Below are 72,089 nucleotides of genomic sequence, written 5' to 3' on the forward strand. Positions count from 1 at the left end.
TTGTTCACAACCCTGTAGATCTATAGTATATAACAATTTTAATTTAATTAAACATATTTACTACATGTGATTATTTTGAGGATGAATGAATTCGTCTTGGTTATTCTGGCTGGTTTGGAGGAGTGAGTACTTGATTGAGGGACAGTGAAACAGCTGAGTACATAACTCAAAGGTGAGCTGGTATCCAAGAATGGAAAACTTGTTTCTGTTTATTCCTCTCCTGCCATCATACATACTTCAAATTTAACTGTGTGTCACCATCGCTACTGTTTCTACCTGTCTGGTGCTCCCCACCAGCATGTCTCATCTGGGTTTCAGTCTCTCATCCTGGCCTCTACCTCCCCCTCATCTCTCCCACCATACCTTCCCTAACCTGTATCTTAATTAGATTTGTCATCCACAGAACAGCAAGAGTGATCCTTCTACAATAAAAATATAACTCAAATATATCTCCCTCCTCAAAACCCTCCAGTGACTTCCCAATAAATTCAGCATCCTTTACCATACACAACAGTACCTCTCTACCTCTCCAACTGCATGCTCTTATGCTTCATGATAACTGCTTTTAAAGTTTGTATTCATTTTTTTCCTTCTTTTTTTCTCCTTTTATTATATTTTACAATACCGTAGAGTTCTACATATCAGCCACAGATTCTCTTGTTCTCCCCCCTCCTGCCTCCCTCTCCTTCCCCCCAGCCCACCCCCCATTCCCACCTCCTCCAGGGCAAAGCCTCCCCTGAGGACTGAGATCAACCTGGTAGACAGTCCAGGCAGGTCCAGTCCCCTCCTCCCAGACTGAGCCAAGTGTCCCTGCATAAGCCCCAGGTTTCAAACAGCCAACTCATGCAATGAGCACAGGACCCAGTCCCACTGCATGGATGCCTCCCAAACAGATCAAGCCAATCAACTGTCTCACCTATTCAGAGGGCCTGACCCAGTTGGGGGCCCCTCAGCCTTTGGTTCATAGTTCATGTGTTTCCATTCGTTTGGCTATTTGTCCCTGTGCTTTATCCAACCTTGGTTTCAACAATTCTCACTCATATAAACCCTCCTCTTTCTCGCTATTTAGACTTCCAGAGCTCCAACCGATTTTGCCTACAAGAATTCAAACTATGAAAATATAGACAGTGTCTGTTTACTATTCCATCTTCAGTATCTAGAAAGTCCTGGAATATAATAGGCAATTGATGAATATTTACTAAATGAATGCATGAATATTTTTCATCCATATTTAAAGTCATAGGCCTCTATCAAAAGGAAAGTCATTGGGAAAATAAATTATAACTTAGTTTTCATTGATAGAACCAAGAAAGTCCAAATGGAACAATTGGTGTAAGGGAATGCATATAGACAACTGTGTTTTAATTTTGCACTGTTTCATACTATTTAACCACAAAGCTCTGTAAGTCCTTCCAGCCAAGCTAGACTAGATTATTCTGTTTGGACTCTCCCAACATTGAAATCAAATTTTTCATGAGGAGCTCAAATCTAGAAGCTCTGAAGAGATTCACTTATTAGTAAATGTTTGTTTGTTTCATTTTGTTTAAGAGATTGCTGTTGCCGGGCGGTGGTGGCGCACGCCTTTAATCCCAGCACTCGGGAGGCAGAGGCAGGCGGATCTCTGTGAGTTCGAGGCCAGCCTGGTCTCCAAAGCGAGTTCCAGGAAAGGCGCAAAGCTACACAGAGAAACCCTGTCTCGAAAAACCAAACCAAAAAAAAAAAAAAAAGAGATTGCTGTGGGATGTTCTGTATGCTGTGAATGTGTTGCTCTGATTGGTTGATAAACAAAACACTGATTGGTCAGTAGCCAGACAGGAAGTATAGGTGGAGCAAGCAGACAAGGAGAATTCTGGGAAGGAAAACCAGAACTGAGGAGGAGACGCCAGCCTGCCATCCAGGGAGCAGCGTGTAATGACACACAGGTAGAGCCATGGAACACATGGCAACATATAGATTAATAGAAATGGGATGAGTTTACATGTAAGAGCTAGTCAGTAGTTAGCCTGAGCTAATGGCTGAGCAGTTTTAATTAATATAAGCTTCTGAGTGATTATTTTGTAAGCGGCTACAGGGTTCGTGGGGCTGAGCAGGACCAGAGAAAACTTCAGCTACAGGAGATGGTTCTTCCTATATTAGCCAGGTTAGCTCCTAACTCAGTTTTGTCCTGGCCTCATCTCCCTAGTATTGGGGTTAACAGGTGTGTACCAGCATGCTCAGTGTGAAGATTCACTTCTAAGCTTATTCAGACTGTGGGAAGAAGCTGATTTCTTACAGGGTTGTTTTTTTTTGGGGGGGGGAGGTAGAAGTGTTGTTGTCTGTTGTGTGATTGTTTCTTATTGTGCGTATATGTTCATGATAGCAGAGGACTACATGCCATGGCATGAACATGCATGATGTCGGAGGACAATTTTGTGAAATCAGCTCCCTCCTTCCACCACTATGTAGGGTTCAGGGGTTAAACTCAGGTCAACAGGCTTTCGGGCTAGTGTCTTTACTTCACTGAACCAACTTACTAGCTCATATTCAGTTTCAAGAATGCAGTAGGATTTCTGTTGCTGGCTGTTCAGGGTGGAGGTGGGGCAGCAATCCCAGCTTTTGTGGGGGGGCGGCGGGGGGGGGGCATGACACTCTTTTCCAAAGGCTCCCTCCTTTGTTCTCACATGTCTAGGACATGTTGAGTCCATCTTATGCATGGACTCCCTCTGACTGCCTTTGCTACTACCAACCAGAAAAAGCGATCTATGTTTAAAAGGTACCGGATGATTAGATGAGGCCTGCCTTCATAGTCTTTTATTTGCTGATCTTAAAATCAACCATTTAGCAATATGAAGTACTTACACAGCCATAGGCATGCTAGATCATAATATTCATAGACCCAGATATTGATGCAGAAAATTTTGGAGTTTGGGAGTAGGGAGACACCTTGAAATTCTACTTACCGCAAAAAGCCTATCCCACACAAGAGGTACCCAATGGGGCTTTTAATTAGTGTTGCTTTTTCGAGCCTTTTTTTTTGCCTATTACATTTAGTTCAGTTATATGTTTCCCACTTCAAAATGCAGTTATCCCTCGACAGTGTGCAGGGGATTAGTCCCAAGACTCTCTATCAATACTAAAATTCCATGCATACACCAGTCTCTTATACAGAATGGAATCATAATAGTAGATGCCTGGCACATATCTTTCTTCCTTTGAATCATCTCTGGATGACAGAAAGTACCTAATGAGATGCACAGCTATACAAACAGTTGGTGTGCTCCACTGCTCTAGGGATAATGGCAAGAAAATGTCCATGCACAATCAGTACCACAAGAATTATTTTACAAATGTTTTTTTTTTTTTTTTAACTGAGGCTGGTTGAATCCACAGATACTGAATCTGTGCAACAGATGGAGTAGCAGGTATTGTTTGCTTAGTACTCTGGCTGCAGACCTTCACAATGAAGCATGCTAGGAAATGCAGCTTAACCCAAACTTGTAAACAAGATGCCTCGCTGGGGGTAAAAAAAGAAAAAGCCAAACTTTGCTAGCATCACCTCTGTTGTCAAGATCTTAGTGCACACCAAAGAGCGGCAAGCATGCCACTCCTGGACACTGATACAGTTTGGCCCAAGCCTGTATCACTGTGCTCGTATCATATGTTGTATGGACATGTGCTTCTACATTTTCTGTCTTGCCTTCTGTTTCTCAGACATGAAAAAAAATATACATCATCACAAAAACCTTACAAAGTGAACTTGGGAAATCTCTGTGTCTTTGTTTTACAAATGAGGAAACTTAGTGCCTGGAGTGATTATACACAGAAGTTGTAGCCCCACAAGAATGCCATGGCTCCTAATTTCGGAGCTGTGTTCCTCTATTGCTTTATGCTGGAAACAGTACTTCTGAAGAGAATTTCCCTCTTGCCTGGTGCCACTAGTATTATGGGCCCATCCTACCTTGTTTAATCAAGGCAGAATTTTTGAAGGTTCTCCAATGAATTGTTAGGTTAGGGATCCTACTGCAGTGAAGTGAAAATCTCAATCCAAAGGAAGAAATAATATAAATTGCTCCATAATTAGAGGACTGAATCCCCAAGTCACTCTCAGGCTGGCCTTGAACTCAGGTTCCCAGAATACTGAGATTACAGCTGTGTACTGCCATACCAAATAAGGACCCTCTCAGAGTGCACTTCAACTAAAATGGGCATAGAATATTGGAGTCAAGAAAATGTGGTGATATTTTGTTCCCCAAAATATTGTGCACCCTAATAAACTTATCTGGGATCAGAGAACAGAACAGCCACTAGATATAGAGGCCAGAAAATGGTGGCACACATGCCTTTAATCCTAGCATTCCAGAGGCAGAGATCCATCTGGAGTTCAAAGCAACACTGGAAACAGCTAGGCATGGCAACAAGAGCTTGTAGTCCCAGGAAGTGATGGCAGAAAGCAGAAAGGTATTGAAGGCGTGAACTAGAACCTGGTTAAGCTTTTAGGCTTTTGAGTAGTAGTTCAGCTGAGATCCATTCTGATGAGGACACAGAGGCTTCCAGTCTAAGGAAACAGGATCAGCTGAGGAATTGCAAGGTGAGGAAGCTATGGCTTGTTCTGCTTCTCTGATCTTCTAGCGTTGACCCCAATACCTGGCTCTGGGTTTGTTTTTATTAATAAGACCTTTTAAGATTTGTGCCACAAGAAAAGGGGTATCATATCTTATTGTTACATTTGGAATGATAATGTTACTATCTCAGAGTCCTGTTGTAAGGGTTAATTAAAAATTAGTAAAGTATTTTCATGATAAGCCCTTATCAAATGCTTGCTGTTGTTACTATCATTTAGTATTAAATAATGTTTTTTAAATATAGACTGACATAAATATTATGATGATCTCACACATTAAAATTGGGAAAATTCATAATAGTTAAGTCAAGGAAGGTGATTTAATTCATTAATATTCTTGGTACTGTGAGACAAAGGAGTCTAGTTTGGTTGATAGTTTGATGGAACTATGATCCATCATGGCAATGGTCATAGCAGCAGGAATGTGGATCCATAAAGAAGAAGCAGAGAACTGAGAATGCAGCTTAATTTATTTCCCCCTTATTATTCAGTCTGGGACCCATCTCACTGGACAATGCAGCCCCCATTCAGGGAAGGTCTTCCCTCTTCAGCTAAACATTTAGGGAGATGACCACATAGATATAGAAATGTGTCTGCATTCTAAATCCAGTCAAGCTGATGATGGTAATTATCGCAGTGATAAATGTGAAAACTTGTGTTTACATTCATTTTTTTAAAGTTTTGAATTAATAAGATTTCATCTTAGAAATCGCAAGCCAAATTACTAGGCAATTATGTGTTAGTAAACATAACAGCAGGGAAATTGCATGAACACATTTAGCTATTGTGAGTTACCCCAACAGTCTCTGCAAGAAAGACATCATGGATAGAAGGTGGGGCAGAAGGCACTCACTTTATGATTAACTGTGAAATGTGATATAAATCACCATGGAGGTGCCATAAATAGTCAGACTTCCTCCAAAGCAAGCAAAAGTTCAGCCTTAGAACTAGTTAGGATTTTATACAGTGGGGTACCTAGAGCCTCAAACCCTCAATGACTAGTAATATTGCTAGGAATAATTCTCCCTTCTCATGTTGAAATTAAAATCCCATTATGCATCAAAATTGTTAAATTTCTCTGAAGAAGTATGCTGTTACTTTTCCTCAACAATAAAATAATTTATTATTTTACAAATACAAAATGCCTAGCTAATAATCATAGTCTTTGGCAGATATTTTTACCCATGAGAATCATACTTTTCAACCATCTCAACTCACTAAAATCCTGGTGGTGCACCAAAAAGCATATCAAACAAACAAAAAAAGGGTAGAGGAGAGTTACTTCAAAATCTAGAAAGAAGAAAGCAAGGTACAACTCAGACCAGAAGTAATTGCTCAATTTCTCTCAACAATAATTGAAGTATGGATTTTTAAAAGATGGTGTTTTGTTTCCAGTTATATGTTTATATGCATGTCTATGTATGGGTTTGTATATGTAAAAATGCCTACGAAGGTCAGGAAAGGGCATTGGATCCCCTGAAGCTGGAGATATAAGAGGTTGTGAGCTTTCGTATGTTAAGTAACTACTGATGAACCATTAAGTACACTTTGTAGCTAATCATAAAATGAGTGTCTGGGAACTGAACTCAAGTTCTTTGCAAGCACAATATGTGCTCTTACTTGCTGGGCCATCTCTCCAGCCCTCAAAGACTAATTTTTAAAATGCCATACAATACAGTGTCAATGCAAAGTTTGACCCTAGAACTCACTTCTAATTTACAGACACCTTTGATATCCATTCCAGATATGGCTTTCTGGGTCACTGGTACATGTGGAGAGTACAGCCAGCCCCCTTCTCTATGATTTAGCCTTCATGTCAGACAGTCCCCTTGGTTTTGATTGTCAATTCCAATTGAAAAGTCTAGGATGATTCCTGCTTAGGTCTCAGCACAGGTTCACATCTGTACATGAACACAGCTTCTCACATAGACTTGAAGTCTCTCTAACCTATGAGGAGTGTCACCAGCCTTACTGTACCTCACTTTCAAGACATACTCAAGGCCACTTCCTTCATTTTCTGAAGTCATATTTTAATTTTTTTTATAATTGTATCATCCCCCCTTTCTTTTTTCTCCCACCAGACATTTTGAGTTGAAGTAATTTGAAGTCAAAGGTCTAAAGTCATTTGTCCTGATGTTACACTATTACCCTTTTAAAAAGATTTGGGGGCTGGAGAGACAGCTCAAAATTTAAGAGCACATAGTACTTGCCCAGAGGACGTAAGTTCTATTTACAGCACCCACAATGAGTGGCTCATAACCATGTATAACTCCAGTTCCAGGGAATCCAATACTTCTGGCCTCCATGGACATCAGCATGCACATGCAAGTACCCTCCCCCAAAATATACATATAATTAATTAAAAAATAAAATTAATCTCTAAAAATATTTTAATATTTATTTTTAATTATGTGTATACGTACTTATGTGTGTGTCAACACATTTGTGCATGTGGGTTTTCCACACTTCAAGTGCCCATGGGTTGACTGAAACCATGGGCCCACTGTTGGAAGGTCTTTAGTTCTCTATGTGAAGAAATAGACGTTGGTGATAGTCTCTGCCTGAATCAGTGATGGTAAAAGTGTCCTTCCTGTGAGGTGATTTATACTTATTGATTTGGAGAGAAAATGGATGGAGTGAGTTGTATTCAGGTAGCTATCATTATCTCCTAAGCTTTCTTTAATGCTATTAATGTAGCTGTTTTCATCATTGATTTTTCTTTTCTAGCATACATCCTTATATTCACTGTTTGGTTCCATCCACAAGACTGGAGGTCTTGTTTTTACTATTGCTTCATTCAATATATTTTATCAATTCCATTATGATCCTTTAATCCATGAATTATTTAATGAAGATTTTTTTCTAGGCATATGAGGAGTCTCAAGTTATTTCAATGTGATTGGCTTTTAGCCTAACTCCACTATGGATTGAGACTATGTATCCCATGTCTTCAACCCTTTGAAGTTTGTTGAGACATTATGATCGAACATTTTTCTAACTTTGCTAGATTTTCCTTTTCCTATGCTTTATCTAATAAATGAGATTGTACATTTGTGATGTATCATATAATGTTTTTGATTGACAAGGCATTGATAGGTAGATTTTTATTTTTTATTAAGAAATTTTTATTCATTTTATATACCAATCACAGATCCCCCTCTCATCTCTCCCCCCACTCCCCCTCAGACTTCTCCCCCAAACCACTCCCCATCCCCTCCTCCAAAAAGGTAAGGCTTCCCATGAGGAGTCAGCAATGCCTGGTACATTCAGTTGAGGCAGGTCTAAGCCCCCCCCCCCGCCTGCCCTGCATCAAGGCTGTGCAAGGTGTCCCACCATAGGTAATGGGCTCCAAAAAGCCAGTTCCTGCACTAGGAATAGATCCTATTCCCACTGCCAGGGGCCCATTAAACAGATCAAGCAGTCAAAGAGAGGGAAGAAGAATTCTATGAGCAAGGGGGCATCAAGATCATGATGGGGAAACATACAGATACAACTGAATCAAGCTAATGGGAACTTATGAACTTTAGACCAACAGCTGAGGAGCCTGCATGGGACTGGACTTAGGCCCTCTGTATAAGCAACACAGTTGTGTAGCTTGATAGGCAAATACTTGATACATATAGATATAATGTTGGAACAAGGTAAACATACCTATTTCAAACATTTATTACTTCTTTACGATGAAACATTCAACATCCTTTATTTTAACTTTTTCAGAAATATGCATTGTACAGGAACTTGAGAGATAGGTCACTGGATAAAATACTTGCCACGAACATGAGACCTAGAGTTTGGATCTCCAGAACGCATGTAAATGCCAGGTGCATGTAAATGCTTGTGATTAGAACATTGGAAAACAGACACAAAGAATGTCTAGACAAAACAGCCAGCTAGACTAACCAAATTGATACATGCTAAATTCAATTGAGAGACCCTGCCTCAATTAATAATATGGCAAGTGATTAAGGAAGACTTCAAATGTCCTGGGACCTCCAAATGCACTTGAGCATAGGTACACATGCACCAACACATGCACCCACACATGCACACATCCATGAACAGCATATATACTCATGCACATGCAACACACATATAGACACAGAAATGCATTATGATTATTTTTAGTCAGCTTACTGTATATTCAAACACAGGATTTCTTAATTCTACTTTAATGCCGCTTTATCGCCCATTATCAGCCTCTCCCCTCCCTACTTCTCTTAATGGTGTCATCTAACTCCCATTCAACGCTTAGCCTCTGTAAAATCACATTTAAAAGTTTTATGTAAACATTATACCATGTAGTGTTTTGTTTTGTTTTTGATGTCTATACTTGCCTTATTTTAATTAAGTACCCCCTGTGGTATCTATATTGCCACAGATGACAGGATTTCACTCTTTTTTTGTGACTACATTATAGTCCCTGGTGTGCATATGCCTCTCTTTCTACACTCATCCTATGATGGAAATTCATCTTCTGCCTTAACTGTGGTGCCTAGTGATAGGTTAAACCTGTGCAGGCAGAGCTGAACCGTGTCTCTTTGCCAGGCTGGTGATACTTCCTTTGAACGTGTGACCAGTTAATGGAGTTACTGATGACGAGGTAGATGTATTTTTAACTGTTTGAGGAACCCCAATACTATTCTGATAATAATTGCAGGATTTTTTTCTTGCCAGAAGAGATGTGGTAGTCCTCGTCTCTCCACACCCTCATCAGCATTTGTAACCTTTGTCTTTCTGACAGTAGCAATTCTAATTAGAGTAAGATAATAGCTCACAGTGGTTTGGATTTGAATTTTCCCGATGATGGATGATGTGCATTTGTGTACTTATGTCTGCTCATACATTGTCTTTGAGAAATACCTATGTAGACCTGTATGCATTTTGCAGGGATTTTTTTTTCTGCTGGGTTGTTTGAACTTCTTATATAATCTGGATATTAACTCCTTCACAAAAGTTCAATTTGCACTTATGTTCTCCCATTCTACATATGAGTAAAGGACTTCTCTTTAGTGCATTAATCTTGTCCTTTGCTGTGCAGAAGATTTGGGGGTTGATGAGATATCATTTGTCTACTTTTGCTTTTGATTGCCATGGTTTGAAGGTATGGTTAAAAAAAACACTCTTACCAATTCTGATATCTTCAAATGATTCATGTTTTCTGGAAATTTCAAAGTCTCATATCTTTTTTTAGCTGAATCCCTATTAGAGACCTTGCCTTGGAGGAGGTGGGAATGGGGATGGATTGGGGAGGAAGGCTGGGGGGTGGGAGGAGGGAGGACAGGGGAATCCGTGGCTGATATGTAAAATTAAATTAATTATAAAATAAAATAATAATTAAAAAATTTTTCTTCATTTTACATACCAAACACACATGCCCCTCTCATCCCTCATCCCATTCCTCTCAGACTTCCCTTCACTCCTCACCACTCCCCATCTCCTTCTCCAGAAAGGTAGGGGCTCCCATGGGGAGTCAGCAAAGCCTGGTACATTCAGTTGAGGCAAGAAAAAGGCCCTCCCCTTGCATCAAGGCTGAGCAAGGCTTCTCACCATAGGTAATGGGCTCCAGAAAGCCAATTCATGCACCAGGAATAGATCCTGATCCTGCTGCCAGGGACCCCTCAAACAGAGCAAGCTATACAACTGTCTCCTGTATGCAGAGGGCCTAATCCCGTCCCATGCAGGTTCCACAGCTGTCAGTCTAAAGTCCTTGAGTTCCTACAAGCTTGGTTCAGTTGTCTCTGTAGATTTCCTCATCATGATCTTGACACACACACACACACACACACACACACACACACACACACACACTCATATAATCCCTCTTTCCTCTCTTTAATTGGACTCCCAGAACTCGGCCGGGTACTTGGCTGTGGATCTCTGTATCTACTTCCATCAGTTACTGGATTAAGGGTCCATGATGCTAGTTAGAGTATTCACCAATCTGATTACTGGGGTAGGCCAGTTCAGGCACCCTCTCTACTAAGGCCAATAGTGCTAAATATAACACTATTAGCACAGACACTGAGAGCAACAATTAATAAATGGGACCTCCTGAAACTGAAAAGCTTCTGTAAGACAAAGGGCACAGTAAATAAGACAAAATGACAGCCTACAGAGTGGGAAAAGATCTTTCCCACGCCCACATCTGACAGAGGGCTGATCTCCAAAATATATAAAGAACTCAAGAAAATAGACAACAAAATACAAATAATCCAATTAACAAATGGGCTACAGAAGAATTCCAAATGGCCAAAAGACATTTAAAGAATTCTCAACATCCTTAGTCATCAAGGAAATGCAAATCAAAACAACTCTGAGATACCATCCTACACCTGTCAGAAGGGCTAAGATCAAAAACACTGAGGACAGCCTATGTTAGAGAGAATGTGGAGCAAAGGGAACGCTCCTCTACTGCAGGTGGGAATGCAAACTTGCACAGCCATTTTGGAAATCAGTATGGTGATTTCTCAGAAAACTGGGACTCAATCTACCTCAAGACCCAGTGATACCACTCTTGGGCATATTCCCAAGGATTGCTCAACCATACCACAAGGACACTTGCTCAGTTATGTTCATAGCAGTATTATTCATAATAGCCAGAACCTGGAAACAGCCTTGATGCCCCTCAACTGAGGAATGGATAAAGAAAATGGGGTACATATGCACAACAGAGTATTACTTGGCTATAAAAAACAATAATATGAAATTTGCAGGCAAATGAATGGAATTGGAAAATGTCATCCTGAGTGAGGTAACCCAGACTAAGAAAGACAAACATGGTATGTAATCACTCGTAAGTGGATACTAGATATAAAGCAAAGGATAACCAGACTACAACCCACAGTTCCATAGAAGCTAGGAAACAAGGAGGACCCTAAGAGGGGCACTTGGATCACTTTGGGAAGGAGAAATAGATAAGATCTCCAGATTAGTCTCATGCCTTACATTTAGGGATTTGGTGCATTTTAAATTGATTGCTACCAGCAAGAGACAGGAAATGATTATCTTTCTTCTGCCCATAGGGTAGCACCTCTTAGTGTAAAGACAGTTCTTTCACCAATGCTTTCTCTCAAATGTTCAAAATCATTTAATTGGAGATGTGTAGGTTTACTTCTTGGGCCTCATTTCTGTTTCACTGTTCTCTTTGTATTTTGCCAAGCAACTTTTTGTCCTTGCTGTTCAGTTTTTGTTTGAGAAGCTTGTGAGATTTTATTTTATTTTTGTTTGGACATGTATCTTGCTGTGTAGCTCAGGCTGACTTCAAACTCACTGTCCTCATGTCTCTGTTTCTCTGGTTCTGTGATAGCAGATATCATGTTTTCATTACTATACCTCTGTGGTATGCTTTGATGACAAACAGCATAAAATGGCTTCTTTGTTCTCTTTGTTTACAACTCCTTTATTGTTTATTTTCTTTTATTTTTTTTTTTGCACGTAGTCCCATGCTTGCCTTTTCTCTTTCTGTGAAGAATTTCAGGGATATTTTTGACAAATCTTATATTAGATCCATAGATTGCTTTAACATGGACATTTAAAGCATATTGATTTTTCTTCTCTTTCCATTTCTTCATGCTCTCTTCAGTTTCTCTCATCAAGGTTTTATAGTTCTCAAGGAAGGTTAAATTTACTCCTGCAACATTGTTTGTGTCTATTTTGAATAGAATTATGTCCTTACATTTTTTTCAAGTATCAATGCTACTGATTTTTTGTGTTGGCTTTGTACACTGTAACACTGCCAAATTAGATTTTTAGACTTTATAAATTTTGGTGAATATCAGAGAGTTTTCTATATGCAAGAACATATCTGTTGAGAACCATGGCTCTGCCTATAAAATCAGGATGTCCTTTCCACCCCTTGTATCCCTGTTCTGGCTAGGGCTTCCAGCATTATACTGAATAAAAATAGCAAATTTTGTCATTATTGACTTGTTTTAGCTATTAAAGAGATTTAGAAATTTAACCGCCCTCCTCATTTGTGTAATGTCAGATTTGGGCTTGCCATATGACCTTTAGAATGCTAAGGTATGTTCTTTCTGTACATAATTTGTTCAGTTTTATCATGAAAAGATGCTGGCTCTCACCAAGTGGCTTTTCTGCACCTGTTGCAATAGCATATGGCTTTTCTGCTTCTTCTGTTGATGTAGATAGTGCTCATTAACTTTATCTTAGGGTGAATTCTACTTGATCATGCTAAATAATGCTTCTCATGTGGTGTTGGATTTCGGCTTGCTAATATTTTGTTGATGGTTTTGTAATGATGTTTCTTGTCTGAGCTTAGTGTACTCCTTAGTTCAAGCAAAGGTTTGTGGTATTTTTGTTTGCTGACATCTCTGTAAATTTTCTCTGTTAGAATACTGAATCATTTCTCTGTCTTTTTCTGAAGCTTGTTGAGTTTCCTTTAGAAAGGTATTTTGAACTCTCTGTCTGAGAGTTTGCACATATTCCTTGCTATATGGTCAGTTTATGGCACCATACTCTTTATCTGTTAGGTGAAGTCATGCCTCCCTGATAGTTCTTGATGCTCTTGGCCAGCAAACATCTTCACAACAAAGGATTCAACACATGCAAGCATATATATATATATATATATATATATATATATATATAGAGAGAGAGAGAGAGAGAGAGAGAGAGAGATGCACATGCAAGTATATATATATATATATATATATATATATATATATATATATAGAGAGAGAGAGAGAGAGAGAGAGAGAGAGAGAGAGAGAGAGAAAGAGAGAGTTTAATTATGACTTTGGATATACTTATCACTTTAGAAATTATAAGCAGGCCACTTATTTTCTCTGAACCTGGGAACACTTCCTTAATTTCATCATGAGATGGCACAGTAAATACATGCATGTCCAAGTCCATCCTTAGTGTGCTATCATTGTGTTGGCACTAGAGGGAGATCAAATCCAAGGCTATAGCAAACCAAAGTTGTTTTAGTCAAGCTTAACTATGGAAAGTGTCTAAAAGAAGTGGTCCTTCCTTATAAGCTTCCACCTTGGGTCAGGCTAGATTCAAATACCACATCCTCTGATCCATTCTATGGTAACATGCCCAAAAATTCTGTCTGGACCTGGGCCTCACTTTAGAAAGATTGGCCCCTGGCCTCCAAGCAGCAGCTCTTTTCCTCTATTTTCTTTCCTCCTGTACATTAATGGTTACTCTTTCCATAATGTGCTATCTGGGACAGGGAAGAGTGAGGTCAAAGAACTGGGCCATACCTGGAACCTCTAGTATGTTGAAATGAACACATCACAGGACTAGTACCACAGAAACAATATTGATATCACTTTTGCCTGCCTGCATCTAGCTCTATGCTCATGGCCAAAGATAAGTACCATCAGGCGCAGGTGATGAAGGAAATAATAGGTGACTGACTGGAGCTGTATATCTCTGCCTACCATTGAGCCATGTCTAATAGCACTGGGCACTGGCCTGGGGTCAGGAGACTGGTATGATCCATTCACTAGCCAGGCATTGAGTTCCATGGCAGAGCACTCTGCTTCCTTCCTACCTTACCTCTGGTAGAAGGAATCCTTTTCTTTGTAGTTCTGTGGAGTGGGAAGTGGAATGGGGGCTAGTAGAGGCTGATTGTTCATGAGTCTCATATCCTTAAGGACCTATGAAATCTCAGGAATATTTGGCAAAACTTTACAGGCTGTAGTGATGTAGGCCAAACATGTCTGTACAATAAGAGGACAGGTCTTACTACACTAGGTCCATCTAGGGCCTGTGTCTGTGACTGCTTCCCTGGAGATGAGTCCTTTTGGCTCTATCTAATGCAAGATCTTCCCACAGTAGGCACAGCACTAAACAAAGCTCTATTCTTTTATGCTTCCTGCTTTATAGTCAGTAGACTCTTATTCTATACTATGTTGTAAGGTTAGAAGAAATGTCATAGAGTCTTCCCTTTTATTCTTAACTATGGAGTTCATGTGTACTAGCCTAAACTAAATTCAAGCTAAATAAACCAATCTTTCTTCTGCCCTGTTAAAATTTTCTGCTCCTCCACTCTCTATTCTCATTTTTTTCACTCACTTCTGTTTCATTCTTCTGGAAGCCTTTTAATCAGCCTGTTTTTTTACTACTCCACAAAACTGGAATGTTGTTGTTTTAAACAAAGGAAATGAGCTCCCATATCCTTTCTGCATGCAAGACCCTCCGATATCGTCTGACTTGACTGCTCTGGATAAGGTCTTCATTCATGTGTTTCTCTGTTCCCACTTTCATTCCCTCTTACCTACCATGCTTTTTAACTATTACTCTGCTTCAGACGCATTGACATCTGCTGTATCTACACAGTTGCACATGCTCCCCAAAGTCTTTCTACTTGCTGTACATGCTGTCAGAAGCATCCCCTACACCTCTGTGATATTTTCTTTTCACTTTACATGGGTTTTGGTTCAAATGACAAGTCATCACAAGCAAGTTTCTCAGAAGACTTTATCCTAAATAGATAATACTCTATTTTTGCCTGATTGCATTTCCAGGCTCTGTGTTTATTCTTAGTATTATTACTTCCCCATATCATGTATTTATTAGCTCCATGTATAACATGGATTATATCTACATTAGAATATAAAAAATGGTCCCCTTTTATTCAGTTGTATCCCAAACACTTAGAAAAGTACCCAGTGTGTGCACAACTATACAAGATTGATTCAATAAATGAAAACAGATGGAATAATTTGGACTAACAATGATCTGGATAGCAAACTTGCTTATTTATAGTATTAGCCAAATTTTGTTTTACTATGTAGGATAAAGCAATAAAAAACTGTACTAATTAGCTATCCACTTCAACTAAATCTAAAAAATAAGTTTCAGGTTGAGCTGGATTGGAAAATTAGAACAGTGAGGACAAGGCCTACTTTAGGCGGAGGTTTACATGTCAGAAGGACTGTAGTATATCGGCACTTCTGAAGGGTTTGGCTGCTGTGGTGCCCACCTGATGCAGACACTACCTTGGTCCAGCTTGAACCCTCAAAGTATACCCCGCAAATAAACCACAGATCCGGAGACTGAGAGCAGACAAAAGCAAGCACATCACACCCATCACCAGTCATTTACTGAATGTGATCTCCCCAAAGCATGAAAGATGACTTTATCTTGTGTGCCAGGGTAAGAAAATAAGATGATGGGTTACTGGCACAATTTTTATTTTCCCTTCCTGTCTATAGAACCCAAATTAAGAGATAATTATTTGAAGGCTAAAGCACTTTAGTTTTCTACAGTTTTGCCATTGTAGATCCATCTTGTGTTACAGCTCCCATGGCTTTGAATGTTGCAACCCACAGCCCCCAGTAGCAACTAAGGTTATAGCTCATGAGCCTTGGGTCCCAGGACCCACAGGCCTTGGGGTTTACCAGCTCTCTAGAACTATTCCAGTGACCAGGGCCTGTAGTTCCTCAACTTGATGTCTTCACAGCCTTCTACCTTTCCTGTATTTCCACCATCCTTCATCATTCTCACCACTGCTCCTTGCTTTCTTTCTCTCTAGCCCAGTCACTCTCTGGAGCTCCTCAGCCATCTTCTCGCTGCCTACACCGTTGCTGCTGCCATCTGCTGTCACTGCCTCTATTTCCTATTTGTGTTGCCAGTTCAGACTGCTCTACCAACAATTTTAAAAAAAAGTCGAAGATTCATGGGAAAAGACAAAGTAGCAGGTGATTTTTATGGCCTAATGCTGCAACACAGGACAGATGGGTTGTACTGCCATGGCAAAGATGTGGAATTGGAATTTGCACCAATCATAACACAGCTTCCGTTCTATGACTCTTGGGCCTCACATAAAGAACTGTGACAGGTGCCATAAGACACCAATCACTAGCTGGGCCTCCATAGAGAGGGATTCTACCCCTGACCTGAATGAAAGCATCTAGGGGGTGAGCATCGTCATCTCAGTTTCACCATAGCTTATCTTAGAGTGACTTCTTCTAATTATTTGATGTGGCTATAGCTGAGCCAGCACCTCTAGAGCTTGAGCTATGGTTTTGGCTGTTCTAGTCCTTATAACTGAAGTTAGGTGTGCCTCAAAGTGGTAATGGCAAATTCAATTATTTTTTAATTTTTAAATCTTATGTTACTACTGCGATTGGAATATGTGAGACACAGAAAGAGTCCACACATGAAGATCAAAGGATAACATTCACAAGTGAGGTCTTGCCTTCCACTGTGGGTTTGGGGGATTAAACTCCAATCATCAACCTTGTGTAGCAAGTGCTTATCCCCACTGATCAACCTCACTGGTCAGGTAATAGTAAATTTAAAATGATCCCTTGCCTTGGAGGTAGTCTCTTGTTGCCAAAGAGATGATGCTTGGCTGATGGTTTCTCACTTGAGGCTGTTTGGTTTGGGAGGGATCTGACAACTGATACCCAACCTATTGAGTAACTTGTTTCCAAACAGTTAAAGTTCTTCAAAGAAAATTAAACTAAGCATATGCATATCAAAGAACTAGTATGAAACCAGCATTCTTAAAACAGTACTTAACAGATTTGGGGTCTTAGATGCTTGACTGTGTTTATCTTCTGCCTAGTATCCCTAGGAAGAGTAAAGTCCCACTGTTTACTTTCATCATGCTTAAGTAATAAATATCTAAGCTCTCTTACTATGAAGAACAAATAAGTGGCATTCAGCAAAGATGTTGGGGAAGGAAGGAGGATGAAGGCATGTCTAATGATTGAAGAAATTCTGTCATCTAAATACATTTTAAGTGTACTTGAATAATTTAAGTCCAATTGTAATGATGCATATAATTCATTGCAGAGTGTTAAAAATTGTGTCAATGCTAGAACTTCAAACACAGCAATATTTACATTTCGGGTGCCTCCTGTGTCCTATAAATATGACACTCACCTAGGATAAGAAAAGGGAATATACATCCATATCAACATAAGCTCCCACTTATAATAAGAAATAAACTCCCAGGATTATAAGTTTTTCTCTGAAAACTAGCAGATCAATACAAGTTAATCCAAGAAGCTTTTTCTGAGTCTTAATGGCTTCAATAAACAGAGAACATTTCTCTTAATATATCCACAAAACCCTCTAATAACCTACATAATACTTTGACTCAATAGAGTTAGCATGTGTTCTTGAGAGAGTCAAAGAAGTGTCTAACCTTTGTGGAGTGAGATGGGGAGAAATCTCTGAGAGATCCCCAGAGAAACTCTCAACAGAGGGAAAAATAGAAGAGGGGTGGGTGTTAGAAATATTTCTGAAACCTGGGGGGAAACAGGTCAGTTTCATAAACATCAATAACCTGGCAAAACTAAAGATTTCGTTTCTTTCCACTGAGTTCCAGCACTGTTAGTTTTAGAATGAAAATTCTTGAGCTATGTGCAGAAAAGTCCTACAGATATTAAAATACAAACTATGAAATTTCAGAATACTTTGTAGTTTCCCCAGCCAAATTTCCTACCTGTAAATTCAAAGCTGGCTTTCCTGGTACAAGGAAAAACTCTCTCTCAGTTCTTGGGAAGGATTTTTTGTCTATAGTATTCACTTTAAAGTAAATGTCATTGCACCGAACTGTGTATTCTTTGTAGCATTCCAGTCTTACAGCTGAAGTTCGAAGAAAAACATGGAAGCTTCGATTTTTCCATATTTTCTGGAAGTTTTCATCTCAATTCAGTAAAACCCAATTTATATTTCCTCACGAAACTTCATAAATGTGTGTGTGTGATGTGTGTGTGTGTGTGTGTGTGTGTGTGTGTGTGTGTGTGTGTGTGTGTGTATCCTAAGGACTGAACCCAAGCTCTCTAATATGCTATCCCAGCAGTATGAATTATGCCACTGCCCCAAAGATTATTTTTAAAAGAGTAAACAAATACAATAAACATGGGAGAGATAGCAGCAAAGATGTGATACTACCAGGTAATTTCATACTAGAAGAAAATCCTGGACCCTGAGGATATTTCCCCTAAAAAAAGAAGGAAACATATCTTTTAGCACAATATAGGTAGCTATAGCAGCAGTGATTTACAAAGCAGAAAGAAGACACATTTTAAAATTAGCCCCCTGGGGTCAGGTGAAAGTGTAGGAAACTGAGGATAAGGGCTATTTCTCTTAAAAGTCTCCCAGTATTGTTTATTTTGTTTAAGTTTGTTGCTCTATGAAAGTAAAAGTGAATATAAGTTTACATTAAAATGGGAATTTATTGAAAGAATAATAGCACTTTTATGAAATATGAACGAAAGTGGCGGCAGAACTCTGTGGGAAGGTTAATGTGATAGGCATTTGTACTGTGAGCTAACTGTCTTCTAGTTCTCCTCAGGTCTCCTATGTACTTTATTACCCCATTGTGGGTAGGTGGGGCAACATTACTTCTGTCTGATTTGTGAATGGGAATGAGAAATGCCCTGACTGAGCACTTAATGATAGGCGAGTGGCTTGTTAGAGCATGTGTACTTACTTTCATCACTATGAGCAACAACAGTGAAGAAGGGTCTTGTCTATATACCTAGGACTATGACCAGCAAAGCCCTACCCTGACCCATAATGGACAGGGGTATGCACAGGCAATATGCCAGTATTATTTAAACAATTGGGGATTGAACCAGGGCATTCTTTGACACTGCCAAATAATGTCAACCATCTTAATAGGATCAGAAACACACTTGAGCCTAAAGGAGAGTCCAAATCTAAGATCATCAGTTTCCATCTCTGTTTTTCTACGAATGTGACTGTCTTCCCCTATCCTTTTATTTAGCAGCAATGCAGTTTCTGGCAGCTCCAGGACTCCCACATCCCACAGACTCCATGTACCAAAAGACATTTTCATCCAGGTTTTGAGGTCAGATTCATTCATGAATAAATGTGTGAGTCACTGAGAGGAGTCATGAGTCAGAGTCAGGAAATGACAAATCAGAGGCTCTATAACTCATGTGACCCATTAGCTAGCTGAAGTGCTTTCACTGTACCTGGAGAGAAATCTTCAGAAGGCCAGCAGCTTTTCAGGGTTTGCTGTCTGATAGCTCTTTTTTTTTTAAATCACTATGCATTGTACAATAGTGATCAGCAGCAGAAAGCAGGAGGGAACTGCCTCAGTAGGTGTTCTGCTCTCCTGCAGGTCTTGCCCATCAAGATCTTTAGCTCTACAGATATTACAGGTTTGGAAAGTCAACATTTCCTTAGCTGTAGTTGGCACTGCAGCTTCCTAGCAGGCCTAGATATTAGATTTCCTCAGCCCTTGACAACAGTCAGTGTTAAGTGCTGATGGAACAGTGGTGCCTGAGTTCCTTGGCCCCACAGACTTGCCAGCTCTCTGTAACTCTTGCAGTGTCCAAGGCCAAGAGTTTCTCTTTTCTTCTTCCAGTCATCTATCCCCCTTCAGCCCAAGTTCACCCTCTGCTGCTGTCTTTCTACCTACACTACCTTTCTTCCTGCTCAGCTATTGCTTTTTCTTCAGCTGTTGCAAGGCCAATGGCTTTTTGGCTTACCAGCTGCTGGAGTGTTGAGGCCAATGCTGCATGCCTTGTTGCCTGACATCATGGACATCCTGCCATCTCTGATGCTTCTTTATTCATATTACCAGCTCAGCTGGCACTAAAGAAAGTAGGAAAGAAAAAAGCAAAACCTGAAACACTTGATAGAAGCCTTTTACTGACCAGAATATTAAAACATCAGAAAAGTATCAGAGAAAATTGCAATCCTACCAACTCACTAACAAGAGTCTGAACAGCCTACTTACATAGCCAGAGAAGGTATGTTTAGACCAACTACAGCATACATTCAAGTGACAATTTGTGTTTTCAGCAATTATCACAGTCCTTCTATTAGGCTACTTTGTCCTAGGTAGAAATGTCTGTGGAGGCATCTAGAGTTCATCAAGGCTTGTGACAGCAAAAAATCTGGTACAAACTGTCTCAATCAGCCCTGGCTGAGGTTATACCTTCAGGAGATGGGCAACCAATTAATCAGTCATCACTGTGTAGTCTCCCAAGGTGGCCCCGTTCATGGTACTGAACTGGCTGATTGGCAGTCCTTTGTCCAAAGTATGCAGAGCAGCAAGAGAGCATCCAACTGTTTCTATTTAGGGATCATTACCCCATCCCCCAGTATTTACAGGAAGAAGAACCTCAGGAGTGGTTACAGTAAGAACTTAAAGAGCTTGCTGTTGACAGTGGTAGTGATATTAATAGATTTCAACAGTGCATTAACAATGTTTAACACCTGCCCAGTGTCCTAGGAAGCAGTAGGTTCCCCTCATGAGTCTGAGCTCCTTGAAAAATTACAACCACATTTTACACATATTTGTTGAGTAGAGTAGTGTTTAGCACCTTAGAATCCTTGATTTTAAACAACACTGGCTGCTGATCTTAATTTGTCTGAATGCAACTAGAACCTGTTCCATCAGTCTGCTTGCAATCTTCACAATGACATTCACGTGCACCCAGAGTTGAGCCTCACTGCAGCAAGTGCTCACATATTCAATGAAGGGATGTTCTACCAAGAATGTATACAGTTTTATTAAATGTCTCATTCATATAGAGCTCCCAGCTTTAATGAAAGCATGCAACTTTGGTGGCAGTAGCCATGTAAGAACATATGTTACTCTCTTGTACCTTGACAGAAGCTTCAGGTTGATCAAGGTTCAGCACAGTTGATCATTAATTTTCTCTCATGACCACTGTCTCAAAAGTAAAAAAAGAAAAAGAAAAAAGTGGCTTGTCTTACAAAATTGAGGAGGGATACTAAAGGCATATTTTTTTTTCATGTTTCTACTCAGAAGTTTTTAGGTGTATAGCTTACTGATCATATATTACAATGAAAGCATGCTGGACAGTGAATATCCACTTTGTTTATGGAGCAGGTCATATTTGTCTTTGCTTGTAGACTTCTGAAACATGTGTGTAGTTGAGAGAAGAAAAATAATAAACCAGTTGTTTCCAAAATGGAATAGCGACACACTAGCTTTGCATTTCTTTTAAATATGTGTTAGAATCTATGTAGTTTCTTGGGTAGTAATTAAAGCATACAGTATATGGTGACTATTTGCAGCATCCCTGTGTGTTGCCCAGTAAATATTTGTCAATGGGCTATTTATAACATAACTGGTAAATAAAATGGACTTGGGATGTTATAAATGTTTTATTGGCTTGCTAGTCCCGTTCTTTATTTCATTTTTGTCATTCATGATCTTGAAGCAAATAACTCATTCCACAGTGTCAACAAGACTTCAAGGGATTTAAAATTGGAAATAAAATCCAAGAGCCTCCTCACCACTTCTAAATCCTGTGTCACACATTTTAGCAGTAATATACCTAACAGAAAAGTAAGGTTACTTCAAAATGAATATTTGATTGAATCTGGATGCTAACTTACATAGTGAATTCTGAATCTATAAGATTAAATGCACTTTTTAAAAAACACCTCAACTTAGTGGATTTCCATTTTCTATTTTGAAACATGCATCAAGTTCTAAGCATCACTGAGACAATAGATGATCACTCCTTTCAGCTTTCAGGGTTAAACAATAAAGAATTGGAATTACTGCCTTAAATTTCACCAGTTCAATGTATTTGAGAAGTATACTAGTTGGAGAAAAACTGAAACTGAAAGGAAAGCCAATTATCAGTTGGCACAATTTAAATTAAACAAACAGCTGGCCAGTTTTGTTTACCTTTGCAACAGCATCTGCTACAAGGATAGCCACTGGTCCTGTTTGATTGGCTGAAAACAGTCATTGTCAGACTAACTCAGTAGGGCCCAAAGTAGGTGTGAAGGACCCTATCACAGTTACTTTCATCATAATGCTCATTCCTCCCCAGGATCACAGTTTTCTGGAGTGCTGATGAGGAGCTAAGAGCTGCATCCACTCAAGAACTAATGAAAAAGCACTCTGATGCTGCTCTTGTTTGTGTGCATTTTTGTTTATTTAAGAAATAGTAGCCGGGCAGTGGTGGTGCACGCCTTTAATCCCAGCACTTGGGAGGCAGAGGCAGGCGGATCTTTGTGAGTTCAAGGCCAACCTGGTCTACAAAGCGAGTTCCAGGAAAGACACAAAACTACACAGAGAAACCCTGTCTCCAAAAAGCAAAAAAAAAAAAAAAGAAAAGAAAAAAAAAGAAATAGTTATATCTCACAAGAAGTATATTGTTTCTATAATAAACAATAGATGATGAATAATATGTAAGATGTTTATATTTTTAATGAAATAGCTTTCTAACTTACTGATTTTAATCTATAATAGGAAAACATTAAGAGACATCTCACACAAACGAATACTCAATAGGATCCTCAAAAATATTTTAGTAGTAAAAGAGAATTTTGAGAATAAAACGTAAAGCCTTCTTTCTCAAAGGAGCAGAAATAATTAACCTATACAAATTACTTTGTATGTACGCATACCTTTTTTTTTTTTTTTTACAAATTTCATTTTTCACTCTGAGCTGGTGGCCCCTGGCTTTCAGCATGCCAGTCCAATATCACATAAGCTTGACACCCTTCATTCCACACATTTATTTTATTTATTGAGTGGAGGACAAATTGCTGGAATGGGTTCTTATCTTCTACCATGTAAGACCTGGAGACTGAACTGAGGTGGCCAGGCTTGGCTGGAAGCGCCTTTACCCACTGATTCATCTCACTGGCCCAACACATATATTTGTTAAACATGAACCATGTGTAAACTCCCTAAAGACAAGAACATCTTTTTTTAACCAAGGAATCTGATACTACCAAAGTCTGAGGTATATCTCTTTCAGATGTCTTAAAGATAAAAACCCTAGATATAAAGTAATTTAGTATGAATAAAATCTCTTCTAGGCAGTAGCCAGAGTTAATCTGAGTAGACAGGCTTTCAGATTCTAACTTCCACCTTAAATTTATGAGGATTAATTTAAATAATGTCTACAAGAGAACCTGCCAATCACACATACTTCCAAGATAATTATGTCACACCAAATTTGTCCTCAAATATGAGACTCTTTGCTGATGATTGACTTCCTGACTTCACCAAAACTATTATCTACAATTTCCCTTCTCTTACACTTTATACAGTAGGAAAACTTACTACAGAGCACTAAGGCTAACAAGAGACCCCATATATTCTCTCTAATTCAAGAACATCATTCAAAACCTTCTCATCAGTCAGCAGTCCTTGTTGTCCAGAATTTTCTGTCAGCATGTAAGTACGCTGAGATTTCTCCCATGTGGAATTTTCTTTGCTCATCATTCAATTTCACTGCCCAGCTGTACATGACTCCATCTTCATGTCTGTTGTATAATATAACATATTATATTATATATTGAAGGAAGTTATATTGTACGAGATATGTGACTTACTGCATCTAATTCCCATCTTTCAACATCACTCCAGGGAGGATTTCCCCCTATGTTTGTCAATGTCATCGATGACCTTTGAACAACCGACTTGTTAATTCCCAGATTGTCACTGATCCTCAGATGCTTTTTGCACAGGTCACCCTTTATTTCTACCCCAAAGATATTCAACATTTGACTTTTGAAGCAGCTTTTGGGGATTTTCTTCCGTATCATTGTTCCTTTGTCAATCTGTCTTCATTTTTTGAACTTTCTAAAAGCAGAGTGCTTCAGATTTCAATCCTTGGACCACTTTCTTCTCCCATATTACAATCAGTTACTTATTTGGTCTGTGATTTTTTTTCCTAAAATTTTTATTAGCGCATATTTATTGTGTAAAATAATGTTTTCTTAGTAATAGTCAATTCTGACTGAGGTCCATTAAAATATTTTCATTCAGCTATAGAAGGTAAGTTTGAGCCTACCAACCCATGCTCTTCCAAAACAGACCTTCTGCTTTCACATATATGCACACAAAGCTTTCCCATGACATTTGTTTTTCTGGCTCTGGTTTATTTCACTTAACTTGATGATGCATTTTCATGCAAACTATATATCATTCATTTTATGGCTGAATAAATCCTATTGTCTAATAAACAGCATTTTAACTTATTATCATTTCATAGACACCAAGGCTGATTCTACATTGTACCTTTTGTGGATAACACAGCAACAAACATAGGGATGTAAGTATCTGTATAATATGCTGACTTAGATTCATTCAGATTGATTTTCTGTAATGGAGACTTGGATAAGATAGTTCTAGTTTGACGTTTTGAAAAATCACTTTTCTCTAATGGCTATACTAAGGATGCATAAGCATTCTTAGGCTCCTGCATCCTCACAAGGATTTGTTTGTTTAACTGTTGTTATTGTTTTAAATGGCCATTCAAAGGTAAGATGTTGCCTCAGTATACTTTTGATGTGTATTTCATGATGGGTAAGTATGATGAACACTCTTCCATATATTTATTGACTACATTATTACTTTGTCTTTGAAAACTGATGAATTCTTTGTCTCATCTACTTACTGTATGGTGGGGCAAGTAATGGTATTTAAATTTTCAGTGGCTTAGCTGGAAAGTGATGGCACACACCTTTAATCTTAGCAGTAGGCAGGCAGAGACAGGTAGATCTCTGAGTGCAAGGACAACCTGGTCCATAGAGTGAGTTCCAGGAGGGCCAGGGCTATGCAGAGAAACCCTGTGTTGTAGAATATTAGTTTAAAGTGTGTTACATTTGTTTATGCTGTGGAATATTTGTTTAATCATGCAAAGATGTGTTGCCTTCTTTTATGTTGTATTTGTTTAACTCCGTGAAGCTGTGTTACATTGCCTGCCTAAAACACCTGATTGATCTTAATAAAGTGAACAGCTAATTTCTAGGCAGGAGAGGGATAGGTGAGGCTATCAGGCAGAAACAATAAATAAAAAAGAGAAGAAGAGAAGAGGGGGGAGCAAGAAAATGAGAAGGAAAGGAGGATGCCAGGGGCCAGCCACCCAGCCACACACACCACTAGTCACAGAGTAAAAAGGGAAGAAAGACACATAGAATAAAGAAAGGTAAAAAGCACAGAGGCAAAATGTAGAAGAAGAGAAATGGGTTAATTTAAGAAAAGCTATCTAGAAACAAGCCAAGCTAAGTAAGTGAGTATACTTATTCATAAGTAAGAGTAAGTTTTTGTGCATTTACTTGGGAGCTGGGTGGCAGGCCCCCAAAGAGTAAGAATTTAAAAAAAAACAACAATACAACCCTGTCTAGAAAAAAAAAGAATAGTTGCTTATATTAAAATATTAAGCCTTCAGGAGATGTATAGCTGACAAAATGTGTTGTATAAGCTATCTCTCCACTACATTAATTCATTAAATGTCATCTGTCATTTCTTTCCATTATTTCTTGAATCATTAGTTCTTTTCAGAAAGTCATTGCCTGTACCCACATCTTTACTTATTGTCCCTATGTTTCCTCTAGTGGTTTCAGATTTTTAAGTATTATGTTAAAGTTTTGATCCATTTGGTGCTTATTTTTGTATAGAACTATTTTATCCAAGTCTCCATTCCAGAAAATAAATCCAGATAAAACCAAGTCCATATATTACCCAGATACTTACATGCTGTTTCTGAAAACATCTCATTCCTTTGGAACCTTTTGTCAGACCTTGCAATCAAGTTGATAGTGTGTCTTGAGACTATTTAAAACTATGTACTCAGTCTGTTGCCCTGGTGTGTATTCGGGCTGTTTAACATGCCTTTAAGTAAATAGTGTAACCAACCTTACTATTCCTTGGACTTACTATGTAATCAGCTTTTACAAGACAAACTAAAATACATAGCTTTGATCTTAAATTATGTAGCCTTCCATGTCTTTGACTCAGAAGAGTGGTGGGGGTAATCATTTGCTGAAAGCAGCCAATGGGTTGAAGGCGAACTTAATGAATGCAAGTGTTGGAGGAAGCATTCAGATATAGGTTAATGATATCTGTTTGTGGGTTTGGCTGCTATTTGGGGATAGTAGGGTGCAGTAAGGTAAATCCTTCCCTTTAATACTCTAGTTTAAATAAATGATTAAGTGATCTTCTGTGTCCAATGCATATAGAGAAAATCCCTTTGTTAGAGAATAGCAGCAGGGACAGATGGAAGGAACTGGGAGTGAAGAGAATTCAAATCTGGGCTTAGTTCTGGTCTAAAGTATTCCAAAAGGAAGAATCATTTTTATTCTTTAATACAGCACTGATGCAATTTTGTGCTTCCCATATGAATTTTAAGACTATTTTCTTAGTTCTGAGAAGAATGCTATTGAAATTTCATGGGGGTTACATTGACTATTTAGATCACTTTTGTCTATACCCAGCATGGGAGATCTTTCCATTTTTCATTCTCTTTCTTTTTTCTTTATTCTTCTCTGATACAGTGTATCCTGATCACAACCCCCCCACGCACACACCTCCCCTCTTCCTCAGAGATCCACTGCTCCTCCATTTTCCTTCAGAAAAGAGCAGGTTTTCATTATAAAGGTCTTTTACCTCCTTGGTTTTATTTACTCCTTTTGAGGATTCTGTGAAGAGGATTGTCTTCCTGACTTCTTTCTCACTGTGTTATTGTTGGCATATAGAAATTCTACTGCTATTTGTACGTTATGTTATATTTGGCTACCCTACTAAAAACATCCACAATATCTCAGTTTTCAGGCAGAAGCCTTAGTGTCTTTTAAGTATTAAATCATATCATCTGGAGTTCATTTGAACTCTTTCTTTCCCATTTATATTCCCTCCAATTTCTTTCTTTTGCCTTATTTTCATAGTTAAAACTTCAAATACTGTATTGAATAAGATTACAGAGTAGACACCCTTGGGTTCTTTCTGATTTTAAAGGAATGCTTTCAGTTTTCCTCATTTAGTAATGTTGGCTGTTAATTATGTTGAGTCTGCTTCTCAACCTAATTTCTTCATAGCCACTATCATGAAAAGATGTTAAACTTTGCCATGATCCTTTTAAGTACCTATGGAGCTGATCATGTAATTTCTGCTATTTATTCTATTTATGTGCTGTATTTATGTGTATGTTGATTCACCCTTGCATCTCTACATAAAGCCAACTTTTACATCAGTTGGTCTTTTGAATATGCTACTTAATTCAATTTTAATAACAAGTTTGTGTGCATGTTAATTAAGAAATTGGTCTGTGATTTGTTTTTGTTTTGGTTTAGTTTGGTTATGTACTTACCTGCTTTTCATGTTGAGCCAATACCAACTTCATAAATGAATCCATTAACATTCTTTCATTTTCTATGTTATGTAATAACTTAAGAATCACTGATGCTGATTTTATATTCAATGTCTGCTAGAATCCATAGATCCTTAACCTTTTACACTTCGGTGACATGTTCAGTGGGTAAAGTGCTGGTTGCACAATCATGAGTACTTGTGTTTGTATCCACACATAAAAACCAGGCATGACATGACAGTGTACCTGTAATCGAAGCCGTGGGAGGCAGACCCAGGAAAATCGCAGGGGTTCACTTAGCAGCCACTCTAGCCAGTATGTGAGTTCCAGGTACAGTGACTGTCTCAAAACAGAGTGGGAAATAGTAGAAGGGACCCCTCCTGCCCCCCTCTCCTTCCCCCCAGGCCATGCCCCATTCCCACCTCCTCCAGGGCAAAGCCTCCCCCAAGGACTGAGATCAAACTGGTAGACTCAGTCCAGGCAGGTCCAGTCCCCTCCTCCCAGATTGAGCCAAGCGTCCCTGCATAAGCCCCAGGTTTCAAACAGCCAACTCTGATAATGAGCACAGGACCCGGTACCACTTCCCAGATGCCTCCCAAACAGATCAAGCCAATCAACTGTCTCACCTATTCAGAGGGCCTGATCCAGTTGGGGGCCCCTCAGCCTTTGGTTCATAGTTCATGTGTTTCCATTCGTTTGGCTATTTGTCCCTGTGCTTTATCCAACCTTGGTTTCAACAATTCTCGCTCATATAAACCCTCCTCTTTCTCTCTAATTAGACTCCCAGAGCTCCACCTGGGGCCTAGCCATGAATCTCTGCATCCAGATCCCTCAGTCATTGGATGGGGTTCTTGGCATGACTGTTAGGGTGTTTGGCCATCCCATCACCAGTGTAGGTCAGTTCTGGCTGTCTCTCGACCATTGCCAGCAGTCTATTGTGGGGGTATCTTTGTGGATTTCTGTGGGCCTCTCTAGTACTTTGTTTCTTCCTTTTCTCATGTGGTCTTCATTTACCATGGTCTCCTATTCCTTGTTCTCCCTCTCTGTTCTTGATCCAGCTGGGATCTACTGCTCCCACAGGCTCTCTTTCCCTCGACCCTCGCCCTTCATTACTCCCACTCATATCCAGGTTGTTCATGTAGATCTCAGCCATTTCTCCTGTAACCTATGAAGATGATCCTAGTGAGGACTCCCAGTAATGGAGGATATGGACCCTGAACTAGCCATCCTCCATAACCAGGCTAGGCTCCCAGTGATGGGATTAGGACATCAAACCTGCCACAAAACCTATGACCTACAACCTGTCCTGCCTTGAAGTTGCACTGAGGCAATGATGGCTCATAGCTTGTGGGGTGGCCAACCAATGACTGGTCTAATGAGGCCCAAGCCAAGCAAGGGACCCCATGCCTAACACTGCCAAAATGGCCATAATCCAGAAGCTGGGTGGCTCAGAGACCTAGGGTAGAACTGAACATGATAGACAAAAAAAGTCAATGAAATGATTCCTAATGATATTCTGCTATACTCATAGATCAGTGCCTACATAGCCCAATCATCATCAGAGAGATTTCATCCAGCAGCTGATGGGAGCAGATACAGAGACCCACAGCTACACATTAGGCAAAGCTCAGGGAACCCTGCAGAAGGGAGAGAGGAAGGATTGTAGGAACCAGAGGAGGACACCAGGAAAATATGTCCCACAGAATCAACTAAGCTGGGCTCAAAGGGACTCACAGAGACTGAAATGGCAACCACAGAGCATGCAGGCATCTGTGCTAAGTCCTCTGCATACATCCTGTAGTTGTTTAGCATGGGATTTTTGTTGGACTCCTAACAATAGGAATGAAGGTGTCTCCAACTCTTCTACCTGCTCCTGGGACTCTTTTCCTTCTACTGGGTTGCCTCATCCAACCTTGATGAGAGGGTTTATGCCTAGTATTATTTCATCTTGTTATGCTGTGTTCAGATGTTATTTTATTGTTCAGGATTGTTTTAGGTACCCTGGGTTTTTGTTTTCCACATGAAGTTGAGAATTGTTCTTTCAAAATTTATGAAGAATTGTGATATGATTTTGATGGATATTGCTTTGAAACTGTAGATTGTTTTAGGTAGGGTGGCTGTTTTTACCATGTTAATCCAACTGACCCATGAGACTGGGAGATATTTCCATCTTCTGATATCTCCTTTAATTTCTTTCTTCAAAGACTTGAAGTTTTTATCCTACAAGTATTTCACATGCTCGGTTAGAGTTACTCCAAGACATTTTATGTTATTTGAGCTGTTGTGAAAGGTGTTTCCATGATTTCTTTCTTAGACTATTTGTTATTTGTATACAGGAATGTCACTGATTTTTTTTTGCCTGCCAAAGGTCTTTAAAACCAAACTACTATTCAATTAGATGAAATAGAAATTACAATAGATATACAGAATGATTCTGGTAATACTAATTCTTCATTAACCAAGACCAGTCTTGGTTAAGTGCAATAGTTATTGCAATTAATTTGGACTAAGCAGCAAGAGAGAATTAGGGTATATTAGTTACATTTTAGTTGCTGTGGTGAAATATCACCCACAAAAGCCACTGGCAGAAGAGTTCATTTTGTCTTACAGAAGGCTAAGGTTTATAGTGTCAGGAAAGGCATGACATGTGGACAGGGGTGGGAAGGTGGTAGGTCACATGTTTATTCACGCACACAAGCAGAGAGAGAGAGAGCACAGAAAGTAGAGCAATGCTATAAACTTTAGAGCTGGCCCCCAGTGACACAATTCCTGCAGCAGGGTTTCATGGCCTCCCCCAAATAGCATCAACAACTGAAGACCAAGTTTTTGAACACATGAACCTCTTACAAACCACCATATACAATACAGATAGGACTTTCTATTCGATGTCCTGTTTGTCTTTTTTTATTAGAAATATATCTAGTCTGTCATCAGATAAGCTACCATAGAAAATAATGTGAAGGAAGACTCCTGTCCTATATGCATTAATTACTTACAACCAGTGGCTTCAGTGATTAATTTTGTTCCATTTTGTTGCATTTCCTGGGGTCTATGGGCATGTGTGATGTACTATAGCATACAGAGAAAAAATGAGGGGTGCCAGCTGCCAGGCATGTCTAATGGTAGGAACAAATAATTTGAATCAGGAGCTGAGAATAGATTTGCTTTGTCCGTATCTAGCTCCCCATTCTTCAAACAAAATGTTGATAAGCTAAAGATTTTCAAAATTTCAGCCAAGGATCCTACATTAATGAACATGATTCTGGAGCATGATGGAAAGCCAGGCACAACAATGAATCATTTTTGAAAATCCAATACTTCCAGCCTCTACTTTCTAATGCTTTATGATAAAACACAACAGAAGTATGTCTCTTAAAATATTCATGAAATAGTATCAGCATCAGAAGGTATATTCCTGCATGTTAAGTGCTTTAGAAATTAGGTGAAATTTATCTCTAAAAATGTCCTGTTTTGGACACATGCCTAACATCTTTTATTCATTATATTTAAATCATGAAGACACATGAGAAATTCCATAGAAATAACTGACTGTGTTTGGTTTTGTTTTTTCTCTCAGGAATTACCAAAAAGAAAAGGCATGCTATTAGCATGAAGCCCACAACCATATCAATGGAAGAAGTAAAACCACCTCTCAAGAAGCAGCTGGTAAAAGCTTTAACATATTAGTGTAAATTCAAGGTCTCATGGCTAAGTGATAAAATAATTCAAAGGATCAAATCTAATAAACGAATAAGAGAGTTAAATGATTACTGTATCTACTGTGCACCAATTTAATTCACTGTTGTACACACAGTAAACCTCTTAGCTCCACACTTGGCAAAATAATTACCTCATTAAAGGAAGATGTAAGTATAGGTAAAAAAAAAATCTTCATGGATTCAGGCTTGCCCAAGGAAAACACAAGGTTTATATTAAATTAAACTAGTATATTCTACTTAATAACAGAACATGGAAGCTTTAAAATGTCATCAGATTTGAGGGAAATAAAAAGATAATATTGTTAAATAAATCCACATAGATAAAAGTTTCTGAATTACAACAATTTATATTTCTGAATGTGTTATAGTCTCTTGTATGTAACAATGGAAGATTCAGTTAAGTTCAAATAAGAAGGACGGATTCCCTCAGGTAAAGGACTCTTCAATCCTAGCTGAATATGTGAGTCACCGGGAAAACTTAAAATCACAGATACTTCATCTAATCACCAATGTTCTGGTTTTAGAAGATGAAAGTGTCTAGGCATCAGTATATTTTAAAAGCCTTCTGAGTCACTGTAATATTTAACCAGAGGTGAGAAATCACAGTTCTAAGTAAGTGATTATGTAGTATTATGTATGCACCTATATTATGTATGGGGGCATCTTAAAAGCAAGGGAGTTCTATAAATAGTTCTATATGGATTAAAGAGCAAACAACTGTTGTGGACAAACCATGTAGTCACTCTACCACACTTCCAGAGCTGAAGTCATTGACAGTATTCTTGTCAAGAGATCACTCACTCCATGTTTTATTCCCCGCAAAAGATGAAATTCCCCATATCTCATGACAACCTCCAATCTTTTGATAGCTATAATACACTGTTAATTCTCCTCATTAGTTCTTATGTTCATTAATGAGAGATGAACTCCTCGTTTATATCATGTTCTCTCTTCAACTCTCAGTTTTCCGGGGCTTAAGTCATGATTTGACATTTTTTTCCTCATAAAAATTATTTGCTTTTTAAGATTTTCAAGTCTTATAGAGCCAATATAGGGCTTTCTTCGTGATTATTATTTGATATTTGAACCTATTAACCAGAAACAAAACTATAGGCATCCTAGTACATATACCATAGAGTAGAGGAAGAAGATAGCCACTCAGCATCACCCATTTATCCTCAGGTAGATGTTAAAGCAATTTTAATCCTAAATAGAATGTTTTGAAAATACCAACTGATGGGAGTTACTAGGTCACTAGAAGATAACTGGGAGATCTGAGGGGTACTTTGTAATAATTTCTTATCTAGGATTGATTTTATCTGGATATGTCCATATCCTGGTTCATCTAGATTATTTATAATAAATTGGCATATAATTTCTGGGCTTCAACAGGGATGAATAATGGACATCAGTCATTTGGCCAGACAGTAGCATGGGGCAGTAAGAGATAACAAAGCACAATAACTTCTGGTTCTACCTTGTGCTTAGCATTACTCATCCCCAAACTAAGCTAGCTGCTAGCACAGAGCATGGCCCTCACAGAGCAGTTTCTGATATTCACTCAGTTATACTCTTACCAATGGCTTATCTTCTTGGCTAATCACTCATAAAAACAGGGCTAAATAATGTCCTGTTTGCAATATTATTCTCATTATAAGTTCTCTAATTAGCCCTTAATAAATTAATATTCCCTAATCCTAAATAAAAGTTTGTTTTAAAGACCAACTTTCCTTCTAGACATAACCTTCCTTTCAAACAATTGCTTAAAGACATTCATAACAAATACAATTTATGAGCAGTGATGGCCTTCATCAACACTCCCCTGGCCTCAGGCAGCACAGTGTCATATGAACTGGTATTTACTGTCAAGTACTAAACTTTGTCCTAGAATTAAGTACTGAGTTGGTGAAATGTAACATTGTGAAGATCCTAATACACCACATCCCCAAGTCTGTCTACAGAGGAGCCTCTAGAATAATTCCAATGCCAGTGATAATAACCCCCTAATAATTGACAACATTGTCCAATGCTGTAGCCTGTCTCTTCATTTGGCTGATGGTTTCCTTTGCTGTACAGAAGCTTTTTAACTTTGTGTGATCCATTTAGTAATTTCTTGGCTAAGCCTTTGGAGTTCAGAAACTCTTTTTGCCTTTACCTACGTTTTCCTCTAGCAATTCCAAAGTTTTGGTCCTTGATAATTTAGAGAGATGTGGGGGGGGTCTGGCTTCATTATTTGAGAAATGAAGATCCAGATTTTCAAGTACCACTTACTGAAGGGCTTTTTCCCCCATGTAAGTTCTTGCAACTTTACATACTGTGTGTGTGTGTGTGTTCAAATCTTTGATTCAATCTCATTGGTCTGCATGTCTGTTTTTTGCCAATAAACATGCTGTTTTGTTATAATAGCCCCTGCAGTGAAGACCAGGAGGTTTGATGCTTCCTGCATTGCTTCTAATTCTTAGGATTGCTTTGAATATATAGAGTCTTTTGTGCCTCAGTGTTAATTTTAGGGTTGTTTTTTCTATTTCTGTGAAAATTTTAATTTGGATTTTAATATATATTATATTGAATCTGTAGGTTGCTTTTAATAACATAACCACTTACAAACATTTATTCTAACAATCCAGGAGCATAGAAGATTTTGCCTTTTCAAGTGTCTTCAGTTTCTTTCTTCAAGTCTTAAAGTTTTCATTGTAGGGTATCCTTGTTTAGTTTTATTCATGGGTTTTCTTTTTGTTTTAAAGCTATTTTAAATGAGTTTTTTTCTTCATTTCTTTTTGAGCAAATTCATTATTTAACTGTTATATGTAATTTTACTATGTTAAAGTTAAAATCTTCCTTTTTATTGGATAGAAAAGGGAAAATGCTGGGGGATGTCTTTCTGTATGCTGTGAATATATGTTGTTCCCATTGGTTAATAAATAAGCTACTTTGGTCTATGGCAAGGAAGCTTAGAGGCAGGTGGGAAAGGAGAGATTCAGGAAGAGAAAGGTGGAGTTTGGAGTGACGTGAGCCAGCTGCCCAAGGAGAAACATGTAATGGGATGTAAAGCCACAGAACATGTAGCAAAACATAGATTAATAGAATAGGTCTGGGCCGGGCAGTGGTGGCGCACGCCTTTAATCCCAGCACTCAGGAGGCAGAGGCAGGCGGATCTCTGTGAGTTCAAGGCCAGCCTGGGCGACCAAGTGAGTTCCGGGAAAGGCACAAAGCTACACAGAGAAACCCTGTCTCGAAAAACCAAAGCTACACAGAGAAACCCTGTCTCGAAAAACCAAAAAAAAAAAAAAAAAATAGAATAGGTTAATCTAAGATATAAGAACTAGCAAGCAAGAAGGCTGCCATAGATTATACAGTTTGTAAATCATATAAGCCTCTGCATGTTTACTTGTCCAAGAAGCTGCAGGACTGGCAGGACACAGAAAAACTTCTGACTACATAGAAACTTACTGGTTTTTTTATGATGATTTTATATCTTCTTACCTTGTTGAGAGTGATTATCATACATAAAAGTATTTAATGACTCCATCAGATCATGTTGCCTACAAGTAGGGATACTTTGACTTCCTTCTCTTAATTATTTCTTATTGCCTCAGCTAAACTTCAAGCACTGTGTTGAAGAGTAGGAAAGTGGTATTCTCAGATCCTCCTAGGTTTTAGAAAGGATGGTTCAGTTTTTCTCTACATTGTATAGTGCTTGATATAGGGTTTTTTATGTAACCTTTTGTATGTAGAGTGATGTTCTTTACCCACAGGAAAACTTTTGACAAATATCTTCTAACTCAGCATGTTGAACACTGGATATTGACTCATTGCTGACAGTAGCTGACCTTAAGAAAAGGCACAGAGACAGAGCTTGAAGCATAAACTATAGTTCCACAGAGGAGAAAAACACCTCATCCTTACTACAACTTATTCTTCAATAAATATTGCAACTGTCTCCATTGAAAGAAGAAAGATGACTTTCACTCAAAACAAAGATAAGAAAAATTCAGCTTATGGACTAATTCTAGATTCACACAGACATAATAGCAATGTAATAAAAAAGTCAACATGGGGTTTACCAAATTCTATCACTTTATAAACTAACTAAAAATTTAATTTTAAAAGACAGAGGTACCATGCATGAGTGAGTGATGCCAATCCAAGAAGCCATGGGCTATTAAATGAAAATCATATGCCTGGTGTGTGGTATCTCCCTAGAAGTTATTGCCTAAAAAGCTCAAAAGCATCCTCAAAAAAAAACTGTATACATGTCCCAGCTACCGGTTGCCAGTGAGAACTGTATAGTAAGGTCCTACATGTCTACACAGAGACATGAAGGGGTAGGATAGGATTTTTCAATGCAATTGAAATCCCTAAGAAAGCAGAAATAGCTAGACTTATGTCAGGTAAAATATAATTTACATAAACAGCAGCAAAACCAGAAGACTTCAAGTATTTGCCAACCAATTTGAAAACTTAGAAGTGACCAAGTCTGAGATGTGCGTGTGTGTATTATATATATACATATACATATATATACATATATATACACACACACACATATATATATGAGACTGTATCATTTATTTATATATATATATATATATATATATATATATGAGACTGTATCATGGAGAAATGAAAAAACCCAAGTAGATCAGTCTAAATGTGTAATGAATTTTCCATCAAAGACAGCACCAAGATCAGATAGTGTCACTATTAAATTCTGCTAAACATTCAAAGAGATAGTACATATCCTCCTTAACTTAGCACAAAATAGTAGCAGAATGATTTTTTTTTTGCATTCGAGGGCCAGCATTGCTGTGGGAAATAAATAACAAAAATATAAAACCTTAAGTCAATAACCTTAATAAACATACATGGTAAAATATTCAATATAAGCTAACAAATTCCATCCAGCAGCACATTAAAAAGAGAGTGTTACCATGATCAGGTATGTAAGCAGGCCTTCCTCAAAAGAACTCAGACAAATCATATATTGAAAAATGCTCAACATCACTAATCATCAGGGAAATGAAACAAAAGCACAATTAGATATCATCCCACTGCAATATGTAGGACTATTATCAAAAAGCAGACAAAGCCAAAGACCACATAATCTCAGTCACAAAGGATCTAAAGAAGTTGATCTCATTGACCCTGAGTAGAATGATAGTTTCCAGGGGATCAGGAAAATAGGAGGATAGAGAAAAGCTGATCCATGATCAACTAAGTTACAGATAGAAATAGGTTCTGGTGCACCATTGCACAGAAAGGTGATCATAGATAATAATAGTATGGTGTACACTTTTTTAAAACTAGAAAATATTTTAAAACTCTTTACCATAAAGAAATGGTAATTATTTAAGGTGTTCAATATGTTTAGCTTGATACAAACATTATATAGTAGCATGCTAATTCATGTATAGAATTTTTTGAAACATTTGAGTAAAACAAAACAACACAGAGCATCAAAAGTTGACTAGAATAGATAGGCTCTGTTACCTTCTTTTTCGGTTAAGGTGCATCAACAATTCTGGTAATTCTATTTGTTTAAATTACCAACAGATCACTGAATGAGTTGTATCAGAAATAGTTTCTTTGGAAATATGTAAAGAATCAATGCAACTTCAGGGGGGAAATTAGCATTCAGAGTAGAGACTATTTGCACCATTATAGAGGTCCAAATTGTAGGTAGAGACTATTTGGACCATTTCAGATCCTTACTTGACACTTTGTGAAATGTTACACACTCAAAATGGAATTTAATGCATGTTGTTACATACCAGCTTATAAATGATTCTTCAAATTGATTGTCACCTTTTCCTATTTTGGGGGTGTTTTATATATTTCCAAGTGAAATTCTGGCATTCCTATTAATTTTTCTTCTTCAAATCTGGGTGCCCAACTGTCAAACTTCTAAAATTGACTTCTTACAGCAGGAGGAACACATTTTTAGACACACTTTTAAAATTCTGAATTCTTATTTTGCCAAAGCACTGGAGTCTTCATGACAGAAGAGAGATGCTTGCAACAAACAGAGGAAAGCGGATGCTCAGCCAATACAGGCACATTGCGAATTATTAACACATGGAAGGAGCTGCTGAGGCTGCCTGCATAGAGATCACAGATTCTCTTGAGCTTTTTTCCTGTTTTATGTGCAGAATTCTATGGCTGTGATCTGTGTTTAGAATCACATTATTAAAATGAACTCACAGAGAAGCAATTTTCTGTGCAAAATTCAAATCTACAGATTTTTAGATCACAAACAGCTTCAATAGTGGTTTGTAGTTGAAAGACTTCAAAGTCTGGCATGTGTAGACTTTTTAAATGGATCTTCCATTCACTAGCTATGTGTTTTAGAGTAAGTCACTTCTCATCCTGGAGTATGTCCCTCAATTGTAAAATGGTGACCACGTGGTTGGTAGTACTCCCATTCAATGTAGTGTAACATGAATGGGAACTGGAAAGAGTTTGTTAATGTACCTATTATCCTTTCATTAGAAAAGCAAACTGGTACCCATTTAGTCTACAGAAAACTAGAAGTATAAATATGTTGAGAATGTATGGCCATAAAATGTGAAAATAAACATGTTAGGGGATGTGGTAAAGGTATATATAGCAAACAACTAAATTTTTAAGACAGGTTATTCTATGAGTATATTTCACAATATAGGCACATGATTTCATTACGAAAATAAAAGATTTCACTTTCTCCTGATGGGTCTTTGTTGAGGCAGATGTCATCAGAAAGGAATCCAATCACAGTACAGTACAGAAACAAGTTTGAGAATCATGTTTGACATTAAGAAAATGAGTCCACCATTCAAAGTCTGCATTTCTTATTAAACACATACTGATTAAATCTCTTATCATGGTGACACTGATTCTTTCATCTAAAAATTATATGGTGGGAAGCTAAGCATTGATCTAAAGGCTAGCCGTGTCCTAATGCCTAGAATTTGTAACACAATTATATGAACAAAACATGACTATATGGACATGAATACATTAATGACCTCAAGATGTGGAAAAGATGCTAAGCTATCTAGTGGACCTACTGCAATCATAGTGTAAGAGGAGGCAAAGGAAAAAACAAACAAACAGAATTAGACCAGCTGTTATACCAGTCTCTCCAAGGAAGAGGTCCTGGCATAAACTACTACAAGCAAAGCCACTAAAATTGACTAGAAAATGAATTTCAACCTTGATCCTTATGAGGAAGCATGGCTTGTTGATGTCCTGGTTTTAAATGCCTGTCTGTGGAAAAAATAAATTTATGTTGTTTTAATCCACAATTGTTTTGGTAATTTATTGTAGAAGCCATAGGCAGTTAATAAAGCAGTAGTTTTTAATTTTTCAAGTAAAATGTATTTGTATCTTTTCACTCCTAAATTCCTAATAAATATTTTTTTAAGTTATGTGCATGTAAATAGCTAGGCACACAGAAGGCATGGCTGTCAATAGACAAGGGCTATCCATGTGTTTCTAGTATATACCTAAGTTCCAAGCCACACTGAAGCAGAGAACGTTGTGATGGATAGAATGAGGTGGTGCAGGGGTCTAAAGATTGTTGATCTGTATCCTCTGTTCCTTCCCAACGCCCCTCTCAAACCTACCATTCATGAGTTTCAGCCAATTCTTCATGTCCAAGTTTCCAGCAAAAACACTGCTGTTTTTTGGAAATTCAAAACTGAAAAATCTTTCTGGAGAGAACCTAGGCAACTGATTTGGATACAGGTATCCAGAGTAAAGCTTTAGCATTCTAAGGTATTGAAGAAATCTTGTGTGACTCTTTCTGTTCTTCCAAGTTAACATGATACAGCTGTCATGCAAAGGAAATAGAATCAATTCTGCTTCTTATTCCATACTGTTAAGTACAACCTTTCAGAAAGTCTCCATGACAGAGTGATGATAAGCTGACCCAACAGACTAATATCAGGGAAAGTTTTTTTTTTTAAAAAGTAAAGTTAAAATTCATTCATAATTACATTGACACCTAGGATGTTTCATACCCAAAGCAAGATAAGTATGCTATTAGTAACACAGAAAGCAGAATTTATAGTTATAAAAAGACTTCCAGATCAAGAATATCAAAACCAATAACACATTAGAGTACATTACAAAAGAATAAAGACAAAATTATGAGAGGGGAGAAAGTGGTGACCTACATAGTACATAAAATAAGAGCAACAATACTGAATTAGTAGATCCCAAAAAACAAATGGTAGAAAGGAAATTAAGTGTAAAAAAAATCAAAATTACAAGTTGACCTTCAGCAGCAGTTCATTCTATGTTGACAGTGAGAGAACACTTTGCCTGTTAGGATACTGTTACTCACGGACTGAAATGCTGAAGAAACCCCTCCCCCTATTTTATTTTTTGCAAAAATCAAGGTATATTCTAGGGTTTCCTGGTTGACCTCAACAGATAAACTGAGCTGATAGTTTTAGTTCAGAAATGATCTGAATGTAGATTTACAGTCTACGCGGACAGCTGGCTAAGTGAGATCGCTTTCACAGTTCTGCATTTATCCCATCGGCTCTCCATTAGTTACTGAACTCTTAAAACTGGTATTGTAACATTACCACAATGTTTTGCGCCAATTTTATAAACTTTACAGTGCAATATGTGTTCCTTTTCTGAGGCAAACCAAAGGTATATTTCTCAAGGTTCTGCTGCTATCAGCAGCATTGATGGAGGATCTTTTATACATTTGTAATAGATAGAAATAAACCAGATTGCAGTTTAAAAAAAAAGAAAGAAATGAGATTTCTCAAGTAAAATCGGGCTAGCCTATAGATTTGACAGCAAATAGTGCCACCCTTGAGCCACAGCTGGTTTCCTTAGAAGATAATCAGTTTTTATCTCTCAATCTTGATATCAATAAATCTCCTTTGAAATAAAAAAAAATCAAAATTATTCATTCAGCCAAGCATGTTATCATATAGCTTTTAATCCTAGCACCCTGAAAGTAGAAACTGGCAGATCTTTGTGAGTTCAAGGCCAGACTGTTTTACAAAGCAAGTTCCCAGACAGCTAAGGCACAAAGAAAAATTCTGTCTTGAAAACACAAAACCAAAAAAGCTTTCAGAGTTAAATGCATCAACATGTCTTCCATCAATATGTCTTCCATACACACACACACACACACACACACACACGCACGCACGCACGCACGCACGCACGCGCGCGTGTGTGTGTGTGTGTGTGTGTGTGTGTGTGATGTTGTAAAGTTTTCTTACATTGATGTTGTAAAGTTTTCTTACATTGAGAATCCTTATAGGTTTCCACAGAGAAACCCCTGCAATATGTGATGTGTAAAGACAATAGTATGTTATTTAGCAATATTCTAATGCTGGTTTCATTGTAAGATAACTTATTTTACCAAATATTAGATATTTCAGCAGAACAACCTTGCTTTATGTTAAAACTTAATTGAAATTCCTGCAGAAGAGAAAGCACAAATGTTTAACTTCTTAAGCTTCAGTGGTCAATACACAATGCTTCATGTTTCTCTAGATTCACATCCCACCCAAAATAGTATAGTTTCAAAAGCCTAAAACTCAAATCCCAGAACTAAAGATTAGGACATCTTTGATTCTCTCAACATTGACACCATGATTTGAAAGGAGGATAAAACTGAATAAGATATCAACTTTCATCAGAGCTAAACAGTGAATAGTTAAAAGGTGCACTGGAAATCTACATGACTGATGTGTTTCTCACATGTCCCTTTTCTTTGGTATGGAATTGATAAGAAACAGCTGGGACATGAAACTCAGGAATTGGTATCAGTTGGTAACATTTCTGAATGCAACAAAAAAAATGACAAACATCATTATCTAGACATCATTAGTCAGGGCCAGCTGTGTACCCATTATCTTAACACAAATCTGTTCAACAAGGCAATCTTCAAAGGAGCCTCCGTTTTATTTTTTTCTTCAGTACTGAGGTCCAAACATGGGGTCTTGTGCTTGGCTCTGCACTGAGCCACACCTAGATGTTTTAGAAAACCAAGAGTCAGAATACTTAGCACATTTTTGGTAGTACAGCACAGTATTTTCTAGGTTCTTCTACTTTAGCTGGGGTATACATTGAAAAGGTATATCAGCACTGTGTGATAATTTCAAATGAACATCTTCAGCCCGTGGGAATTGTAATTAAGATCTTCCCCACAACTAATGAAGGAGAATGTTGCAGTGACAGTGTTGCCAAGATATCTCATTTATCATCTAGTCCTTTTGGGTGATTAGTGTTACATCATCACTAAATCATGCTCAGTGCTGGTTGGTCACTGGTAATTGCATAGGTAACCTGATTGCTATCACTGTTGTGAATGTCCCAGCCAATTGACACATGAAATATATCTTTTGGAAATACATAAACTCTTGGGGAGAAGCTGTTCCCAGCTGCATCCCAAACAGTTACTAAGTATTCTCTGATTGCCCCAAAGCAGGCTCTCCTCTCTTTCCTTATCTCTGAATAGAGATAATTTTTTTAACTTTTCTTGATAACCCTTATTTTTCTCCTGAAGCGATACAAAAAATACAAAATAATCAGAACATTCCTTTCACATTTCCATGAGGACAAAATGAGCTCTCTTCCAGGTATAAACATCTGAGGCCAGAAGTACAGCAAAGGACCTGTTACTCTTTAAATGACAAGAGTAGAAGAAAATGGCATCTCCCACTAAAATCTAAGCAGCCCCACACTGTCTCCACTCACCCACAGGTTATTCATCAACAGGTCAAAATTATCCCTTAACAACACAATTTATGAGATATTAAATATCAGTGTTCTATTCTTTCCTGTTTTACACAGTCCAGTGTTGGCTACCATTATATAAAATCTGAAGGTATCTATTATATATCAATACATATAAATCAGTTTCTATTGACCAATATTTTATTAGTGCCTATATCAAGAAATTAATCTCTCTAAATACCTACTGAAAAGTTATACGACGTACCATGTCTTAGTTAGGATTACTATTGCTATGAGAAGACACCATGGCGATTCTTATAAAGGAAAACATTTAATTAGGACTGGCTTATACTTCAGATGTTTAGTCTATTGTCATTATAGTAGTGTGCACACAGACATGGTGCTGGAAAATAGCTGAAAATTCTACATTCAGAGCCATAGGCCGCAGGAGGGAGAGAAACACTGGGCCTGGATTGAGCATTTGAAACCTCAAAACCCACCCCAATGATACACTTTCTCTAACAAGGCCATACCTCCTCACAGTGCTACTCCCTGTGAGAGTTATTTTATTCAAACGACCACACATTGTATGATGAGTTATAAAGGAACATCTTGAGCTTGCCCATCAGAATCATGCAAAGGTATCCACCATTAGGAATGGAAGAATGGTGCCCTTGATCTGCTATTGGCCTTGCTTTAGCTAAACATGTATGTTGATGTTAAGAAGAAACAAGGCCAGACCTCACAAACATGAAACTATAAAAGCCACAGTTTTGAGACTCTTCAGAATAAATGCCTTCCCAATCCAGAGGTGGGCTGACCTCTGCATAGAAAATATCATCGGCATAAGGCAGTACAGCTTCATAAAACTTGATACTTTTGTTTCTAGGCTAACATAAAGAACTATGACAACAATATTTGTAATCATATTTGTAATCCAGGATACTGTTGTCTTCTAGATCACTTGTTGCAACAATTTTAGTACTTTATAAAGCTTAAAGGTCTAAATATGGCCATCATTGATTAATAAAACAGTAAAACAATGTGGTTCACTTCCCAGTCAATCACTGACCATTCATAGGATTCTAACCCTTTATACGAGGTCTAAGAAAAAATATATAGTATTCCTTTCTTAAAACATCATATAACCTTATCCATAACCCCAATACACTTGTATGTAGACAAGATATACAGTTATAAACTAAAAAATAGAGATTTTTTTCAATAAAATTAACAACTCTGAGATACCACCTTACACCTGTCAGATTGAAGACACTTTATGCTAGAGAAGATGTGGAACTAGGGAAACTCTCCTCCACTGCTGGTGGGAATGCAAGCTTGTACAACCACTTTGGAAATCAATATGGCGCTTTCTTAGAAAATTGGGAATCAATCTCCCCCAAGATCCAGCTATACCACTTTTGGGCATATACCCAAGAAATGCTCAATCATACCACAAGAGCATTTGCTCAGCTATGTTCATATAAGCATTGTTTGTTATAGCCAAAACCTGGAAACAACCTAGATGCCCTTCAACTAGAAGAATGGATAAATTGTGGCACATATACACAATGGAATAATACTCAGCAGAGAAAAACAATGACATCATGAGGTTGCAGGCAAATGGATGGATCTAGAAAAAAATCATCCTGAGTGAGGTAACCCAGACTCAGAAAGAAAAATATCGTGTGTACTCACTCATAGGAGGATACTAGAGGTGGAACAAGGATGACTGGACTGCTACTCACATCACCAGTGAGGCTACCTGGAAAACAGGACCCCAAGAAAGACACGAGGATAGCCCAATGATGGAGAAATGACTGATATCTACATGAACAACCTGAACATGAGTGGGAGCAATGAAGGGGGAGGGTCGAGGGAGAGACAGCGGGAGATCCCAGCTGGATCAAAAACAGAGAGGGAGAACAAGGAATAGGAGACCATGGTAAATGAAGACCACATGAGAAAAGGGAGAAACAAAGTGCTAGAAAGGCCCACAGAAATCCACAAAGTTCCCCCACAATAGACTGCTGGCAATGGTCGAGAGACAGCTGGAACTGACCTACTCTGGTGATGGTGATGGGATGGCCAAACACCCTAATAGTTGTGCCAGTAACCCCATCCAAGGACTGAGGGATCTGGATGCAGACATCCACGGCTAGGCCCTGGGTGGAGCACCGGGAGTCTAATTAGCAAGAAAGAAGAGGGTTTATATGAGCAAGAATTGTTGAAACCAAGGTTGGATAAAGCACAGGGCCAAATAGCCAAACGAATGGAAACACATGAAGTATGAACCAATGGCTGAGGGGCCCCCAACTAGATCAGGCCCTCTGAATAGGTGAGATAGTTGATTGGCTTGATCTGTTTGGGAGGCATCTGGGCAGTGGTACCGGGTCCTGTGCTCATTGCATGAGTTGGCTGTTTGAAACCTGGGGCTTATGCAGGGATGCTTGGCTTGGCCTGAGAGGAGGGGACTGGACCTGCCTGGACTGAGTCTACCAGGTTGATCTCAGTCCTCGGGGGAGGCTTTGCCCTGGAGGAGGTGGGAATGGGGGGTAGCTGGGGGGAAGGGGAGGGGAGCAGGAAGGGGGAGAACAAGGGAATCTGTGGCTGTTATGTAGAACTGAATGGTATTGTAAAATAAAATAAAAGGAAAAAAATAAAAAGAAGAAGTTAGGAAGTATGATTAAGTGCCTATTATATGCCTGAGACTATACTAGGAATAATGACCCAAACATGAAGGAATCATTATGTCTACCTTTCAAATTTACAGTCTTGTAAAGGAAGCAGACCAAGACTGTTTTTTTTAATATAATCATAGGATGAATAGTCACTGGATACTCAGCTTTGATGTACAGCACTGCACAGGAAGGACATCTGGATCCTGTCCTAGGTGACTGCTTCTCCTGATGCTCTCCCTGCCTCCGCACCTGTTACTCTTGCCTCCAACACTCTAACACCAACTCTTCTTAACAAACAAACCTTAGTGTTAACTTTCCAACACTACCTTTGCCATTTGCCTCCCACATGCTGTGCACAATATTACTTCTGGAAAACCCTTTAAAGAAATTATACAGAAGTAAGAAAAATGACAGTTTATCATTAGGTTTCCCTGTACTCTCCTAAAGGAGAAAGAAACATTCACTATTAATTATGCGTTCACTGACACTGAGTAATTATCAAACATAATCTTTGGACTTAATAAACAAAAATACATAACAACTAAAATCAGGCACAAGTATACTAGGAGTGCATTGGAAGACCAGACCTAGACCAAGATCTCTAAGTTACTATATTCTACCCAAGAGTTGTCTAACAAGCTCTGCTGGTTCATTTTATGTCAACTTGACACGGCTTAGAGTCATTTGGGAGGAGGGAACCACAATTGAAAAAAAAATGCCATCATAATATCAGGCTGTTGGCAGGCCTATAAGGCATTTTCTTAATCAATGATTGATATGGGAACACACAGCCTATTGTGGGTGGGACCATCCCAGGCTGATGGTCCTGGGTTCTATAAGAAAGTAGACTGAGCAAGCCTGAAGGAACAAGACAGTAAGTAGTATCCTCCATGGCCACTGTGACAGCTCCTGCCTCCAGGTTCCTGCCATATTTTTGAGTTCCTGCCTTGGCTTCCCTCAGTGGACTATGACTTGAGATGCCTAAGCTAAATAAACCCTTTCTTCCCCCAAGTTGCTTTGCTCATGGTGTTTCATCACAGCCAAAGAAATCCTAAGACGTAAGTCCTGACGGAGCATTTATGAGATCAGCACTAAGTGTGTGGGTTCTTCAGTTCTGTGAAGTGTAGAGAGAAAACCCTTCTTACATTATCATGCCACACATCTGTGAGGATCATTATTACACACACACACACACAAAAAAAAAAAAAAACCTTCCATTCTCCCCATAAACTGTATCAACAGCATGAAATAGATGTAAAAGGATGCATTAGGCATCCGTTGTTGGAATATTTATTTACCCCAAAGCAACACCCTGCACCAATCTTGTCCTTGGTAAACCATTGTTTCTTTGAGTCTCTTGAGTTTTCTTTTTCACTCTTTGAAAGTTCGACTTTATTACCTTGGAGGTTTCAGTATACACAAGCCGCAAATTATATTATGGACCTGACAGCAGTTATTGCAAATCAAAATATTCATATAAAATGTTGAGAACCACTGTTTCCTATCAAAAAATCTCTATATTCAAAATCAATTCTATGTGTGAAATACACACACATACTTCTTCATTCATATTTTCTGAGAATTGATACATATAAAACAAAGACAGCAAGATTTCACCAAATTTTAAGTGTAAAATATATTTGGAAGTCTGAGAATTGGAGTTTAGAGGAAAATTAGATCTGAGTTTAATACCCCAAATCAATATTAAATGAAAGAAGCATGGGTATAATGACATGTGCTTGTTTTACCATCACTGAGGCTGATTGTTGGGGCTTGCTAGCCAATCTAGTATACTTGGTGAGTTCCAGGCCTGTAAGAGAACCTGTCTCAAAAAGAAAAGATGATGGATGATGGATGATGCTTAGGAAGTAACACCCAATGTTGTTGTCGGGCCTCCACATTCATGTGCCTGTGTGTGCGTGCACTTTGTGTGTATTATCATATACTTGTGCTTCGGCTGCCTATTGCTGTGTCACAAAACAACCCAAATTCAAGGGCTTAACATTTATGTTGGAAATACAGGATGGTGTCCACTTAGGTTTTTTCACTGGAGACCTGATGGTTTAATTGCCCCAAAGACTTATAATAGCATCTTCATTTCTCAACTCACTCCAGGTTGTTCATGCATCTCTGTTACTCCGATGTGACCTCACCGCTTGGCTTGCCTGGGCATTCACTCACATCTTGATGACAGCTGGTTCCTTTCAGAGTGCTTGTGTCAAGAGGTTTAGGCAAAAACTATGAGCCATTTATGACCTGGTTTCATAGTTCATGCAGCATGGAAAGCAAGTTTGGGGGCCATCTCTGATTCAAAGCAAAAAGGAACTGACTGTGTAACTACTAAGAAGCCAGCTTCTCTGTGTGGCCATTTAATGAAGACAGCAGGTCTGACCACAGTAGTATTTGTTTAACGATAATGATACCTCAGTTTAATTCTAACTAAGTGTCCAAAATGTCTAAACTGGTGTCCAAAGATTCAGCAGAGATTACAAACAGAACATATTTCACAATGATAATTCACATTGACAAGTGAAAGTGTATTTTAACTTTCAATTATTTATTTCACTAATAGCTCAAATAAATAAAATGTATTCATTTTTATATCACTAAAAAGTGCTTCTATGAAAAAGATAGCAAAAAGTCTGCAAATATCCATTAAAAAAAATCTTAAGACAAAGAATTTTGCCCCTTTTACTTTGGTACAGATTCCTAACAAGCAGCAGAAAGGCAAAAAGCATTAAGGGTAACATGAACAAAATGTACACTAAACTGATAAGAGCCATTTCCTGTGACCACAAGAAATGTACCAAAGCAGGCTAATGCTTGAGGGAACCAGGTGTGTCCAGGGCAAACCATTCCTCTACCACATCATGAAAAGAAATTCTTCAGTGCCAAACATTTACATCTCCCTCCTGGAAAGGCAGGGTTGCCTACACTTGAGATCAGTGTGACTGTGCATACCAATCATATGACTTATTCCAGCACTCACTATTTAGTCAGACTTTATAACTTGATTTGGACCTGACTAGAGATATGATTCTGTTGACTTCTCCACTTCTGTCTTAAAGCAAGCAGATTATGTTTGTCAGTTTTTGAATGTTATTAGGTTAATTCGATTTAGGAAAGCTAATTGGTTTAGTGTGTTATTTTTAAGAGGAAAAATCATTCCAATCTTAGCATAGATGGTAAGAACGTGTGCTACCCAACACCACTAGGAGAATCTTGCAGTATTTAGAAAAAGGACAAGGGCTCCTCTGTAAGTGGATATACCATAGCCCTGGACATGTTTGGGAACCTCCTTAGTGTCTGAAGTTTTGCAAATCTGATACAAGAACTGAATTTGTTGACTTCCCCAAGACCAAAGATCTTGGTTTCTTTGATTATATGAGAAAAAGAAAATCATCTCTCAGACAACTAGACCAGATGATATAATGCAAGCTGCTCCTGGGCTTGTATCCTCATTAAAGATTGTTCATCATGCTGAGAGTATGAATTGATCTTAACAAAACTTTTCAAGATGTCAGTTTAAACATGCAAGTCAGCAATATTCCAAAAAATGGGGATTTAATGGGCTTTATTGATTCCTCATGACTCTCAGAAATTCACATTTTTGCCTGTAATCACTAACACCTCAATGACTAATTCATATCTAGGCTGTATCAATAACATTCATTTTTGCTAAGTAACCACTTATTATAGCCCATTGTTTCACACGGGTTGTGATATTTCAACAGAAGGGATAAAGCACCACCCAAAAATGTTATTACAATATGGTGAGTTTTAATTTGTAAATTATCAGGGACAATATAAATATGTTTCCTCTTTTATGATAGATATATCTTCTTTTAATTTAATTAGCATTGTTCAAATGGTGACCTTTTTAGTACTGGCAATTTGAAGTGTACAGTGTTGGTTAATACTGATCAGAAAACAAGTACTATGCATTAAAAGAGACAATGTATCAGGATTTGTCTGTGAAAATAGAACACATGAAGCCACTGAATTCCAGATGGTGTTTATATAGCTTTATGTCCCTCTGGATAAATGAACAGGGGCAAGAAGACTGCAAATACTTCCTGCTTGTAACTCTGTGTGAAGAAAAGAAGGAAGCTGGAAATTGACAATAGAGAAGAGAATTCAACTGACAATACACTGTGGGTGCTTGATTCCTGGTTGTCCTGGAAACAGAAGCACTTCCTCATAATAAGGACTTTTGTATGAGGAAAACTTAAGCAATTGAACTAACAGAATTCAAAGTAGACTAATACATTCTCTAGATGGGGGGTTGGCAAATGATTGACAGTGGTTTTTTCTTTATGTGGCCCTCAAATTAAGAACAGTTTTCATATCTTTGAAGGATTGAAAAAAATGAAAAGCAGGAGAAGGAAGTTGAGAAAAGGAGACTGTGCCACTTACCAAAGGTAAAACACTTACAGGCCTTTCACAGGAGCCTCAGACACTTGCATGGCTCTGTGCTTAGGGAGGCCTGCAGAGGAGCAGAGGAGAGGTTTGGAGACATCTGCAAAAGCAACCAAGGAGAGAAGTGAAAAATAAAGGGTTGAATTTTGCAAAAGGAAATTCAACTTTTCTTTGTTTGGAAAGGTTATCTACCTATAGCTTGCCTGGACCAATCTGATGGCAATCGATCTATTTGTGCATTCAATTGACCTGGGAATAACATAACGGTAGATTCTCTGAGTTTTTTTTTTTTTTTAATTCTTCCTTCATTTTCCTTTGGGAAGGCCTGTTGATACGTAAACTACAATTCCCAGATGCCCATATAACTGGATTCTGAATATTAATTAGGTGCTACTATTTGCATACACTCAGATAAGATTTAAAAATAGATGCTCCTAATCCCTACCATAGTGTCCCATGGTAGAAAGCACCAGTAAGGACTAAAATATCATCCAGTCACCTGTTTTATAAATGCAAAAGACAATTAGACAATAGCAGGAAAGCAACAGTCATGAAAATCTGTCCATTGGTTTACATCCTTGCAATCCTGCATACACTCACAAATACTTTTATTGAATGGCATTAGTGATGAAATTATAGCAATTTGTAGTCCTTGCACTAACCCTGATTGTTGGAGTTATTGAGTCAGCTGTTACTGCCTCCTCCATAAATGAATGATGAGAACACAAACATCTACCTCCAATAACTGAAGTAAAAAAAAAAAATTTGTTTTGGAGCTGTGACTTTTACTGTTGTGTCACAGCTCTCCTTTCAGAAAAAAAAAAGGTGATGTTCGCCTTGGTCAGTAATACCTATGAGTTTACCCTATGGTAGATGACAGACATCATTTATAATTCCTTAGAATAATAATTCTACTACAAATTCTTCTAACAGTTCTTAGAAATGGGCTACATGCAGTGATATATGTAATCAAATTAGCAGAAACATACAAAATACAAGCAATACAAGGTGTAAGAGACACAAATCATGAAGATTTGATGTAAGGATCCCATTCACCTCCAAAGAAAATAAAATGAAGTTTATCAAGTCTCTCCATCAAAGAGATAAAAGCAAAGATAGTCCCTGATAGAAGTAGTGAGGTTTATGGTAACAATAGGAACCAAATCATCAGGCTCTTTGTGAGTCTAGGAGACAAAAGAATCAGCACAAACCCCTGCCTAATATTAGCTATGGCCATTATCTTTTGAATAGTATGGTTAAACAGAAAATATATAAACAGCTATAGTTCAGGCTCTGTGCTACACTAATATTCTCAGGATCCTTTTTTTCAATAATGACTTATTTAAAACTAAACTATAATTGGATACCTCTTTGCTACATATTTGTTCCAGTTTTCTTTTTGATGACATGATAAACACCATGACCAAAAGCAACTTGGGGAGGAAAGGGTTTACTTGCCTTATATATGTCATAGTCCACCATTAAGGAAAGCAGAGCAGGAACCCAAGACTTAGAGGCATGAACTAAAGCAGAGACCACAGAGGAAAACTACCTGTTCTACTTACTGGATTGCTGCCAGACTCATGTTCAGCTACTTTTCTTATGCAGCTAAAGCCCACCTGCTCAGAGATGGCACCACCCACAGTGAGTTGGAACCTCCTACATCAATTAACAATCCAGAAAATGGTCCATGGACATACTCACAAGCCAAACTGATAGAAGCAATTCCTCAGTTGAGGTTCCCACATCCCAGGTGCACCAAGTTGACAACCAAGAACAACCATCAGAAAACTCATATTAAACAACCATTGGCCATACCAATTCCAAAGGAAGAATAACCTCTCCTTTTCTTTCAAAAATAAGGTTGAAAATTTGTAAGACAAATTGCTAAATGGTCTTATTAATAATTAAAAAAAAACCCGGAGCCAGATATTAGGGTGAAAACTGAAAGAACAGGGGAATAGGACGAGCCACAGCCACCCTCACCTCACCAACTTCTCAGCCTCCAGAGAGAGCTACTTTCTGTATTCTAATGACTATAGCCTTTCTATGTCCTGCTATCTCACTTCCTCTCTCTGCCCAGCTACATCACTTTCCTCTTTCCACCCAGCTCTATCATTTCCTGTCTGTGTGTACAGAACCCCTGGACCTCTATGGTTAACTAGTGCTGGGAATTAAAGGTGTGTGCCACCACTCCTGGCTCTGTTCCCAGTGTGGCCTTGAACTCACAGAGATCCAGTTATATCTCTGCCTCCTGAATGCTAGGATTAAGGGCATGTGCTACCACTGCCTGACCTCTATGTTTGCTATAGTGGCTGGCTTTTTCCTCTGATCCTCAGATAAGCTTTATTGGGGTACACAAATAAAATATCACCACACAAATACACAAATGCAGCAGTGGCAGGACAGTCACCAAACACCAACTTGTAGAAAAATATCTTAGAATAACCTGTGTCCCCCAACACCAGACCCCCACTTCTACACCACACCCACACTTTCATTCTGTTAATAACAATATGGTTTATTTCCATTAATTCACTCAATACACATTTACTAAGCACCTCCTTATGCCAAAACGTGTGCTCAGTGCATGAATACAATGGAAAGAAAATAGGAGACACATAATTGTGGTGGTTGGGATGTGAAATATCCCCTAGAGGTTCGCGTGCTTGGTCCTCAGCTGTGGGTACTGTTTGAGAGTGCTGTGGAACCTTTAGAAGTTGGTGGCTTGTTGGAGGAAGCTGGTCACTAGGGGTGGCCCTGTAGGCTTTATAGCCCCGCCCCACTTTCTGTTTACTCTCTGCTTCCCGACAGCAGGTGCAATGTGACTAGCTGGCCTCTCATTCCTGCTACTATGTCTCAGTCACCACGATGGAATCCATGCCTTCTAATTGTAAGTCACAATAAAGCCACCCTTCCTTAAATTGATTCTTCCCAGGTATTTTTGTTACAACAACGAGGAAAATAACTAATACACACAGTATCCCTGCCTTGGTGCCTGGCTAACAGATCTTGACATATTGTCAATGAGAAAAGGAGAAAATGGTACCACTACCATCAGACAAAATTAAACCAAACAGAACCTCTTCCCAGTTACCAAGAAGTTACTAATAACTTCTTGGTCTATGAGCCTGATTTGAAAAAGGTACCATCTGAGAATGTGGCAAGGTTGAAAGAAGACAAATGCATTGTCTTTTGTCTTATTTATTAAACATGACCGCTGTAACAATTCTAAAGTTTTACAGATCTTGCCTCACAAAATGGAACTCGAGTTAGAGTGTTGTTTTCCTGTTTGCCTCAAGAGTCTCTCTCCCCACCATGACTCATGGACTACAGCAGCTGATAAGTGAGGGGCAGAACATGTTGCTCTCCTGTAAGAATGTGTTTAATGATGGCCAGGTATTACACAGAAAAATTCTAGAGTTTCAGAACTTGTAATTTAGTTGAATGGCAGATATTCATGACTGTTAACATCCCCGTGAAGACAAATGAAAACCTTTTATAAAATTCTAAAGCATTTTTTAAGTAAGCTTACAATCACCTAAGGATATGGGTCAGTTATGAGAGTAGGCTAAGGATCATACTTGTCCACGCCAAAGTCTCTGTGAGATAAAGGGTGGGAGTGAAAAGTACAAACAGTGGGAACCCCACAAGGAACTAGAATTATAAATTGCATGTCTAGTGTACTGTTTATTTCTCCTAAAGGCATTTGCTGAGTGTTGGAAAAGTATTGAAGGCTACATGTAGGAAAAGGCTTTAAAAGACACAATAAATCTCTAACAGGTTCCCTGGACAGAAAAATCAGATGCATTGGAGAAGGAGGGATTTCCTCAATCACATGCCAGGAGTCTCCTCAGGTTGCTGTATTTTTAAATGCTTGAATACTTGGGGCTTGGGGTTGGAGTCTGGAGCTTTGGTCAGGACAGAGACTAACTTTCTGAAAACCTGTAACAATAAAGGCACAGATACTTTTTGAGGCATTTAATTAAAAGCCTGGAAGATCCCATGAAGAAAAAGAAATAAATCCATCTTTACTAAAACTATAATCCTTCTCCAGGGCCCTTCAGCTTCTGATGGGCTTAAAGTGAAGAAATATTGTTTTAGTTCTGTGTGAAAGTTTTAATACTGTGAGGAAATTATATTATGATTCATGGTTTTAGGGGTTTGAAATGGATTGAATTATGAGGGAGACCAATGAAGCCAGGAAACAGAGTGAATGTCTATGCTATCAGGCTTAATCTCTTTCCTTCTTAGTCCGTAAAGGGCCCCAATTTATGGGAGAGTGTTGCCCACGTCAAGAACAGGTCTTCCTTGCTTAGGTGCTTCTCTCTTGGTTAGTAAGAGGCATGCTTAGTAATCTTGTAGATACCCTTCAGTCAAATCAAGTTGACAACATTAACCACTACTGTTCTTTTTCTGTTCCTATATTAAAGTTGGGGAAATTTGAACTGAATGAACATGTAAAGTGTTCAAACCATGGAAACAACTGTAAGGTGAAGGTGAAGCAGTATTTGGGGGGACATTTATAGCATTAAATGAACTTTCTAGAAAGAAAAGCCTAAAGTCAATAATCCCAGCTTTCACCTTAAGAAACTAAAACAAGAGAAAGCAATATAAACATAAACAAAGTTGAAGAAAATATTTTTAACTCTATGACATTTAAAACATGAAAATAATAATAGAGAAAAATAATAAATACAAAACTAGGTTATCTAAACATACCAATAAAGATTAAAATATCTAGTTATTCTAACCTAGAAAAAAGGAGAGAAGGTACAAATTACCAATGTCAGATACAGAAAAGGGACTATCAATATTGATCCAATGATTAGTAAGAGGATGATGACATGAGCAGCACTGTACCAAAAATTTACATAACTATAGACAAATTCTTTGAAAGGCACCATCTACTAATCCTTACAAAGAAGCAAATAGTGTGAGTAATCTTCCATTTCTTAAAGATACAAATGAATAATATATACTAGTTAATCCATAGTTAATAAATTTCAACAAATAAAAACATTTATGATTTGACATTTAAATGCTACCTAACACTTAAAGAAAAAAATTATCACAGTTATCTACAATCTTTCAAAACTAAAAGCAGAACAAACACTCCCTCAGTCTCAACATGCCTATCAGAATTGGGTAAAGAAAGTGCAAGAGAAGAAAACTACCAACCAGTTTCTATTGTGCGTGCACACTGATGCAAAAAGTCTCAAGACACTGTAGGAAGAAAACAGATAAAGCTATAATTACCATACAAAGCAATCATAAAGTACAACTAAGAACACAAACAGAAAAGAAAAAAGAAATTCAACAAAATGGTCTTCAAACTAAAATTAACCAGAAGAGATAACAAAAGATATTTCATTCAAATCAGGGGAATATTTAACCAAAAAGATATTACAATCGCAATCATATATATATATATACATATATATATATATATATATATATATATATATATATATAATTCTCATGCACCCAATTTCATAAAAAGCATGCTACTACATTTAAACACACATATCGCCAGGCAGTGGTGGCTCACACCTTTAATTCCAGCACTCAGGAGGAAGAAGCAGGTGGATCTCTACCAGTCTGAGGCCAACCTGGTCTACAAAGAGAGTCCCAGGACAGCCCAGGTTACACAAAGAAACCCTATCTCAAAAATAAGAAACACAAAAAAGTAAGACACAGATTAGCATCAACCCAATAATAGTAGGTAATTTCAATACCTCACGTTCTCCAATAGACAGATCATCTGGGCAAAAATAAACAGAGAAACATCAGAATTAAATGACATCACATATCAAGTGACCTTGACAAATATTTACAGAATATTCCACCCAAACTTCAAAGAATGAACATTCCTCTTAACAACCCATGGAAGCTTATCTAAAATAGATAATATCATAGGACACAAAACAAATTCTTAAGCAATTCATAAAAATGAAATACTCCATATATTCCTTCTGACTTAATGCAATGCAACTTAAACTGGACAGCAAGCTAATCTAATAAATACAGAAAGCCACGGAGCTTAAACAATCCATTACTGAATGACGAATGGGTCAAAGGGGAAATCAAGAAAAAAAATTAAAAAGCAAATATTTCCTGGAACTAAATAAAAATGAGAACAAAACTCCTGGACATGATGAAATCAGTTCGAAGTGGCAGACTTTCAGTTCTGGGTGACTACATTAAAAAAAAAAAAGAGCACAGATAAATGATTTAATGATGAATCTTCAAAAATTCAGAAATGCAAAAACAAACCAAATAAGACCCAGTAGATGGCAAAATTAATAAATATCACAGCAGAAATTAATGAAATGAAACAAAGAGAGCAATATAAAGTGTTGGGGAACTTAAGAGCTGGTTCTTTGAGAACAAAATAGGATTGACAGGCCCTTGTTCTAACTAACCAAAAGAAAGACATGAACAACATTAATAGAGTCAGAAATGAACAGGGAAACATTACAACACACACCAAAGAAATACAGATTTTAATGGAATATTTGAAAAAATTTATACTCTACTAAGTTGGAAAATTTTAAAGAAATGAATGAATTTCTAGCTTCATTCAAACAACCGAAATTAAACCAAGAAGAGACCAACAAGATAAACAGATTCATAAAAAATGAAGATTTAAATAGCGATTATAAAAAACTTTCCAGCTTAAAAAAAAAGAGAGAGAGAGAGCCCAGATCCAGACAGATTCACAACATACTCTACCAGGCTTTCGAAGATCTATAGCCCACTCTTAAATTATTCAGAAAAAGAAGATGAGCAAAAAGAATTCATTCTATGAAGCCATTATTATTCTAATACCAAAGCAAACAAAAAATCCTATATAGCAGTATCTCAAAATCCCTCATAAACATACATGCAAAAATTCTCAATAAAATATTAGCAAAAAATTCTCAATAAAATATTAGCAAACACAAATTAAGATCATTCACCATGACTAAGTTGGCTTTACCCTGAAAATGCAGAGATGGTTCAACATATTCAAGTCAAAAACATAATATATCAAATAAACTGACTTAAGTAAAGGAATCTTTAAGAGTATGTTACTGGTCAGAGAAGGCAATTCTGAAAAGCCTACATCTCCCATGACTCCAACTATGCATTATTATGAAAAAGTCAAAAGTATTATTACACAATAACAATACCAACAGTTCCAGAGGTGTTAACAAGACTTACAGGGCAGTGTGAAAAGTCATGGTTGGTAGCATAATTGCAATTTCATAATATTACAGATTTGTCAAAATTCACATACCCTTATCTTAGAAAGAATGGATTCCTCATGTGAACTGTGAACTTCAGTTAGTAACAGTGTATGTATACTGGTTCATGAACTGTGATCACAATACTTCATAAGTGAAACCTCAAGCTATGGACCAAACTAAACCTGTCCTCAGTTTAAATTGATTATCTCAGGCATTTTTTATCATAGTGATGAAAAGCTAAAAATCAATTCCTAATTTATCCAAGTGAATATATTCAACCAATCTGACATTATAATTACATTATTTGGAATAACTCCTTGCTCAAAATAACACTAAAAGCATAATATGGTAGTATGTAAAATCACAAATGTATATGTAAAACAAGGTTACAATTATTTAAATTATAACAGAATTATTTAAATTATAACAGGCAGCAGAGTTTTCACTCGGGGTAATAAAAACATTCTAGAGTATGGGAAGGATGGCAGTTACAGAAAAAATGTATATGTAATTAATGCCACTGAACTGAGTACTTCAATGGGTGAAGTGACAAACTACATATTATATATGCACACAATAGCAAATACAAGGAGAAATGTAACTCATTTCACTTTCAACATTTCAATATGTCTATGTATGTTTAAGTGTAGGCCAACTAAAACCTTTTAATCCTTCTAAAATAAGAAAAACTTCTTCTTGGCTGTGGATCTCTGCATCTGCTTCCATCAGTTACTGGATGAAGGCTCTATGATGAGTTTGGGGCGGAGTTGGGGAGCAGGAGAAGGGAAGAGGGGGAAATCTGTGCTTGGTATGCAAAAATGGGTAAAAAAATAAATAATAAAAAATAGCTTTTCTTAATAAAAAAGAAAAGCTACTTTTTCCCCATTTTTCTTATACCCTTTCATCTTAATTCTATATTATATCAATGTTTTTTATTTCATCAGATAATGTGGCTATTGTTAAACCTTCCTCAAAGCTAGAAAAAGGCAATGAATAGTTAGGTGAAGCCATGTATTTCACCAGTCACTACCCCAACTATGGTTGTTTGAACAAGAATGGCCCCATAAGCTCATATGTTTGGATGCTTAGTCACCATGGAGTGGCATTATTTTAAAGGATTATAAAGATTAAGAGGTGTGACCTTGCTGGAGGAAGTGTGTCATCAGGTGTGGGCTTTGAGGTTTCAAAAGCCCAAGCCAAGCCAACCTCTCTCTCTTTCTACCTATGGATCAAAATGTAGCTCTCAGCTACTGCTCCAGTGTGCCTGTGTCCCTCTATCCTCCCTGCCATGATGATAATGGACTAAGCCTCTGAAACTGTAAGTAAGCCTCCAATTAAATGCTTTCTTTTAAAAGAGTTGCCTTAGTCATTGTGTCTCTTCACAGCAATAGAACAGTGGCAAAGTCATCAACTAGTTTATTTTTTAAATATGGGTTTTCACATGTGGGGTTTATTAAACAATCACCTATGTTGTTAAAACGTTTTCCTTGAGCTTTCTTAAAAGCAATGAATCAGTTGTCAGTTTGCAACCTCTAAAGTCACCATTTATAAAGAAGACTCATCTATTTCAAAAGAAAATGTCACTACAGGAAATAGTCATTGTTCTGACTAAACAAAGATTTGAAAAGGCATTGCCTGTTTTATTTACTGCAATTATATTTCTTTAAAAAAATAAACAGAAGAGATATCCTTCACCAGAATAGTATCAAGTTTTTGTCAAGAAATAACCATGTTTTACACAGCTACATTTGTCAGTGGTAAGGTCACAGTGTCCAAATGCAATAATAATAATAACTGCTACTCTGGGTTGAAGTTGCCCTGTGACAGCATCAATGGGCTTTATTCATATATTTTACAACTGAGATGACTGAGGTATAAAGATCCTTAGAATATTACCCAACATCAAAACTAGATGCATTCCATCTCAGATTCTTCATGTCACCCCAACATTATATCCCACCACTGTGGTGCATACTCCCTGACTCCACAATGCACCACTAGTTATATCTGGTTTCATTAGCAACAAAGGCTGGTAGACTGGCTCTGTGAAATTACATTATTCCGCTGTGACCAGTGAAGAAACACTTCGAGTACTTCCTTTCCTGGTGGCCACTGCAATGCTTCCAGGGGAATACCAAAGGCTCACAAAGTTCTCCTCAGTGGACCTACTACTTCTGCATACATTTTATCCTGTTGATCCTTACAACATGTCCATGGTGTAGAAATAAGATAAATGTTCCCATGCCCATTTATTTGACAGGAGAAACCAAAGCTCAGAGAACTCAAAAGACCTTCAAAGTGAGTGTGGTATATTTGATTTGGGAGATAATGCTGAGTGCCTACATCATTTCAGTCTAAATTATAGTTAGTGAAGGGGGATTCCATCTTGACTCACACAGGAAAGTATTTCAAAATCTTACTGGTGGCCACTGGCATGTTTCTCATATAATAGTGGCACACAAAGTTCTCTAGAGTGGACTTCGTGATACACCTGTAGCTATCTTTAGCATTTTCAGTTCATTTGTAAAAACCTGGTTCCATTTTGTTTGGAGTACTAATATAAAAGATATATGAAATTATGAAGGACTTTCTTATCAACATTATCTAAAGTTTCTAAAACCCTCTGATCGCCCATCATGTCTAATACTATTAAATAATCATAGTATTTCCCATCTTTGCTTCTAGAAAATACATTTCATATAAAGTATTCCCCCATAGTACTTCTTGTCTTAAGACGTATAAGCTGAATTCAAGAAATCTTTCATTTTCACAGTGGACATTGGTAATGCCGAAGCTCTGAGTCAGTTAGTGAGGAGAGAAACTCAGTATTTTTTTCTGTTTCATTTATTTATTTTATATCCTAAAGGATAAAAATGAAGAGTTTTCTCCTGAGAAAAACAAGGATTTGAAATATTTCCTGCCAATAGGAAAGTTATTAAAAAGGTAAAATGTGTGCACCAAAATTTGAAGAACCTCCCTCTGTACATGGAGATTGAATTCCCCACTCAGTAATTGCATAAATCATGTTGATGGGCCACTGCTTTCCACTAAATGAATAAATTATAGTTGCTAAGCACTGAGAATACCCATGCTCCATGTACAGGTCCTGTGGTCCCCACTGGAATCTTGTTCTCTTGAACCATGCATTCCAGCCTCTGGCTGCCAAGTATTTTTATGTCTTCAATAAACTAAACTGAACCAAGCTGTTATTACTGAATTGCAGGCTATTAGAAGCTGAATGTAGCTGTTGGTGTATCACCAAGGGAAATAAAAACTTATTATGTTCATTTTGTATGTAACCTAGACAGTTGCATTTGCAAGCTATCAGCATGTGCAGGGGCCATTTTAGATCTGGAGTAGTAGCAGAGGAGACCATGGTGTCCCTGTCTGTTTTCAATTCCTCAGACACCTGGAACAGAATTAAGAACCCAGAAATTAGAGGATAAAAGACTTCTTCTAGTCTGCAATATCTGCTTCAGTTGTTTCAAGCAGTTGGAAAAACAGTGGTAAATACAGAAAATGAAGAAGCAGAGGCAAGGCAAGAGAAGATGAACTTCACATGAAATGCAACCACCTATTACATCACTAAGGAGCCTATTGAAAGAGGATAATTTCCTGAGAAATATTTATTTTAAAATATCTTGCTAAACAAAAAGAAAAAAGTTTCTCCAATTATCTACTAAGCAAAATAGCATAATATTAGCTACTATCTCTATTGCCATTAAGTCAAAGCCAGAAGTAGACCTAATGATTAAACCCACATTAGAGTAATCACCTATTTAATTATTGAAGTCCCTCCTATCCAAAGAGACAAGAGCCATAGCTAAGTAATCCAAGAGTACAAGACTCCTAAGCCCTGTAATGTCTTAGGGAGAATAACTGCACAAATTTTGGTGGTTTCCTCAAAATTTATTTGAATGTTTGAAATACTGATGTTAATATTTTTATCAGCTTAAAAAATAATAGTATCAACCTTCCCTCTTATTATAGTAATTAGGAAAATGTATTGTCCTAATTAGTTTTTCTGTTGATTCTGTGGCCAAATTCTTCTGCTTCAAGAAAGATGTGGAACCTATTCAATGAAGCTTGATCTCTTCTAAATACAAAATGGTTTATGCTCAAGCCTATAAGCCACAGTTTTAGAAAAATATGCACCTATAATTTTTATGCTATTCTGGTCTGCTGTGGGATGTCTTTCTGTATGCTGTGAATATGTGTTTCTCTGATTGGTTGATAAATAAAGCTGCACTGGCCTATGGCAGGGCAGGATGGAGCCAGGTGGCAAAATCCAAGCGAGATAGTCAGAGGAGAAAGGAGAGGAAGGAGACCCCAACCACCACCAGGAGAAGCAAGATGTAAAAGTACCAGTAAGCCATGGCCATGGAGCAACTTATAGATTGATAAAAATGGGTTAAGTTATAAGAGGTAGCTAGTGAGAAGCCAGCTATAGGCCATGCAATTGATAATTAATATTAAAACTCTGAATGATTATTTTATAAGCAGCTGAGGGACCGTGTGGCTAGGCTACACTGGTCTCTCTAAAATTCTCAGTTAAGATGGTAAGCTAGAGCCAGTGCACCTAAAGAAATGGATGCCCACTTACCTTTTATTAGAAGATAAATGATATTCTAAAAAGAAAGCAATCATTTAGCCAGTGGAAATCTGAGTGTTTGGTCCATTGCAAAAGGCTGTCAGAATTTTCTTTTTGCAGCTTTTACAGTTATGTAGAGCCCACAGAGGCACTTCCAATTGATTTAATAACAATTGATTTTCCACCTGCAGCAGATGAAACAATGCTCCCTCAATCCAATAAAAGTGGCTACATCTTAATCCTGAGACCTTTCATAGAAAAGTGGTTCTAGGTATCAGTACAGAAGAAATTTAGTCATCTAATGAACTGACTGTAGAATTGGAGGATTATCTGAGACCATCTAGATGACTTCAAGTGTTCTTAAAAGAAAACATGGAACCAGAAAAAAAATTCGCCAGAGTGGATTGTGAAAAGCAACACACCTGATGTTGCTGGAGACAGAGGAAAAGGTCATAAGCCTCTTCTGAAATTGATAGCCTACTGCCTATAGGTTCCTGCTTGAGTTCTTATAGTTAGTTCCATGAACTATAACCTATAAGTCAGCAAAAACCCTTCCTCATGGAGATACTTTTGTCCATTATGTTTATCACAGTAATAAAAAAACAAACTAGGACAGCTGACACAATGCTGCATCTTCCCACACCATTCTATCCCATCCCAAGCCTAGAAGTCATGGTTTTAGAAAAATCCCATCTCGGGTCCCAAAGTAAACAGGCTACCTCTCTCCTGGACTCAAGTACACAGAAGGGAGAGCTCCCTCCTTTGACCTTGCTTCTCCTCTCAAGAAACTGACACTCAGCCAAGAATCACTGTGTGTATGTAGTCCCAGGTACTCAAGCCTGAGCGTTCAAGACAGCCCAGGCAAAATACTGAGGCCCAGTTCTTGGAAGAGAACAGGAAAAGAGAGAATTCAGATTGGCTAACACTAATGCCAATGACTTATTCTCAATTTCTGTAAACAAGACTTCCAAGAAAGATGCTGTGTCTACAAAAACTGCTTGACTGACTTGGACTGGGTAACATGGAGAGTTGGAATGTTACATGCCCAGCGGCTAATTACCTTATCTTGGGCTAGTTTTGCCCCCTGCATAGCCATTCCTGTCAGACCTCTGTGTGGGAACTTACATCTTGTGATTAATAGATTAAAAACCCCACCAAGCGAAAGCTAAAAAGGTCGTTAGATAGCATCTTGAGCCTATAAACAAGCTTTCCCTATCTTGCCATAATTGCCTCTATGTTGTACCCACCAATATGCTCTGAAATAATTCTGTACACTGTGAGTATATATTACTTTCATTGGTTAATAAAGAAGCTGACTGGCCAATACCTGACAGGATAAGGTTAGGCAAGCCAAACTGAGAATGCTGGGAGAAAGAAGGGCAGAGTCTGAGGAGTCTCGAGCTGAAGCAGAGAGAAGCAAGATGAACAAGCTGGTACCTCTACCATGAAGCTACCGTCTCAGGGAACCAAGTGGGGTTGACCCAGCCACCAAAGCAGAGACTTTGGGCCTAGCCACACTACTTAACAATTAAAAGGCTTATGCTGTTAGAGAAATATTACAGACATGCAATAAAGACAGATTCAGACAAAAAAAAAAGCCTCTGAACAGGTTACACAGACCTCAGAAAGAGAAGAGAAAAAATATATACAGTCATTGATTAAAAACTATAGTTTTAAAATAATAAAGTCCTTAAAAATGGAGTGAAGTAATTTAAAAGAAAAAAGCCACATAAAGATGGAAAATATAGAGTCTGGATACTTTATGTTATCGTGTTCTCTTTAAATTTTTTGACTGCTGAGGAAGGAGTGATAGCTCTTAAGACACATTGGATTATGAATGCTGCTATTTCAAACCAGCCTATATATTTTAAAAAATTTTTAACTTCAAAATTTAAGTCAAAAGATATGTTACCTTGGGGAAGAGGCTATGATTTTATTTCTACAAGAAATGAAAGGCTATAAATTTGTTCAAAGTTAAAGATGATCAGGTTTGATCGAGGAAGAGCCCCTGAAAATCCTAGCTACAAACATAAAGAAATAAACCTGGAAGAACTACAAGACACATGATGTGTAGTTTACCTGCTCAAACACAAAACAAAAAATCATCTTTGGCAGACTTGTGTATAATGCACATTGTATACTTGTATTAATGCAGATACATATGTTACCTTTAAAAGTGTATGTATTTTCAAAACAAGTAGACCAGACACCAATAAAAATGGATGGCCCAGATGATCCAGCATCCAGAACAGCTTCAAGGCTGCTGGCTAAGATGGTCCAGCCTCACAAACTATTCCAGCTAAGGCCTATAATTATCCTGATTTTCTCAAGCTTCCCCCAAAGATACGAGCACCCACAAACAACAAGAAGTAGTCTGGAGAATGATGCCCATATTCCCAAACAATTGGTTGTTGATGTTTGTCATCATTTAAGAATGGTTAGTTAGAAGTTGTTATTGGTCATAGTGAAAAAAAAAAAGCTAAACAAAAGAGTGAAATTCAAAGATCTCTCTCTAAAGGAAAAAAGGGGGATATGATATAGGAATGGTAGGAAATAATGTAGATTATTGAATCTATTTTAATCAAAAAATATTAATTTCAAAACATTTTGAATTAATATGATTTTGATTTATTGATAGAAATTTACAGTTAATTGTGTTATATAACATATTGTTTCTACATATTGTATAGTATATTATATATTGTTTCTACTCTTGTTTAGGGTTTTTGTTTACGTAGCTCATTTAAAAATACAACATATAGCCGGGCGGTGGTGGCGCACGCCTTTAATCCCAGCACTCGGGAGGCAGAGCCAGGTGGATCTCTGTGAGTTCGAGGCCAGCCTGGGCTACCAAGTAAGCTCCAGGAAAGGTGCAAAGCTATGCAGAGAAACCCTGTCTCGAAAAAAAAAAAAAACATATAGTTAAGTAATAGTATATATATATATATATATATATATATATATATATATATATATATTATAGTATATAATTAAGATTAATAGTCATCTATGATAGTCAAACTTATAGTCAAGTTAGGTAAGAATTAAAGGTCATAAACAGATATATTTAGATAGAGAGATAGATAGATAGATAGATAGATAGATAGATAGATAGATAGATGGTCTTCAAACACTTCCAAGACCTACAAAATATGGCATTTAATATGTTTAATAACATAAAACTTTTCTTGAAAGTGAGACACACCTGGTCCTTGCAGCACCAATTTACTTCTGAGAAGATAATGGGCAACAAAGAACCTTCATATGGAGTTTGCCTTCTTATGGCAAAAGCTAACCATTTGGACAAAAACCTACCATTGCCTCAATTTCTGACAGTATACTGTCCAAACTGGACCAGAAGGACATTAAAAAAAAAAAACACTGCCAAACTTTGCCAAGACAAGTAAGGACAATCCTTCAAAATTCCTGCTTCACAGAAAAGTTTGTCAGATATTCTAGGCCTGTAGGCCAAGGATGGATGCTCCACTGTTACAGAAGAAAGTTGGGTGACTGTCTAGACAGCCAGCTGTTTCTGTCATCATTTCCCTCAATTTTTGGTCACTTCCTATGAACTTCCTGCTTACTTGGATAATATTATATCCTTCTGGGTTGTTTGATGGAGTTGAAGACTAAACAGTTATAATATGGCTTTTCTTAGTTATGATAAAAAGATAAATTAGATGTGAAGCTTTATTTATTTATTTATTTATTTATTTATTTATTTATTTATTTATTTATTTATTGGATTTTTTCAAGACAGGGTTTCTCTGTGTAGCTTTGCACCTTTCCTGGAACTTGCTTGGTAGCCCAGGCTGGCCTCAAACTCACAGAGATCCGCCTGGCTCTGCCTCCTGAGTGCTGGGATTAAAGGCATGTGCCACCACCGCCCAGCCTAGATGTGAAAATTTGGACTCACCAATATAAAATAGATATAGATTATTTTCTCTAATTTTGCCAAATACAAGTGGACTGGATATTGTTACTGTGATTTTTACTTAATAACTGTCTTTTTTATATATAGTTTTACTATGTGTTAACATTAAAACCTTTCTTTTTAATTAGACAAAGAGGGGAAAATACTGTGGGATAGTCCTGTACACTGTAAAAATATGTTACTCTCATTGTTAATAAAAAGCTAATGGTAGCCAGGCAGGAAGTATTGGTGGAACTACCAAATGAAAAATGCTGGAATAAAGAAAGGCAGAGTCAGAGAATTTTCCAGTAGACACAGAGAGAAACAAGATGGACATGCCACACTAAGAAAAGGTACATGGCAAAGCATAGATAAAAATATGGGTTAATTCAAAATGTAAGAGTTAGCTAGGAACAAGGCTGAGCTATCATCTGAGCATTTGTAAGTAATATTAAGTCTCCATATCAGTTATTTAGGAACAGACAGGAGGGAAAGAAAAGTGCCTACACTAATGTATTTTAAACTTGCCTTGATTTATAACTTTCTCTGTTCTGTAAAACTATAAACCTTTGTGAAAGTGCTTCCATGGTGGAACATGGTATTTGGGGTAACCTAAAACCTGTATTCCTGGCTCCAAAATACGGCTCCAAAATAAACTGTTGCTTACTCCCATTAAGGTGAGAGCTGTGATTTTTGTGTCAAAACTGTGACATGATCAGATCAGATTGTGTAGAACTAGAGCTTGACCTCAGAGATATGTGTGTCTTGCTGAGTGCTCAGTCAATGGACCACATCTAGCTCTCTTCATTTCTATTTTGCAGCCTCTCCAAGTTGCCCAAAGAGCAGCTTAAACTGCCTCAGCAGTGAAGCAGACCTCTACTGAGCAATCTCTTGCCTCCCAAGTAGCTAGGATTACAAGCCACAATGCCTTACTCAAAAATTCATAGTTTCCCACTATTTATTCCCATTTTCCAAAAGCAAAATGTCCCCTCCTCCTTTTCTCTTCCCTAATAAAATTTCTACTTTCATTTTCAGTATAGCAAATAATGGGTAAAAATGAAAACCAAGACTATCAAGAAAGAAAGAAAGAAAGAAAGAAAGAAAGAAAGAAAGAAAGAAAGAAAGAAAGAAAGAAAGAAAGAAAGAAAGAAAGAAAGAGTAGGAAGTCATGGAATAGTGGCTTACTTTATCATAAAAATATGCTGTGCTTCATTTTTTAAGGTTTCAGGCAAATTAGCCCATATGCTCATGAATTAATCCAGCAAATATTTACTAAATGCCTACTATGTATTGGCATTTCGTAATAATGAACTTGTTCCCAGTAAATGAATCAGACATGAAATGTCAAAATGTTTAAGTGTCAGTGTGTATATTTGTATTTGTCTGAACATAGGAGGCACCTGAACAAACACTGTTGCTACAGAGCCCATGTCTGAGTATGAAGAGGCCCACACAGTGAAGCAGAGGTGCAAGTCTAGCTCCCCCTTAGTCATCATACACCCTCAACCCATACAGCTCTGTGTAGTGGGTAGCCATTCCAGCTTTGATCTGGAAGTCCCAACCCCCATTGAGGCTTCGGTTACTGTCACACCTACAAGGTGGGGCCAGGAGAGGACCCTGAAGACCCAAGATCCGGATGTGCTGCCTCTCTTAGTTCCTGGACCCTGGACGCTGGAGGTAGACCGAGCAGAGTTCTCCAGAGAACACCGCCGGGCTATGCTGTGTCTTTCCCAGACCCTGCAACCTACCTATCCCTTCATTTGTAAGTTACGCCACTAAATAAACCTCCCTTTTAACTACATGGAATGGCCTTAATAATTTCACCAACAGCTCTGTCATGCTGTAATGCTTTAGCAGTGTCCCAGATACTTCATGGACAATACGAAAGGTTTTAGTTGAAGTTCCAACAGTTTTTATGAGGCTTTGTATGCCTATGTAATCCATAAATGGCAGATTTGCTAGCAAGGGAAATTGAAAGGCAAAGCATCACCCAAGACTGCCTTAGAAATATGTAACTATAACAAATATGACATGAAAGCAAAAGCCCAGGAAATTGTTAGAACACACCCTTAGCATGGCTTTTGAAGGAAACACTGAGAGCATAGCTGACTTGAAGCAGAGACTCAACATGGTACCCAAAACAGGGTCAGGTCTTTACTCTTTTCCCTCCAGAAAAAGAGAGAGAAGATAATTTCTGATAATAATGACCATCTACATTGCAATCGAGAATAGGAAGAAGCAAAGTGCTAGAGAGGTCCACAGAAATCCACAATAATACCTCCACAATAGACTACTGGTAATGGTCGAGAGACAGCCCGCACTGACCTACTCTGGTGATAGGATGGCCAAAAACCCTAATTGTCGTGCTAGAAACCTCATCCGATGACTGAGGGAACCGGATGCAGAGATCCACGGCCAGGCCTTGGGTGGAGCTCCAGGAGTCCAATTGGCAAGAAAGAGGAGGGTTTGTATGAGCGAGAATTGTTAACACCAAGGTTGGACAAAGCACAGGGACAAATAGCCAAACAAATGGAAACACATGAACTATGAACCAATAGCTGAGGAGCCCCCAATTGGATCAGGCCCTCTGGATAAGTGAGACAGTTGATTAGCTTGATCTGCTTGGGAGGCATCCAGGCAGTGGGACCGGGATCTGCCCTCAGTGCATGTGCTGGCTATTTGGAACCTGGGGCTTATACAGGGACACTTGGCTCAGCCTGGGAGGAGGGGACTGGACCTGCCTGGACTGAATCTACCAAGTTGAACTCAATCCTCAGGGGAGTCTTTGCCCTGGAGGAGATGGGAATGGGGGGTGGGCTGAGGGGAAGGTGGGGGAGCAGGAGGGGGGAGAACAATGGAATTTGTGGCTGATATGTAAAATTCAATTAAATTATAAAATAAAACCCTGTGGAAAAACTCTTAACTTTATTTTCTGATTTCCTTGACTTTCTAGCCCATGAAAGCAACAAGAAAGTGTAGCATGAATCTTAAAAGTTCTTATTAATAAAATCAAACCTGAGCAAGGTATTGGGGTGAACTGGAAGATCAGAGAACCAGAACAAGCCACAGCTACCTCACCTCACCGGATCCTCAGCTGGTCTTGTCTCCTCAGACTGGAGGCCTGTGTGTCCTCATCCAGAATGGGTCTCAGCTGAACTGCTGCTAGAAGTCTGAAAGCTTAACCAGCTAAATGCTTAACCAGGCCAAATGCTTCTAGTTTCTGGTCTTCACGCCTTATATACCTTTCTGTTTTCTACCACCGTTCCCTAGGATTAAAGGCTCGCTTTCTGGGATTAAAAGCGTGAGTCACCATGCTTGGCTGTATCCTTGAACACATGGATTTCTGCCTCTGGAATGCTAGGATTAAAGGCGTGTGCTACCACTGCCTATCCTCTATGTTTAATATTGTGGCTGTTCTGTCTCTGACCCCAAATAAGTTTATTGGGGTGCACAATATTTTGGAGAACACAGTATCACCTCAAGAAAGAGTAGAATTAAAGAGTGATTCTCTCCCCCCCCCCCCAGCAGCTATCAGCTACCAACAGCTCCTCAGTTAAGCAAGAATCTGGGCCTAGGTAGAGAGAAAAATGGAAGGGGAAATATGGTCATGTTTCATTATATAAAATTCTCAAAAAATATTTTAAAAACAATAAATTAATCTCCTCCAAGTTACAAGAGTCTCCCTTAAGCCATGCTCATTCAAGTGGACATTTAAATCAAATCATGTATTTATGACTTCCACCTTCATCATCTGTGTTGGGAGCTGGGGGCAAGTGAACTTGTGACAGCCAGAAGAGCCCATGGCCTCCACTCTGCCCATGGGGACATCACTGCATTCATGAAAGCCTCTTGTGCCTTCCTGAGCTCTGACTTCTTGGTGCAGGACAGCACTTGGGATGGTCTGTCTCCGTTCTAGGCACCATGCTTTACACAGTGTTAGATCACCAATGGAAGGTTCCTTCTCCCAGCCCCCTATCCCCACAGAGCTCAGGTTTCACTGTTTCTCACACCATATTCATCCCTTCTCTCAGACAACTGCCTCCAAGCGGTTATAAGTGGGAGTAGAAACTACACCAGGAACTATCCCAGTTCATGTCTCTTGCTCCTTTGTAGGCCTTCAGTTCACTGCAGGATGTTTAGGAAGGCTGTATGGAAAGGAGCCGGATTGCAGTGAGTATGATACAAGAGATAAACTATGCCTGTGCCATACCAAAACCGGACATGCTGAGCAAGCTTTAAGAGTCTTTAAATGTGCTCCATGAATAGATTGCAATGTCCTTCCAAGTCCTTAATTACTCACAGCTTCAAAACAGTGGTGTGACGATCAGTGCAGACAGCATGCCTCTGGATCCTGTGAGAGCAGGAGACCCTCCCAGGGTCTTAGAAAGTTAAAAGTTGTAACTTTGGCATTTCTCAGGAAGTAACACATTTGCCATACAAAATGAAGATAACAAATTAAGATAACTTAAAAATAATAATTATTATTTTATTTTATTATATTTACTTATTTGGGGGGTGCATGCCACAGAGGTATGTGGAGGTCAGATGACCATTTGTTACAGTTTTCTGTAACATGTGGGTTGCAAGGATCAAACTCTAGTCACCAGGATTGGCAGCAAGTGCCTTTATCCACTGAGCCATTTTGCCAGTCCTAAACCAAGAATTATTGCCATTCTTCCATTTCTACGCTGAAAGTTCCAATTCTCTCCAAACCCAAAGAATATTCCTTAAAGAATTTACAGAAATGTTTAAAATAATATTCAGTACAACTATGAATCATATCTGTGTATATTATTATAAAATATACATGTAGTTAAATCATGTAATAGTATAAAGCTTATTAATCCTCATTATTAAACTACAGTACTCCACAATGTGATGATGCCACACTTGCCTGCCCCTATCCTGAGAGAAGCTTGTATTACCTTCCAGTGTTTCACATTTAACATGTAATTCTTTGTTCAATATCCTTATGCCTTACATCACACACTTTCTAAAGGATAAGAGAGATTTCACAAGCAAGGACTTGTGAGTGTTTCCATCCTGAACATTTTGTACTGACAGACATTTGAGTCTCAGGAACCCAACTCATGTAGAAAAGCTTCCCATTGCTCTTGTACTATGCAGTTATTTAATTAGTCAAGTGACTTTATATGTCGATGGCCATTTGAGCATCCTCCTCTAGTATGGGAGGTTCATTCCCGTCTATCCACCATCACCTGTTGGGGATTCTTATCTCATTTAAAGTTATTTGGATTTTTCATGTTGCAATTTTTGCATGTTTCTGGCTTATTTTTAAACTTAAAGTATTTTTGCTGTAGATAAATACAAGTAAACTTCAATTTATCAAGGCTTTCTAATGGATATTATGGCTTTAAAAATACTTTCTCATTTTCATGTATAGACATTCTCTAAGTTTTCTGACAGCTTTAGTGTTGAGCTTCTATATGTGGCCATGGAAATTTTATATATGCACATGTGAATATGTAGGCATACTCATTTTTCTAGTTAATGCATCTGTTTTTCTGTTTCTGAACTGAAACCAGAGACAAATATTTCAAAAGTATGAATTTCCTTGTGTTATTATTTTCATATGAATTTTAATGGTTTTTCATCAACTTTTACTGTATGTATATTTTAGAATTAACTGAACAAGGCCGGCAAATGACTATTGAGAATTTAGCTAGAAAGTCATTAAATGCACATATCAGTTTGGAAAATGACATTTTAATATTTTGTCCATTTTTAAACATAAAAAAAACAGTGTGTCAGCTTTCTTCAGGAATGTAGCCCCTGATAGCTTACCCATGTTTCAGCAAATCCTACATATGCACACACTGGAAGCACTAATTACACTCTGTGGGTTTTTCAAAACAACACATGAAGTGGAAAGGAAGCCATGGGAGAGGCCTGGGAAGAACTGGCTGAGGGGATAAGGTGGATATTATAAAAACACATAAAAGGACAAATAAAATATATTGTTAAAAATTAACATAGCACTGAGCAGTAGTAGCACACACCTTTAATCCCAGCACTTGGGAGGCAGAGGCAGGTGTATCTCTGTGAGTTTGAGGCCAGCCTGGACTACAGAGTGAGTTCCAGGAAAGGCGCAAAGCTACACCGAGAAACCCTGTCTCGAAAAAAAAAAAAAAAATCAACATAGCATGAAGATTTTTTTGTAGCATTAATACTATCTGAGAATTTTCCTGTTAAATCCTTTCAAAATTTTCCTTTTGATCTACTTCTAAGTTTTATGAGTAAAATAGTACTAGCTAATTACAATTCATGAATAGAAATAAACTGACATTTTACTTGATTTTTTCTTACAATTTAGCTTACTATGTTGCTGCAAGTTTTATATTTTAAAAATTTATACATTAGCTTTGATCTTTGAAAAATAAACTAACATCTGTAAACAGGGATTTTTTTTCAACTTCTCTCCAAATCTTATTTTTCCCAATACCAAATTGCCCTAATTCTTTTAATGATTTTGTTTTCATTCTATATTGTTAATCAAATATATCTATTTTGGTCTGTCTTACTTTTAATTGTGCTTTCCCTTTTATTGATTTCTGCTTTTCATTACCTTTTCTACACAGTCTTGTGTCTTATTTTGTTTATTTGTAAATTATTATCCTGAACACATACCATATAGTTTCAGTTCTTCTCAAATAGAAAAATATTGAGGCAGATGGTGGTGGTGTACACCTTTAATCCCAGCACTCAGAAAGCAGAGGTAGGCAGGTCTTTGAGTTTGAGGCTAGCCTAGTCTACAGAGTAAGTTTCAGGATAGGCAGGGTTATACAAAGAAACCCTATTTCAAGAAAACAAAAGAACCCTCCTTCCGTTCTCTTCCCTCCATGCGCTCTCTCTTTCTCTCTCTCTCTCTCTCTCTCTCTCTCTCTCTCTCTCTCTCTCTCTCTCTCTCTCTCTCTCTCTCTCTCTCCTCCTCCTCCTCCTCCTCCTTCTCCTCCTCCTCCTCCTCCTCTTCCTCCTCCTCTTTCCCCCTCTCTCCCAGTAAAGCTCTAGAAAGGTAACTATGGCTTGTGATTCTTCCAATCAGCACTCTCTGCTGGCATGGCCGCTGCAGTCCCAGTGCCACAGCATAACCAACATTTGGTGTCGTTCAGACTTGGATAGACCACCGAGGACCTGCTATTACAGATGCTACTTGCCGCCTGCTCC

At 38.1% G+C, this 72,089-nt stretch overlaps 1 long non-coding RNA gene across 2 annotated transcripts; it reads left to right on the forward strand.

Annotated features, from left to right (window-relative positions):
- The first annotated feature begins 16,114 nt into the window (after nucleotides 1–16,114).
- On the forward strand, nucleotides 16,115–54,527 carry LOC143268357 (uncharacterized). Of its 2 annotated transcripts, XR_013044211.1 has the most exons (5): nucleotides 16,115–16,275; nucleotides 24,562–24,621; nucleotides 31,235–31,323; nucleotides 49,107–49,170; nucleotides 51,983–54,527. It is a non-coding gene; the product is annotated as an uncharacterized LOC143268357 (long non-coding RNA). The 2 variants fall into 2 exon arrangements; XR_013044212.1 differs by lacking the exons at nucleotides 49,107–49,170; nucleotides 51,983–54,527 and adding an exon at nucleotides 35,132–35,814.
- The last annotated feature ends 17,562 nt before the right edge of the window (nucleotides 54,528–72,089 follow it).

This window comes from Peromyscus maniculatus, chromosome 13, assembly GCF_049852395.1.
Source record: "Peromyscus maniculatus bairdii isolate BWxNUB_F1_BW_parent chromosome 13, HU_Pman_BW_mat_3.1, whole genome shotgun sequence".
NCBI classification, from domain to species: Eukaryota; Metazoa; Chordata; class Mammalia; order Rodentia; family Cricetidae; genus Peromyscus; species Peromyscus maniculatus.